Consider the following 72,089-nt stretch of genomic DNA (forward strand, 5'->3'; position numbering starts at 1 on the left):
TCTCTCAGAATTACCTCCTCCTCCTTCAAGCAATTCAGTGACAGTCTCTTCTGCTAGGACCTCAACAGACATCTGCAGATCTTGGACTTGTACATTTATTTGTTGCAACAAGGTAGCATGGGATACAACCCTACTTGTTCCAGACTCTGATCCTAGGGAATTTGGGGTTTGGTCCGGCTGCAGTGAAGTGGCAGAAACAATTAAGTCAAGGCTAGCATTAGAAAGACTAGTAGCCACTAGTTTGAATGTTTGCAATACTTGTAGCAGTGTTTGATGCACAACTTGTAGTTATTGGCTGAGGACATGCTATTTTACCAACCAAGAATTGCAGCAGCTACTCTTACTGCAGTGAACCATGCAACATTTCCATGGCACCTTTCACTTACCCTCTCACGTTTGGCTGAAGTCTCTCTGAATAATAAGTATATCTTAATTTGTGTTGCTTTTGCCCAAAACATCCCAGGTGCCAGCAGCCCTAGAGAGCCTTTTTCAAAAGGTGATAGCACTATATGCCAGAGTTTTAAATACACAGGAATTGGAGTATAAAAAGCTGTAAGGTTCACGAGTTTATTCCTTTTGAAATCATATCATAAATAGGAGGAGAGGTAGTGTGTGTTCTTTTGTTAGTTTTTGGTATTATAAATCCCTGTTTGAACACACACTCCTGTGACACAAAAACAAAGGGATAGACCTGTTAATTAACACGTTTCATGCTGTTGGTGATGTAATGGATCCCTTTGGCATCAGCCTGACATTTCAACATGGTAAAAGCAGACAGATTCAATCAGAAAAGCGTCCCGCAATCGTGAAATGAGGAGGCATTCCTAGGTTTCCGCAAACACAGCCAAAAAGTACAGTGTTAAGGCAATTTGACCTCTGTTTTACTTTTTTTCTTTTCCACTACATTATGGAAAGCTTACAAACTGCACAGAGGGGCGTTTTGTACTTAAGTGCAAATTTAAGTCGGCTTCATGCAATTCACGATTCAAATAAAAATGCCCCCTATGGACACATGGGGTGTAGTACAGGTTCCATTCTGTTGTTGCTACCAAGTGCCTACTGGAGCATAAAAGAAATTTAGCACACAAAAGTGCAAATCTTGCTGTGTCTCCTGTAACTTTAAAATACTGAGTGGCAGTAAACCAGAAGAATGTTGCTATATGTCGCCCTAAAGCTCTCAAACCAAAATATACATGAACCCAATGAAGGCAACATTTTTAAAAAAAAATGTAACTAAAAACAAATGAAATTAAAAAATTAAATAGTTTCCTACAACTGCAGTGTGTGTGTGTGTGCCGATGGAAGCTTGCAAAGTCCCGCGCAGGGGAGAGAGGAGCGAATCTGGCAGCAAAACAATTACATTTTAAATATCGGGCTGTTCAACAGCAATTGGCAACGGACATTAACTCGCTGGGAGGAGTCCAGGGTCTGATTTTTTTTTTGCGGAAAACATGTATTTTGGGAGCAATGGTACAGCGCTTAATGAAGCAGCTTCGCAGTTGTAAAAAAATGATTCGAAAAAACCAAGTGACATTAACGCAGCGTGCGCGGAGAGCTTTGGAAGCACTGGTGCAATTAGAGACATCTCGCCATTTCATTGAAACACGACGCCATCGTGCGCACGTGTCTGTGTAACATAGTATGTTTCGACACATACATTCCTTTCATCAAAAATAGACACCCCAGAAGTATAAGGAGGACAACCGACCGCGCCTTTTACAACACATCTAAGTGTTAGAGCGCCACCGTAAATGAAACTGCGTACCTCACTTCGCTATGTGATCTTTTAATGTGGATGGACATGTGGTCTGCTAGACCCAACACGCATTAATAAAAACTCATATGGTTACGTTATTGGAACAAAAATCGCAGCGCTTTGAACTTGTCCAAAAGCAGGGAGGAATAGAACTCTATTAACACATCCAATCCTGTCAAGTGTATTTCCACTATGCAGGCTGCCATCTAGCGGGACAATGTATTGCGGGCGGCGTCCATATGCGAGCTTGTCGTGATGCGAACCTTCAAACTTCAAGTAGTAGGAGTCTAGAAAATAGGATGTAGACTACAATTCTATATTCTGTCTGCGTTTTAACGTTTGCGATGATCTCTATGTACGTGTGCACTTTCCAATGGTTATGGAAAAAACGTTTATAGTCATTTAGACACCAATGATTTAAAGCAGAGATATACGATACCATGTATATACGTATGATGCGTAGCACATTATAGTACACGAACCAGTATGTTGCTTCATCAGTTTTGATTGCAGTGTATTTTCTCTCACTGGTCTCACGACGGCTGGTCCCACAAGGTTTTTTTTTACAGCCTTCCAACTTAGTGGGTACTAAACATGCTATAAACGAAAGGAAGGATACTGAAGTGCTTCATCCTATATTCACAGATATGAATCTCAACTCAATATTCATGTTTAAGAAAACGATACATTCCAAACTGTATTGTACATATCACACACATAAAACACTAAAAAACATGTTGAGAATAATATGAAAAAACAATATAAAAAAGGGGAGACGCCCACGATACGCATGTCTTCACTAGACTAGTGGGGACGATCACAGTATCTGAATGACAACTGGTTTCTCATCACAACAATGTGTATCTTCTGTTGAGAATTCTTTTACAATACAAAGCCCGACTTGTACAAGTTTCTGTCCTAACACCGAAACTATTAGATGGACATTCATCAGGGGCATAGATACATTCTTCTGTGTGTATTGTCTGAAGGTACCTGGACTTCCTAAGGCCATGGTCATCCTATAGAATCCTGCTTGTAGCGTTTGGAGTCAATTTTCCAATCGCTCGATGTAACCAATGAATGTTGCTGGAACTGACTTCCTTTAATGGGGAATGTAAGTCTTCCACCCGCCAACCTTACAACTACTGACACCGCCGTATTGCAGGGTCATAAGGACCGATGTTACTTCTGAGTAGTTTGGCCAAGCAAAGCCTGACTGGAGAGGCTACTGCTGTGGCCTATTTTGTTATGTTTAAGACGTAGGGCCAGATAGCAAGTAGGTTTTGGTTGGAGAGCTATATTAAATTGGACTTCTGATGAACACCCTTAGTTTAGTTTGTTAGGTAGGGAAATACATTTTTCTTTTCATTTAACTAAAACCTTTTCGGCGTGCTAAGTCCTAGTCCGACTCCTTCTTCTGGTTCACCAGACTTCCAATGCATCATTTCCACCTGCCCGGAACCAAACTCCTTAGGGAGGGAAAGAGAGAGCAAGCCTGAGGTAACTTGAGACACAAAGGGGGACATATGGAGGAGGAGAAAGGAAAATTAAAATTAGATTACACAGAGGAGAAAGGGAAAGAGAGGAAAAGAGAGACACAGAATGAGTGGCAGAGAAAAATTGAGACCGAGAGAGACTAACACTGAGAGACAGATTGAGACTGAGAGACACAGACTGGGAGAGACACATTACTACATTGAGACTTAGACTCTGATACTGAAATTCAGACTGAGAGACTGAGATATTGATGCTGAAAGACTGAGAATGACAGACTGATAGAAGTTGACACTGAGTGACTGAAAGACAGAAAGTGAGAGATGGATAGTCTCAGACTGAAACTGGGAGAATGAGACTGAAACCCTAAGATATAGGCACTGGGACCTTGGGACACCAAGAGACTGATACACTGAGAGTCTAAGTCTAAGAGACTGATAAACTGAGACATTGAGACCATGATAGACTTAGAAACAGCGATTGAGAAACTGAGAGATCGAGACTGAGCTACAGATTGACATACAGCGACTAAAACACAGAGAGATTAAGAATGCAAGACTGAGAGATTAAGATGGATATAGCAACACTGCAGACAGAGACACTGAGCACTGAGACTGAGACACAGGTACATAGGCTGGGAGATTGAGGTTTAGAAAGTGGGAGACAGACTAAGTTAGTGAGACTGAGAAACTGAGATACTGGGAGATTGATATACTGAAAGACCAAGACTGAAACTAAAAGATAGTCTGAGGGACTCATACTGAGATGAACAGACTCAGGAACTCAGGAACTCAGAAACTGAGGGATGAGGCACTGAGAGACTGAGGCCCTGAGTGGGGGATTGAAAGACTCACACTGACACTGAGAGGCAAAGACGGAAACACTGGGATGTAAGCACTGAGACACTCAGATACTGAGATACTAAGAGGCAGGGCAGCAGAGGGACTGGGAAAACTAGAGACTGAGATTAAGAAACAGACTGAGAGCCTAAGCTGTGAGATTGCAACTGAGAGACTGGTATTAAGAGACTGCTACTCTTAGGGTCTTAGAGATTAAACAAATGACCAACTGACACCATGAGAAACTGAGAAATAGAGACTGAGACATTGCAAGATTGAGGCTGGGGTACACATTGAGACACAGAGAGACTGAGACTCAAAGGCTGAGTTTGGCTGACTGAGACACTGAGAGGCTGAGAATGAGATGCCAGGAGACTGAGATACTGAAACACTAAAACTGAGGGATGCAGGCCTTGAGGCTGAGATGGTGACACTGAGATTGACACACTGAGACTGAAATGATGTGTACCTGTGAGAGGCTAAGAGTGAAATAAGAGTGAGCTGAGAGTGAAACTAAGAGACTTAAAGGCTTAGACCTCTACAGGGACATTTCGACTCAGACCCAGGCTCAAACTGAGAAACTGAGTCATAGACTTAGAAACCTGGTCTGAGGGCTGAGACTCCAACTGAGAGAATCAGACTGAGAGACTGTAGGACAGACTGAAAAACTGGGACTCAGACGCAGTCTGGGGGACTGAGATTCTGATCCAGGTTCCATAAACTCCATGGCTTTGCACTCTGCTGCCAATAAGTTTGCAGGACCTGGGACCATCAGGGCATGTCATCCAAAAGCGTCCCACTTTATTATTCTCCTAGGTGGAGCACCAAATGGAGAACTTTACAGGAGAGCAAGTGCAGTCTGCAGCTAAGGCGGATTTGCACAACCTGTTCTGCATTTTCTATTGTGTGCTCATGCATGCAAGCACTAAGGCATGCATGCGGAAGAAAGGACGCTTTAATTCTAATGGAAGGCACTGTCCTGATCCAGGGAAGCATGTGAGGCCAACTCATCACTCTGAAGGCCCAATTGTGGTGCTTTGGGTAATGCATGTGTTTGCCAGCAACACTAGGTGTTTACATCTGCTTTGTTTTTTCACTCATGCAGTGACAAGCCAGGTCTGAAAAGCCCCATCCGGCCTAGCGATTGAGGAACTCTTAAGACAGTCTAGTTAGAAAGCCCCAAAGAGCAGGCATTCATGTATCTTCATGGCTCTAGTGTTTTTAAAGTTTTCTTTTGTGCTATCATGGACACATATCTACAGAAACGAAGTCATGGCCAGAGAGGAAGAGGTTAATGATCATCTTCTTTAGCTTCCTCTACTCATAGATCTAAAAGCGACTATTTGCATGCTGACCGAAAAAAAAGGGCTAGTATCCTTCAGAAAATAGCATTTACAGATGTGTGTGGGCAGCTGTGGAGGAGTTCATGCGCCTAAAATGAAATACCTTTGTAAGGAATCTCTTGCATTTATCGTTGCTTGCTCCAGGGTGATCTAGACTGGAGGGGTCATTAAGCAAGCACTTGTGAGCTGAAAACGCAATGTTGAAGTGTGTGTGTGTGTGTCTATGTGTGTGCGTGTATGCCTGCTTGTGTATGTGCGCCCGTGTATGTGTGTGTGTGTGTGTGTGTGTGTGTATGAGCGACCTGCAGGCCTCAGGTTAAAATTACACAAGGACAGAGGCAGCCTGTCATTCTTCAGATATTATTGGCACTTTTAAGGAGCATTGATATATGTAGCATGTTATTAATGCGAGAAAGAAAAACAGCAGAACTGTGCTAGCAAGTCCTATATATCATTACTCAGATGTAACCGAGTTGTTTGCTGCAAGCATCATGACCATTTAAGGGAACAAACACAGCCTTTTAAAGGGATGTTTAAGAAAATACCAGGGACATTTTAAGGAACATGAAGTAGATTTGGAGAGAATGTCAGAAAGACTTGGATAGAATGTCAGAACTATTTGGAAGGTATGTCAGTGAGATTTTCTGGAGGGAGGGAGGACATTTTAGGGAGATTTGATAAATATCAAGGAGAAAACTGCATGATTAGAAAGGATAATTAGTGATCCTGTGTGACATGTAATTCTATGATGGGCTGTCATCCATCCTAAGTCAGACTCATTTAGTGTCATGTGGGATCCTCCAGAGTTCAAGGCAGAGTGCATCTTGGGGCATGCAGGCTTGTGGTGGCTGTCTTCCATACTTGTTTTTTTTCTTCACTTTAGCCTTTTCCTCCATGCAGGCTTCTCACAACTGCCCATTCTCACCATCACAGAAAATTGAAACTAAGGCACATAAAACACTGCCTGATCCTGTAATCTCACAGCACTATGTTTCACTCCAAATAGAGCACACAGGATCTCAATATGAGATCTGCAGTAACAGTGAAAATATGCAGAATCTGAGTACAGCCTTTTTTTCACGGATTATGAATGTAAAGTCATGTAAAGTGGTCAGGTGTAGCAGCTGTCTGCACTTGTTTCAGGCCTCGCTGCATGTGGCCCTGTAAGAGATTTGGGGTGGGGGGTCATAAGTGGGATAGCAGGAGAGGCAGATGCAAAATGTTTAATGTTGATGGGTGCAAATTGGAAGTACCCAGTTCCTGTATGCCCATCTGCCAAGATGTGAGAGATTACAGTGCTTTGGGTCTGTTTGCCACTGATCTCAGGGCTAAAGAAGAGAGTTTAGTCATGGCTTGGTGTTGATTTCCTAAAGCTGCCTTTTGAGGGGGATTTGTGTGCATAGTGAAAGTTGGTAGGAGATCTTAGAAGGGAGTCAGTTTGTCTGATGAAAGATGGGAGTAAACTTGCAATCCTACCAGTCACTTTTTGCAGACACATCCAACTTGGTTTTCACCTATTGCTACCGTTAAGTGTTTTCTCTCTATCTGTAGAAGCCCTATTTTGTTTATTTGGATTAGTTAACCTAATGATGTGGGTTATTCCATTTCAGGAAAGGATATCTGCCAATAAAGTTGATCTTTTAGAAGATCAGTGCCAAAAGCACAGTGTACACAGTGCCACAGAGCCCGGTAAGTGGTCACAAGTACCCATTTGACAGCTGCGGTGAAAGGTAAGTCTCTGCAGTGCAGGGGCTGCATTTAGGATTTGGACCAGTGTTCCAAAACTATACAATGGTGACACTGTCCTGGTGGGACACAAAACCCTTTGTAAATATAAGCCATACCTGAGTGTAGGGATGGTGCCATCATCTTTCATAATTATCCAAGCCACGTTAATTTGATATATACCATGTGTCAGCCATGTGAGCGGTGGTGAAGCACAAGTAGGACTCGGCTAATGATGGGTCATGGTACATACATGTTTATTGGAAAATGCCTAACTGGCCTAACACTATGAGGGAAACTCCCCTGTCTTCTAAAACAAAAACTATGGGTGCTAGTTGTAGTCCAAAATAAAGAGTCCCAAGTCCAAATTTCTACCTACCACTTTAGAAAAACCATTGAAAAAGAAAAAGAGACCCGCAGAACAACCTGGACCTAGGCGACTTCTCTCAGTCTCAAAGTTCAGTTAAGATAACCCTACAAAATACCCAGTCCTGTTGTATAGTTTGTCAGTTAAAATATGCGATATTTGTATACAGTTCTTGCTATCCCCCTCTCTGGAGAACAATAGACAATTCGTATTTCTTTATTTCATTCATGATTTACCACTGGCTAAATTCCACCAGGATCAATTTAGCTGTTACCAGCAGTAGAAATCCCCCAGGATTACTTTTGCAGGTATTCTCCTTTATGCCACATCCTCTGGCACTGAGATTCCCCAATGCCATGTGGCTCTGTGGAGGGGTTGCTACCACTCAACTTAAGTACTTTGACACATTTGTTGGCTTCCCGATCCTGGATACAAATCACATATATTCATTTGACTCCTTGGTCTACAAGATGTGTGTCCATATAAATCGCTCACTTTAAGATGCTGAACACAGCTATCCCAGCCTTCATAGATAGTACTTGTGTTTGTTTCACTCTTTTACATGTGGCCACATGCCCGTTCCATGCTTTCAAGCTTTCATGCTCACTATGAATTCTCCAGCCTTGACAAGTGATATTAGCAACAATCGCATTCCAGATTACCTGGGTCTTGTGTACATTTCGGTTTCCCAGTGTCTTGTTCTGGGAGTGATTTCGGCAGTCTCTAACCATACAGCGTGTTGCCTTTGCTGGCTGCCTCAGAGCAGTGCGCTCGCCTCCCTCTTTGTGCTCAGCTCGCTTGGAGTAGAACTCGCCACGTGGAGCTCAACACCTCAGGCTCCTTGGTTTTGTCATCTGTTGCTGGGCACCTGGCCCACCACTATGTTTTAGTGGTCGCACCATCAGAAACCATGGGTTGCTTCCGGTGTAGGCTCCCTTCCTGCTTGGAGCCTCCTGTCTGGTCAGCGTATTTGCTTCATAGCCCCCAGCTAGCAGGCCTTGTTCCTGAAACACTACTGCTAGTTTCACGGCTGTGCATAGCTCCATAGCTCCCAGCTAGCAGGCCTCACTCCTGAAACACTACTGCTAGTTTCACGGCTGTGCATAGCTCCACCCCTAAATGATGTGTTTCCAGTGGCTTGCACCTGCATAGGAGTTGTGCACGGCTTCCCCAATCTCTCTCCATTCACAGTTCTTATCCTGTGCACGTACGTCATCACAATCATAAAAGGTGTGTTCATCTTCATTTACAGCAGCCCTCAGGCAAGTCAGCATTACATGAAGTCATTATGGAGGAAGAAGGATTGCTGGTACTTGTTGCACAAAACTGAGAGCACTCAGTGCTTTTCAGTACCATGTATGCAGACAATGTAGTCATTTCAGGGAGACCCTCATTGGACTGGGAGTCTTTGTCCCCAAGACTCAAGAGGGTAGTCACTCCCTGTGAAGTCCCACTTGCCATGGCTCCTAGGGAGGGTCTTATAGAGCAGGCTCACCTCACTAGCCTCACAGTGGGTATCTTCCCTCTGGGAAGAAGGGATTAATTGTCCAGATGTGTCACAGAGCCCAATTCAGCTGTGGAAGTATATTCTCCTCAGACAGGCCGATCTTGCTGCTGCTAGCAAGACTGTAGTCTAGGGGATTGCCTTTCTTTGTTCCTTTTTGAGGGTAACTACCACCCTCCACAGAGGGACAGTAACTTCACATGGCACTGTCCTGGGAACAAACAGGAATCAAAATGCACTCCCATCCTCAAAGGGACTAGCCTCTCACCTGGGTGCTACCTATCAAAAAGCCTTGATTCTATTGGGAAGGAAAGGGGATGGTAGTTGTGCAGACAGAGGGAGCTCTTACAACTGGAGGAAGGTTCCACCATCTTGTTTCTATCTGCATCTATCTTCCCTTCCTGTCCCATCCACTTCCTGTAGTACAAAGGACTCTGGGTGTGATGTCAGAAGGCAAAGACCACTTTTTCAAAAGGACATGGGTTGGATCCTGTAGGGTAAACCTTCAACAACCAGACAGTAAATGAAAATCCTCTCAGGAATAAGGCTTGGTGCACCGTTTTGTGGCATGAAGAAGAGCTTTATTTGTATATAAAACTAAAATGATGACAGGGTATTATAAGTCCACTGCTACAGAGCTCTCTCTCTTCTTCAATGCAAGCAGCATGTTATAACTGCAAAAATCGTCATCTATGATGCACACAATATAGAGTGTTCATCCCGACTCTCATTGGCTGCCGTCTATATACATACTACTGATTACATATGGACCCCGAGTCATTGGCCACATCTTTTTCCGACTCCAACTTCTTCACACGTGGGTGATGATCTTTTCACCTTAGGTTGCTGTTAGACGATTGGTTAATTCACTAGAATCACTGCCCTGCCCTGAGGCCTAATCACGTAATGTGCACCTGGCCGTCAACATGAGCTCAGTGGATAACTTTGAGTTCAGTCTGGTCCTTGGCAATAAAGAAACCTTCTTCTTATCCCAGACACACAGGTGCCCCCACCATGCCTCCCCGTCACAATCTTGTAAGAGTTGTCTTCACCCTTTGCTCTCCCTGGTACAAATCCCATGGAGCGGCATCCTATGCTCCTCTGCTCCCTCCTTATCAGCTACTCCTCCCAAGGAGCAGCCTTGAGTTTCATGCAGGTCCCACTAATCAATATAATTTGTAAAGGATTTGGATGGTTTGCTCACAAACATCTGGTAGTTCAAATGGGATGGCCATTATCCTGGGGCCCGCTGCAGTCCTAAATCTCAACTTGTGTTATGGCAGTGTAAGACCTCTGCCCAAACTCCCAGGGGTTTACCCTTCACGAACATGCATCCCAACAATCCCCTATAAATTAATCCTCCATTAGCTAATCCCTCCTTCTCTCTCCTCCTATCTGCTTCATCTTTGGGGGCCCCTTCTCTACATACATGGTATAAACTTTTGCCATCTCTAGCATACTTCTTTGGGGTACATGTGAGGTAAATACAACCTCCATTCCCCGCTAAATCAAACCAATGCTCTGTGTAATTCTCTGGGTCTGGTGGGGGCGAGGTCAGGGTCCCCAGGGGCTCTATAAGTCTTTCAATCATCCTGACCATGCGTGCCTTATTTGGGTCCCCAGTCTGGACATGCCTATTCTTTGTACCCGAGAGAGCCATTCCTGCCCCAATTGTAACCATCATCATTGCACTGTTTGGGATAGATTTGGCATAGCATCGAAGTATCATTTGGCATGTGCAGAACATCATCAACAGGAGCACCACAATAAAGATCAATATCTTCAACCAGTGTTCACAGCCATGTCGGTGTCTATGAGAATAGTGTGTCGAACCAATCTTCAGCCTGCACCCCTGCTTCACTTTCCATGCCTGTCTTCAACTTGTGCAGTACCCCTATGTGTTCAGAGGGCCATTTTCTTCATCCTTTGAGGGAACACATGGGCAGCAAGAGAGACCGCTCTTTTTACACACGCCCCCTTTCATCGCCGTCAGAAGGTCCAGAATGTATCTGAATTTCTTCAATATACTTATAAGCCTTACGGCTGTTGTATATACAACATTATAAACAATGACAAACATGACACAAATCAAACATTTTCACACAAAATATGCAAAATCAACTAACATTTCCAAACTCCAACTGAGAAATACACATGTCATGACATAGTAAAATTCCAACACATAATTAATATTTACACTAGACCGTTTAAAATTTCAACAATTCGAAGATAAAATGAAACTATAAAATTAATACAATTAATATCATGTCCTTGCATAAAAGACTCCCAAACACAAGAGAGGTCATTAATATCAAATAAATTATCATAGGATTTTTTAAATGTTGCACGTAACTCAGTGAGTCAGAATGTAGTTGTGCTGGAGGGTCATTAAACAGATTGCCCGCAATTCACTCTTGATAGCATTAAGGCCTTGTCCAGTATAATTTGCCAGCTGGATCATATCCCACCTCACGATCTGCAACCACTTGGCATTCGCTGTTGCTTGAACCCCTGGCACCAGCAAGGTGGCAATAAACACTTCCATTTTGGTATGCAGACAATATTTGTCTGGAATGGCTTTAAGCAACTTGGACAAACCTTCAGACAAATAATTTGATCTCCTATTCCATGTCTTCAGTGAGTGCTTCTTCCTTTTTGCCTCCAGGGGTTGGGTCAGGACCTGTCTCTGTTGCCTTATGGCTGGCTTCGGTACAATTGTTAGATGTGCTTCACACACCACAAGAATGGATAAGTGCAATGTAGTCAATGCATGGGTGCCTTGCTAGGATGGTGGGAGGTGCAGGTAAGAGCTGCTGTTCCTTTAGCAAGGTCTGAGATGAATAGTGTTTCATTATATTTGATGTTATTCCCAATGGAAACAATACCATGTACTCAAAAGCAAAACTCATATTCTTCAGCTGCTTGAGGTTTCATTGGAAGGAGTCCCGGTGAGTCCCGCTTTGCCGCACAGTATCGCCTGTTGGAGCCTACTGCCTGCTGGATTATGCTGTGATTTTGGACTGCACCTCCCATAAGGTGAAGGCACATCGAAATAACTATCTGCTCGTTTAAACTAAGACGTTTAAACTAAGACGAGCATTCATCTCACCAATATTCCTTCTCTTTGTTTAGGCACCCTGCCACTTTTAGTGGGTGTGTGTATAAATTACCAGACGCGCGCGCACCGCACGCGCACCGAAGGAGTCCCGGTGAGACCCGCTTTGCTGCTTCGCCGCGGCGCCACTCAGGGCTCGCCGTAGAACTCATTGGGCCTCATTCCGAGTACGGCGCTAACCAATGGCGCTATTAACGCCTTGGTTGACGCCGTACCCGGACCGGCAGCGCCTTGGTGGATGGCGGAATTACCGCCCCATTCCAAGGTTGGCGGGGCGGCAATTCCCCATTCACCAAGTCTCTTCCCCATTCCCAAATGAGCCCCCATAGGGCTCAATGGGAATGGGGAAGATGCAAATAACGGTGACCGTTCATTACGGTCACCGTTATTGGCTTGGAGGCCCCTTTGCGCCCTCGACTTTAACACCTGCTCAAAGCAGGCGTTAAGGGCGAGGGCGCAAAGGGAACTCGGAGTATGGCGGTAAGGGATCACCGCCACCGGTCTCGTTACCGGTGGCCGCTATCCCTTACCGCCATACTTGGAATGAGGCCCATTGTCTTGATTATTATTGTTGCTGTGTTTACTCACCCAGCTATTTTGTAACTACTGAGTTATTAGCTGTTACTTTGGTTGGAAAATGACTCAGCCACTTTATTCACTACGGACTGGAATGCCAGTAAAACCTGCAACAGATGAATTCAACCCCTTACAATCGAAGGAACGGACTAAATCTTTAAAAAGCTTTTTTTCTCGCAATTTTTCCACTCCAAAACAGTTGGCCTCGTGTCCGCCTCCAGCGAAACCACTAAAGGACTCAACTACAGCGGACACTCGTAACTGTTACTTGGGCCAGCCAACAAGATGTATGAACCTGTTGTGCCCTGTTAATCAGGTGGGAAAATGTCATGTTGATGAAGGAGCTGCTTGCCCAAATACAGTAGTGTTAACTGATCTGTCTTCACAATTGCCTGAGTGTGAAATGCTGTATTTGGCCACTTCAAATAATATAACTTCAAATGATATAATTACAATAGCAATAAGTGGTCAGACTCTTGTACATAAAAACCCTAACAAAGATCAAACAGATATAGTGGTAATTGATATAGACTCCATGCATACTAGCTACTCGGCACAAACCATTTCAGAAAAACTATCATTCTCCCCAAAAATATTTTCTAATGTTAGCGTCGAAGGGTCTAACTCCTCCTCATCATTTCTTGACCCCACCCCAAGGCACACACTAAACAGAGAATCTCAAATTAGGGAAATAACTCCTAGAGACTCGCAGTCCCCTCAGATGGGTAAAAGAATTGTGGGCCTAGCACTAGAAGCTATGAACACAACTATGAACACACTAGTGAAATTGTTCGAATCACTCAATGAAAAGCTAAACACACAAAGTGTACAGATTGCTTCGATTATGGCATGGCAAGCCGCTGTCCAATTGCCTAATCTAAAAGACATTCACTCGGTTGAATCTAAATCCACTTCCCCCATTAGAATCAAGCACTATGACAAGGCTTCATCTCCTTTTAATGCTAGTCAACACCAAGAAGGGTCTCTCTCCAATTTGGAAGTTCATGATGTTTCTTTTGCAGTGCCCTTTTTCCAAAAAATTATTTTTGACCCAATGGCTTCTGTGAATGGAGAATTGAACCCTTCGCCACCTTGTGTAGAGCCAAGCAGTAAGCCAATTTATACAATTTTTGCTAAACCTGCCAAAAACGGAACGCCCGCTGCAAATCCTATAAATCAAGGTCTAGGTAAACCAAATCAAAAAATAATTGTAGCTCCGGAAAAAAAGAAATCCAAAAACATAAAGACTAGAAAAGGGGATGGTTCAAACTCTGCAAAACAGTTTATTAATGCACTTTCCACCCCAAGTCAAAAAAACAACAAGACGTCTGTTGCCATTACAAAAAAATATGTACTTGTGAACCAAAAGCGGAGAGCGAGAGGAGGAAATGTAAAATCGCTGTCTAACCCTTCACCTCACTCGCCTTTAGATGGCCTAGTGGAAGCCATTGGGAGTCATCACCCTTCGATACCTATTGAACCGGTGATTCCCCATACGACCGCTATTGTCTCTTCCAGTGAGTCAACCAATTTAACTGACCCTCATGAGCAAGCCTCTAGACAAGCAGAAATCAAAAGGGCGGTTGAAACCTACATGGCTAATTTTGTGCAAGTTCCCATATTGGGAGCCAAGCAAATAGTCCCTGTACCACATGTGACCTCTGAAACTATCCCTAAGGATCACAATCCACCACCACTGAATGATTGCTATAAGGTTGGCGCTAATGTCCTTAAAGCAATTCACTCTGGTGAGGAAGTTAGAAGAGGTGGCAATCCAATTCAGAAAAATAAAATTGAGAAAGATCCATTGGAGAGTCATGGGCTAGAAATAGCCGAAATGGTGCGAGCACTATTACCAAAAACTCAACCGGAGATTATAGTGCAACCAATAGCCGAACCCCAGCAAGTACCTGCCCCTGAGAAAAAGCAATCTAAACCTCTGGCAAGGGATAACAACTTGAATTCACTGATCATTGGATGTCATCCAGCTCCTCACCCATAATTCCTCTTAAACAGGAAAAGTATCCTTGAGATTTTTTCTGATATAGATGAGCTAGAGGATGTAAGTTCAGCCGATATTGAACAAGTAGAATTCATTGAAAAAAACATTCTAACAATCAGTTGCATGAAGTTGCGATCTCGTTTAGTTCTCAATATTATATGGTCTGCTAAAAATCAACTTTTTGACATGGGTTTTTTGATTATCCCCGGCTTGTCATTGACTAATGAACCACCCAGAGACTTTTCACAGGAGGTTGTTGCAGTGGTTAACTCGGGAAATGGAGAGTGTGCATCTCAATGTAATTGTAAATGCAACTGTGTATCAAATAGTTAACTAAGCCAACAATTTCCAACCAAATCAATACTACTTGCCTCCTGGAACTCTTGTGGTCACTCCCATTTGTTTAACAACTATAGTAAAGACCTTCATCAGTTTGACATAATCATGTTGCAGGAAACCATGCTTACCAACTCCCCAATTTGGCAAGGACATACTATACACTTTACTCCTGCAGTACGGGGCGAAAAAGGTCGCCCGATGTCTGGTCTTTTAACTGCCATCAAAATTAGTCCTACCACTGAACTTATGTCAACCCATTCTCCAAATGCATTTATGCAACTAACCATAATTTCTGTTTGCTCAATGTCGTATGCTTTAATTAATATTTATTGGAACCATCTCAGCATTACTGATTAACTCTTTTTTAAGAAAATGATTTGTATGTTGGACTTTATTGTGATGTCTCCAGAAATTGCACATACTATAATTGCTGGAGACCTCAATGTGCATCTTTTCTCTGTACGAGTCCCATCGGAAAATTCTAGACTAATCCAATGGGAAGACTTGATGTTTTCACGGGGCTTGTGTATGTTAAATGGAGCTTGTGAAGGAGATGTTCCACCAAGTCACACGTGGCAAAGTGGTGTGCGAAGAGCTACTATTGATTACATATATGTCGACTCAAATTTGTTCATGAGTGGAGTAAACTTTAAGGTCTTGCCTCGAAGTGACAGTGATCACCTGCTTTTAACTAGTCACTGGACAACTTCTTTGGAAACACCATTAAAGCATGCAGCTACTTACTCTGAAGTGCTTAGTTTAACTCTCAGCTAAATCGAATTAAGTGGTATGACGCAACAATACAACGTTACGCTAGTTCACTAGTGGCAGCATTTACCCACTCGTGACTAAGCAGCTCTCATCCAAACGTTTGTTATTATGACCTCATGCAGGACTTTGTCCCAAGGGGTCAAAATTCCAAACGACAAACAACTTTGAGAAATCACGTATTTGATATATTGGTAAAAAAGAAAAAAACTGAGTATCATGCACAAAAGCGAAAAGCTAATCTTCTTTCTCTCAAATATATAACTCCAGCCTTGACTCGTATTAAAACAAAATATCGAAACTGGATGCGCTCTTATCAAGCAACCCTCTATCAAAAAGATGGAGAGAACATGTTATCTATGACTCGCAATCAAAATACAGCTCAGATGTGGACCACACTAAATTTAGTTTCATCCAACCCTCAAACTCTGATACAGTCGCATAATGTATCTGAAAAAAGTTGGATTGAACATTTCACCAGAATTTATGCGAGACCTATAGCATCCCTTGTGGGGCCTCACTTTGGTGAAATGATGCCATTCCACCTTAATTTCACTAAAGGTGACATATTGCACATTATTTTAACACTGAGTGAATCCAAGGCTCCAGGACTAGATGGGCTTTCGAATAAAACATTCAAGAGTAATCCGAATCTATGGGCAGAGGCCTTATTTCAGATCTTTCAAAATATTATTGTTACTCAAACTATTCCTGCTACCTGGAGACATTCTATAATTATACCATTGTTTAAGAAAGGCGATTGTCAGCGGCCTCAAAGTTACCGTCCGATTGCTATACTAGATGCTCCAGGCAAATTGTTTTGTCGGATCATTTTGCGAGAGTTTAACGAATGGACGCAGCGGGAACTCAAAAGGGGCCCATTCAAGTCTGGGTTTATTAAAGGAATTGGCACTGCTCCAAATATGCTCGCACTTAATCTGATCAAACAAAAATATGTTAATGAAAATCGCAATCTCTATGTTGCTTTTGTTGACTTCAGTATTGCATTCGATTCAATTGATCGGCATCTACTATTCCAAAAACTCCATCAACATGGGTGTCCCTCTTCAATTCTCACATTAATAAAACTCTTGCATTCCCTCACCTCCTTGCAGGTGACATTATCTTTAGAGGGGCTCCTTACAGCTATTATTCCAACTGAGCGAGGCTTAAAGCAAGGGTGTATCCTTGCGGCTACACTATTCATTTTTTTTCTGTTAGACATTGGTATGAAATTTGAGAACACAATCTCCGATTCACCCAAGCTAGGTAATCAGAAAGTTACATGGCTGCTCTACGCCGATGACTTGGTATTATTGTCATGTTCACCTTATGGCCTTCAAAACCTTCTAAACAAATTACAGGAGTATGTTCTTGAGAACAATTTAATTATTAACCTCGAAAAAACTCAAATTGTTGTGTGTCACAAAACAGCAATTAAAAAAACTTGTGGATTTACCTGGTCTTTGCATATTCAAGAGTTACTCATAGTGCAACATTACAAGTACCTGGGTCTCCCACTTTCAGAAGTATTGAACGATGATATATATCGTGTAACACATGATGCAAAAAATCGCTCGTTAACATCGCAAGCCAAAATTTTACTGTTTAAATACGGCAAGTTCACACTAACTCATGTAATTGCCTATTTCCAGCAAAAAGTAACTCCCACTCTAATCTATGGAGCAGAGACTGTAGCACCAAAGCCAAGAACCTTTTGGGATCGTCTTGAATCTCAATTTTGGAAGGGTGTGTTGAGATTGCCGCAATCGACCCCAATCCCAATGATTCGTTATGAACTGGGGCTAATCTCCGTATATTGTCAAGTATTATGGAAATTTTGCTCATTTTATCGGAAATGCTTAATTGTTGCGCCCTCTCACAATATTTTGGGTGTGCTGGCTAATCATTTGATAACCTCCAATTTGAAATTTCCGGGGAAATGGTCTGAGTGTGTACTAGACATACTAGTTAAAGCTGACATCTCAATAGAATTATTGTTGATGAATCCAACTAAGGCAAAATTAAAACTGCACCACTATGACTGGATAAACACGCGCCAACAATGCTTAGAATATGTAGATTGCGACTTGGTAAAGTATTTGCACAAAAAAATGCGTTGTCCAGAGTCATATTTAATTAAATGTCCTTCAAGTTATGTGAGAACCCAGTTGATGCGCATTCGGCTACATTTGTGTTTAACAAGACAGATCTCGGGAAGGAGACATCTGGTGTCTCAAGATCAAACCTTTTGTAGATACTGCCTTAACTGCCAAACAATCGAGACTTTATGCCACTTAGTGGTTGAGTGCCCGGCTCTGAAATATGTGAGGTACAAACGTTTTCATGCAAAATGTAATTTTTATATAGAACATCCTATTGAAAAAATTTGGAATTACTTATTGACCAGCACGAATTCCTCTGTTCAAATTGCGTTAGTTCAATTTGTTAATCATGTGATCCCTGAGCAATCAAGCTAAGAATGCAAGATTTTGTAAAACTACACATTTGTACATATCCAATTTTACCCTTTCTTTTGTATCAAATTAATTTTATTCAGATCTAAAATGTATGAAACTTTTGTTGATGATGTAAACTACACTGTTTGAAAGGTTGAATTATTCAGCCAAATCAAAAAAAAAAAAAAAAGGTTTCATTGGAACATCTCATGTCTCAATCCATGTTAGTTTGGACACATGTGTGGACCATATTGTGAAACAGTTCTTATTGACATTCAATATCACTTTTTGCCAACCCCCCCTGCACCGCAGCTCACTACTGCCTTCTCCCATCTGTTTGAAATAAACGGAACTCCCACCAGTTTAAGCATGGATCATGGTTTATATTGAGGAGCACTATCTTCTTTGGCACATTTTTCTTCATCCTTGTCCATTAATTCAACTGGCACATTGTGCCCCTGGAACCCGTGCTGCGAACCTGATACAGTGCTAGATGAACCCAACACTGAGCTTCCATGGATGGCATCTCCTGGGGTACTAGCATTTTGGGCACCCCTGACAAGTGGGGGATGAGGGAGCAGACATAACAGCTCCTGGTATATCTCTGTTTCCACACTCAGTGCATGTGATTGTACCAGACGTTAGTAAATTCTGGATGGTGCACATCAGACATTGTATCAAAAACAACTTCTTTATATTGGGCATCTCATTTTCTTCATCCATTCCCCATTTTACCCGCAACTTCCATTGACATAATACTGTGTCCTATATACATGTTCTCAACTTTTTCTACAATAGTCATAAAATCTTAAGTGGGTGTTGTAGAGTCAAAATAAAAAAAGCACTAAATTCCCTATTCACACATCCCCCAATACTACAAACCTCCTTTATATGTCCTAACCTTATAAACTCACTTGGCATATACAAAAATATACCTACAAGAACCCCACAACAAAGATAAAAAAGGAACCTAGTACAGTGATACCTGAAGAACAACTTCAGCGAATTTGCAAAAGGGATGGTAAACCATGTAATATCAATGGGAAAATTATTTTTTCAGAATGGAAATAATAACACAAAAATAGCAGCGTATCAATACTATGGGCCTCATTCCGAGGTTGGAGGTAGTCATGGCGCTATTAGCGCCATGACTTCCTCCAATACCGGCACCGAGTCCGCCCTCGTTCAATGGGGACTTACAGGTCTATTCCGACCTTTGCGGCACCGGTAAGTCCCCATTTAAAAAGCCATTCCCCATTTCCATTTCAGCCCCCATAGGGCTCAATGAGAAGAGGGAAGGCGCTAATAACAGTACTGCAAATTGTGGTACCGTTATTAGCTCTGAAGTCCCTTAACGGGACCCGTCCATAACGCCTGGTAAAACTAGGCGTTAAGGAAGGGACCCTCTAAGAGACCTCGGAATAGGGCGCAAAGGGATTACCAGCACCGATGTCCTTAACGGTGCCCGGTATCCCTTTGCGCCCACCTCGTAATGAGGCCCTATAACATACAAGTACACACATATATAGTGGATCGACAGCTCGATGATGCAGGTGTGGGAAGTTTACTACAATGATCAACAAATAACCACAAGTCTTGTTTCCTTTGTCATATAGTAATTTACAAGAAACATTCAGACAATGTGCTCATAGAAGGAGGTGATGTTCAGGGTGCCTTCCTGACATTGCCGAGGGGCACTCAATACTGCAGTTCCTTCATCTGGACTATGAATGGAGTAGCATACACGACTGAGAAAGGTCTGTTAAACCGCGGCTCACTCCACCTGCGGATGAAGTTACAGATGTAGACCGCATCCCCTGGGTGTAGATGAAGAGGTGGTGAGCTTGCAGAATCTGATACAGAGCTGTTTTCTTCTTCGGCTTGTCATGGCGCAATCTGTTGAAAAAGGCATTTTAATGATTTTGTTAATTCAGTCAAATACAATTTAAATTCATCTCCCAGAAATGACGAAGACCTGTGAGCATTGGAGGCACTCTTCACAGGGGACAGCGGCATGTGCATATGTCTCCCCATCGCTATCTCATGAGGGGAGAGGTGATGGTCTTTGTAGGGCTGAGTCCTCAAACTGAAAAGGGGCAGAGGCAAGCAATGGACCCATTTTCTCTTAAGAGTGATGCACAATTTAGATAGCTTAGCCTTCAGGGGGCAATTAATGTTCTCAATAACGTTGTTGGCCTGGGGTGGTAAATGGAGCACATCTTGTGTATAATCCGTAAAAGAGCTTCAATTGCTTTAAACAGCTCATTAAAGAAGTGGGTGCCTTTATCGCTTTTAAGAGTCTCACTCCCCGCCATCGGGAAACACTTCTCTCACTAAGAATTTAGCAGCTGATTTAGCAGCCAATTTGGCACCGGGATATGCACATGGACCAGCCTCAATCCAACAGGATAAGGTGCCCACCAAAACTATAAGATAGCGAAAGCTGTTGTACTGTCCTCCCATATCAACAAAATCAATACAGAGGTCTCGAAACGGACCACTTGGGCGGGGCAATGTGCCTGGCATGGGTCCTCAGTGTATGCCCAGTGGTATATGTCTGACAGACAGTACAAATTGATGTGAGCACATTCAATAGCTCTTGTATATTTGGCACATACCAATCCTCCTCTACAACAGCAGCAATATGCTGCAAAGTCACATGTGAGGTGTAATGCAACTGGTAAAATGCTACTAAAACCAATTCCTGAGGCATCACTACTTTCCTTGTACTAGCCTGCCTCCAAACGAGGTCTGTAGGACACTGTGCATACTCCCTCCTCTGCCTATTGCTGCCCATGTTGTACTCTGTACCCACCACCCCCTCTTGCTGCCTCTGATGTTCTCTGTGCCCTCAGCCCCCCTCTTGCTGCCCGTGATGTTCTCTGTCCCCCATCAACCCCTTCTTGCTGCCCATGGTTTTCTCTGTCCTCCGCACCACCTTCTTGCTGCCCGTGATGTTCGCTATCCCCCCACACCCTCTTGCTGCCTGTGATGTTCGCTGTGCCCCCACCCCCCTCTTACTGAACTTGATGTTCGCTGTGTCCCCTACCGCCCTCTGGCTGCCTTTGTAAGCCCTCTCCTTCTACCCCCACCCTATAGTTAACCTTTGCAGGAGTTTGTCGTAATACATTTTGGTTTGCCATCACCGACCTGTGACCAATGCTTGAATTTGACTTTTATGGACTCATTTGGCTCTGGGTACTTACCATTCTGGACGTCTATTCTCATGCTGGATTCCCCTGCATCTCGAACACAGGGTGGCCATGCCATGCCCATCTTCATCTTGAATTCTTGCTTGCATTGCTGTTCTCTTGCAATATTATGTGTTATTGTTGACTCTGCAACTGCTCTTGCTCTCTTCTCTCCTTCCTCCCTCCTCCTCCCTACTCCCCTACTTATTTCTATGCATGTACTCTATCATAATTGTCCTCAGATCTAGAATGGTAGCAACCATATTTGTGTCCTCTCTCTCCCCCTACTTCTTTTTTTCTGCTGCCCTCCTCCCAACCAGCACTATCTGAAATGTCGTCAGGCCTAGCATGGTAGTTGCTTGTTTTGTTCCTCTCCCTCCTTTCTGCCCCCCTTCTCCCATTAATCTTGTCAATCTCCGGCTCTACCAGAAATGTCGTCAGGCCTAGTATCGTAGTCGCCTGTCTGCTCCCATTTCCTTCCCATTCACTGCCTCCATCCCTGATTTGTGTTTTAGCTCTTGCACTATCTGAAATGTCGCCAGGCCGAGTACGATTGTTAATTTCACATTCTTATTGTTTATGGCCTGTAAGAATGTCACTGTATTTTTCCCTTGTTCCCTCCCTTGCCTTGAAGCACTTTGAAACACATTTTGTGAATTGGTGCTATATAAATAAACTATCATATCAAATCATACTACAGTAACTTCTAACAATGCAGTGCTTGACCCCGCAACTATATAACTTCAGTAATGGATAGTGCAGTATATAGAACCTGTATTTGCAATTGCATAAAGTCCTGGGTGTTCAGAGATATCTGGCACTGGTAAACATGTGGCCAATTTTGTCTGCACTGGTAAGTATGTTTGCTGCTTTTTTACTGAGGGAAAGGAAGTTCCCACCATCTGTATAGCCGACACACTTGACATTTGCAGCAAGTGTTGGCTGCAATAGAGCATGAATCAGTTTGTCTAAAAGGGCTGCATGCTATACTGGAGACCCATCAGCCCTCCAAAACCCTCTTCTTATCCACCTCACCAATCCTGAGTGCACGGTTGTCGTCAGATATGCTGAGTCTGAATACATCGTTACTCAACATCCCTGCATTGCCTCTAGCACCTCAAAAAGAGAAATCAGTTGCACCGCCTGAGCAGAATAATGCCCCGGTAGTCTGAGATGAATGAAGACATCATACTCCCCATCAACCAACTGGACCACTGCTGGAAATATATGTAATTGACCGGTCACCTGGTTAATAGTTGATAACTCATCAACAAAGAACACCTCTCCGCCATCTAAGGCGTAATCACGTGCTTAACGTATGTTATCATTCGGGCCGTTGAACGTGGCACAGCCATGAACATTGTACGACTCAGTGATTGGTTCTGTCAAGAAGGTATCAGTGTTTACTGTCTTGTAACAAACAATGTGAATGGATAGACTGGAAAGAATATCTTCATACGCTGAGGCCTTCTTTGTTGTCAACATGGACTTCGATCTCTCCAGTGTTGGAAACACTGCATGTTCTATGTACAGAGTTACTGAGCAACCCATAGTAATCGTAGCTGACTTCTCAATAGCAAAATAAGCTGCAGCTAATGCTTGTTCACAGGGGAACTGCCCTTGCATAACGTAATCCAGCATACCGCTATAATAGGCTAGAGGTTTATGACACATGGAGCTGTATTGTGTCAAGACAGCCATCATCATCTGGGCATCAGAGTGTGAAAAAAGATAGAACTCTTTAGTGTAATCAGGGATTGCTAGGACGGGAGAGTGGAAATAACATCTTCAACTCTTGGAATCTAGTGAGAATTTCCATCAGTCCAGATAATGGTATTTTTCATCAGTTGTGCATCTTTAAGAGCCTGCAGAAGTGGTTGAGTGTATGAAGAATAGTCAAAGATCCATACCCTACAATAATTGCACAACCCCATGAATGTATGCATTTCCTTCACAGTTACTTGCTGGGGTGTACTGCGCACCGCTGGTGTGCATTATGGAGTCACTCTTTTACCATTAACTGAGATCAATTGGCCTAAATACAACACCTCCTGTTGATAGTACTGCAATTTTGCTCTATTCAACTTGTACCCCTTGTCGGCCAACAACTGTAGCAATGCAATGGAATCTTCCCAACACTGTTGCTCAATAGTGCTATACACTAGCAGATCATCTACATACTGAATGTTAGTATTTGGTACTTGGATATTACCCAGATCTACATGAAGAACCCTGTTAAAAATACTTGGGGATTCACAGTACCCCTGGGGAAGCTTAGTATGTTGGAACCACCTCCAAGCAAACGTAAATGCAGTGAGGTATTGAGAATCAGGATGCAGTGGGACTGAGAAATAGGCATTCTTGCTATCTATGACAGTGAAGTGTGTGGCCGCAGTGGGTATTTTAAACAATATTGTGGCAGGGTTAGAAGAAACTCTGTCTGTACAACATCGTTAAGAGGATGCAAATCCTGAATCATTCTCCAACTTCCCCCCTTTGATTTTTTCACAAAATAAATAGCTGTATTGCATGGAGAATTTGATGGAACTGTGATGTCTTGGCGTAGCAGCGCCATAATGGTGTCATATATCCCCTCTTCAGCTGTTTTAGATAGGGGGTACTGTTTAACTCTGGGTAATACTGCACCAGGCTTCAATGTGATGCGTATTGGTGCAGCACTCCTCAAAAGCCTTACGTCATGAGGGTTACTTGTCCACAATTTGTCAGGTACCTGAGATAAGTCCTCTTGAGCAAATAAAGGGGCATTCCATACCAATAGCATGGGACATGGGACATGTCGATACTGTAGCATCTTTTCACAGGGGACACATACTTCCAATATTATCAACCCATCATTCTCCTTGCTCTCAAAATGATCCTCATCTGTTATGTCTCTCAGGGGCTGTGTTAGATCAATACACAACATCATGTGCCACTCTCTCCTATCAATGTCTGTTGCTATTAACACAATCCTTTCCTTTGACACCAAAACTCCTTTTATATAAAGCATGATAATAGTCCCTGCAATTAGTTCTTGGTGCTGGACAAGACTGAACAGAAATTCAGAGGGCACTCGCCAGTACTGCTTGGCCACCCGACAAACTGTGCTTAGGGGCACTATAATCCCATTCACAAACAAATCAGGAGCAACTGGAATTCCTCTCGCCACTGCCTCATTCTCTAATGCATGTATAATTAGAATGACCCTCACATAACAAATACCAGGGGTCGAACACACCATTGCCCTCTCAGTAAATGAGATGGTCATATTGAGCTTACTTAGGATATCCCTTCCAAACCAATCAATGGGAGTCGCAGTGGAAAACAACAATGGCGCCTATATCACTCTGTCTCCTATCTTAATGGGTAACTCCACTGTAAATGGAACCGATTGTACTGCCCCAGAGAAGCCCTGCGTGTCCATTACCTCACCTCACAAATGGATTCCCCCTCATTGATACACAACTTCATGGCACCTGTATGGACCATTAAAATTAATGGTTTGTTGCCTATCTCCACGCCCACCAAGGGGACCTCTTTGGGCTTGGCAGTGGCTGAAAGAATTGGGCCCGCAAAGGATCTCTGTGGGCTGTCCTAATCTGGGTACATGTTTGTTCCTGGAAAGACAAATGGGTTCCCTCCAACGACAGGGCCCCGTTCACAGTGTGTCACTGTGGCATTGGGTACTGCATTACTCTTCAGCACATGGGAGCCCTGCTGCTGCCCCGGGTGTACTACGTATGTCCTTACACCACCAGAACCTGTGGCTGCCACCTGCAGGAATGATGGTTGGAGGGCAGGCGGGGCTGCAGGCAATGGCACAACGTATAGTTAGGGGTGCATGTAAATAAGGCTGAGGGTTCAATGTGGGCACTAACTGTGGGTCTGGGGCATCTGCTGCTGTGAGTAACCCATCGCTTGTCTACTCCTACATTCCCTCAAAAAAAGACCCATGTGTCCACATGCCCAATACTGTCCTGCTCCTCCTCCCCAATGCCACATTCCTCCGAATCCTCCAAATCTCCCTTATCCTCCATGGGCCCCAGAGAACCCCATCTCCTTCGCTGTTATCCCCCTAGAACTCTCCTTGGTACTGAGATAGGTATCCAAAGTTCCAGTCGTGATCACATCCCCAAGCCGGGTGGCACTTGTATGTTTGCCTGGATTACTCTGGTCTCTGCCTGACCTTCCGTCTTTACTACCATTACTGCCCCTTCCAATGAAACTTTTGCCCATTTTCTTTGGCACCAGTTTTGCTTGCTATAATTGCGTCCTCTGAGCCGTTTCCTTCTTTTTCTCTTTTAACTGTCCGGAAAACCTTTTCTTTTTATTAAAGTTCTATTACAACTGAAAATAAATACAAAGAAATAAAAAATAAAAAATAATGTAACCGTTTGCAATGGTGTACAATAATAGACTGTATTTCCGCCCACCCCTTAGCTTCAATGCCCACTATCTTGTACCTCCTTCGAGAGTCCTCATTTCATTAAAAAATAAAAGAATTGAATCGCTCAGTTCCATGAATCTCCCATTTCTGCCCTCCACATCTCCTGAATTTGCAAAATGTATTGAGCGGGGTATTTATCATCCCACATTGTCCGCTGCACTGTCTATTGAAGATTTGGCATGCCTGGATATATAAGCTGTACCACCGCCCACACTTGGGGCCTAATGCCATTGAAATGTACTCCATCATGGCTATCATCCCCTAGCTTCACTCCCGGAAACCCTGCTTTAACCCAAATGTCATCTGCCCAATCCCCCAGTACTGCAACAAATAAACTTTTTAAAGCTCCCACTGCCAAGGTAGTGCCGGTCGTTTGCTTCTCAAAAGCATATATCCATTTACCCGCACCGGCTTTACGAGGCGGGATTGCCTATATTAGATCAGTTTTATTCATGTGGGCCTATGGTATGTATTGGGTCCTTTCCCGGCCACTTATGCAATAAAGGAAACTGAACCCTCACTGTAGTCGTCACTTTCTTCAACTCCTTCTGTGGCTTTCTATCTGTTTCCTCTTTTGCTAAAGCTCTCACAGCTTCAGATGTTGTCGGATTGCAGAGGTTATGATACTGTGCCAGTGTGGGGTAGTGGGGGATTGGTGGCAGGCAAAGGGATGTAAGTAGGATTTGTGTATTCTGATGCAGCGTGTGTGGGGGTAACACGCTAAATGAGGGTACTGGCCTGCGTCTATGGGAGATTCTGGGGCAGGTGATACTGGAGTGCTTGGGGCACTGGGCGTGGTAGTGGTTGGGAGACAGGTTATGGGTGGCCCACTCACTATTCTAGCCGGAGCGATAGGAATATCCTCCAAGTCTATCACTATTTTCCACAACTCTAACAGTTCTTTTCTGTTTTTCAACTTTTTTCCTTTGTATCTGGCTGCTAAAGACATATACCTATGGCTCAAAATGTCTTTATTATTTTCTCCCTGTTCCAGCCATGGCTTATACATCCCCCTTTGGTCTATGCCTACCATTTTTTATGATATTTAAAAATCTTTTCTCTGTACAAAAGAAGAACTTTACACATATACTCCAATCGGGTTTCTGGCTCCATCGCAGCCGCTACTTTACCACCGCTATACAATATTTGGCTAACCACGCCCGAAGCAGCGGGGCTTAACACATCTGTGACCCCTTTTGCCCTGCTGCTACCAATGCCCCATCCTCCCCCACACTCAAACCCCCCACACTCTTCTCATGTACATCCTCACACCACCTACACACTTCCTTTCATACAACAAAATAAGTCCCTTCATCGGCATCTCTTCGTCACCATAAAACAAATGACAATACAATCACAATAAAAATGACTTTTCTGTTCCCAAACCTCTGGTACATCAGGTGGGGAGATCCTGGGTTACAAGAAGCCTCACCACAACTACTTCCCAGGCCCACTAAATATACAGACTCTCTATCTGTGCCTTTTCCTTCGTTACACAGTGCTGTTGTCTTCCCTAGCATTAGGAAGGGTCCTGTTACACCAGAGTCCTCTATATAATAATTAAACCAACCTATGTACAATGTCATGTGGTCTTCCACACTTTCCACCCATTCCCTGCACACAACACTCACACTACTCCTCACTTATGCTAGCATTCACTCTGCCCTTCTACACTTGCTTGTTTTTCTCTGCAATAAGGTGCACTTACATCTACGTGGATTCCCAAAATCCTCTGTCACAGGGTTCCATCAACAGCCTGCCCAATCCGGGAACAGGTCAGCTCCAAAGGACAGAATGGAATTCTGATAACATGGCTCCTGTAAACCTCTCAAAGGTGCGCGCAAAGGGACTGGTCGCTGCGGGAGCGGCCCCTCTGGATGTGCAGCTAAGAATCCTCTGTCCTTGTGGGGGAGTCTGAGATCGTATAGGGGTCACCAATTTTGGAGGGTAAACCTCTAGCAACAAGACAGTAAATGACAATCCTCACCCTTTTGTGAGAAGAGCAAGAGCTTTATTGGTATACAAAAAGAAAATGGCATCATGGTATTAAAAGTCCACTGCCCCAGAGCTATCTCTCTTCTTCAAAGCAAATAGCATGTTTTAATTGCAAAAATCATCGCCTATTTACATACTACTGATTACAAACGGACCCTTGATTCATTGGCCACATCCTCTCTGCCTCCAACTTCTTCACACTTGGGTGATGATCTTTTCACCGTGGGTTGTTGTTAGATGATTGGTTAATGCACTAGAATAACTGCCCTGCCCTGGGGCGTAATCAGATGTAGTGCGACTGGCAGTCAACATGTGCTTAGTGGATAACTTCGAGGTAAGTCTGAATAAAGCAACCTCCTTCTCATCCCAGACAACCAGGTGCCCCCACCAGGCATCCCCATTGCAATCTTGGGCCTCATTCCGAGTATGGAGGTAATCATGGAGCTATTTGCGCCATGACTACCTCCCATCCTGATACCGAGTCCGACCTGGTTCAATGGGGACTTAACGGTCCATTCCGACCTTGGAGGGACTAGTAAGTCCCCATTAAAAAAGCATTCCCCATTCCCATTTCAGCCCCATAGGGCTCAATGGGAATGGGGAAGTAGCTAATAACGGTACCGCAATTTGCGGTACTGTTATTAGCTCTAAAGTCCCTTAACGGGTCCTGTCCTTAATGCCTGGTCAGACGAGGCATTAAGGAAGGGAGCCGGTAAGGGAACTCGGAATAGGCCACAAAGGGATTACCGGCACCAGTGTCCTTACCAGTGTCGGTAATTCCTTTGTGCCCAACTCGTAATGAGGCCCCTTGAGTTGGCATGACTCTTTGCTCTCCCTGGTACAAATCACAGGCCGCAGTGTCCTCTGCTTGTCCCTTATCAGCTTCTCCTCCCGAGGGGCAGGCTTGAATTTCCTGCAGGTCCCAATAATCAATCCAATTTGTGAAGGATTTAGATGGTTTGCTCACAAGCATCTGGTACTTCAAATAGGATGGCCATTATCCTAGGGGGCGCTGGTGTCCTAATTCTCAACTTGTGTTTTGGCAGCTCAAGACCTCTGCCCTGGCTCCCATGGGTTTGTCCTTCATGATCGGCTGCAGCCCTACTCATGTTAGTCCGTTAACATTCCTTTCTAATTTCGCCTGGGGTGGGGGTGAGATATTCAGGCACAAGGCCTCGTTGCTCTGTGTTTTCAGCACAAACTGCAAGGACTCAGGCCTACTTTTGTATATGGTGTCACTTCTATGTTTCTCGTCATTGAACACGGATTTGTGCTATGTGTGGTGTGTGCATGCAGTGTACCTATCTAGCACTCTATAAAGCTGTTCTTAGTTTACCGTAAATCTATGTAAGCTCCTACAATGAACACACCCCTCACTTATTCACCTATACTCACAGTACATGGTCATGTGTGTTTCCCATGTACTGGTATATTTTCCACTGTCTAAATTGTTTGGGAGGGGCTGGGATCTGAGCGTGCATCCCAACAACTCCTAAAGAAGGCTAAATTTAGTTCAATTGCCTGTCTGCTTTTGCCTTTAAAAGAAGGGGTCTCCCGCCACTTCCTTGAATCAACCCTTCAATATGATTTTTTTGGACCATGTTGGGAGAGCAGTCCTCAAGTTGTGAGGTGAAGGCAGGTGTTCCAGGCAGAGGCAAGCTCTGCCCCCCAACCTTCCCCAGGGACAATATGGAGTAAACTGCGCCTGGAACAAGACCTGCATCTCTGCCAGCCACACCATTGCTAGGACCTCACCATGTTGATGGACCTGTGAAAGTATGTGCCACCCTCCCCAGGTTCGGGGATTAAGAAAAAGACCCATCTTGTCCTCGAGTCCTGGAGTGAGACTTACAGCTCCTGGGAACTAAAGCAGCCAGGATTCCTGCAATTTCACAGTTGAACCACTGCGAGCCATGATTTGAGTGTGTTTGACACACATGAGACCACCAGGAGCCTCTGGAGCTGCTTTTGGAACTCACAATCTTCAAACTGCTGCCCAGCAGATTCAAACATGTTCGCTGCAGCACAGCACCAGCCGAAAGCGTATTATTGCCTCAGCTATAACAAAAAAGTGCTGCTGCTTCTGCGCTGCTCAACCCGCAGTTCGAACCTCCATGTTCTCCATCGCCGATGAGTCGCTGAATGAACTGACCCTGGTGTTCTTCCGAACTGAGTTTTTTATTGTTGCATACGGTGTGTTTGAATAAAGTGTATATTTTTTATAAAACCTTGATTGGGAATTCCTTTATTTTGGACTGTTATACTTTGCTCTTTGGGTTGCTACTGAACTAAATTCATGCCCCTCTTGAAAGAATAACCTTCCCTCCACCTACATTACCAGAGAAGGCGAAGGAAGTATATCTCTTAATTGAGGGGATCAGCAGGCCTGGAAAGCCCTGCCTGGGCCTCCGTGAGTTCTGTGCTTTGTGTTTTTTGAACAGGAAGAAAAAGAAAGTAGAATTGTTTGTTCGCGCTCCTAGCGCGGTGTTTTTGGCCTCCTCCTGCTCCCCCCTCCCACTTCCTGGTCTTCCTCTCCCTCCCCGCCTCCCTGCCCGCCCACACCCCCCCCCCTCCTCTCCCTCTGCCTATAACCTCCCCCCTTCTGGGCAGCCCTCTGCCCGGCAGCCCCTGCGGCTAAGGGCCCCAGGCCAAGGGCGACTGTGTGTCTGCAGGTGTCCGCAGGGGACGCCAGGCGCCAGTTCCACCTGTTCTCCGGCCCACCCCTCCTCACCTTGCTCACCTCATCCGCATGATGCCTCGCCCCCCTATTCCATTTTATTGTTAAACTAGGGTGCTTTTCTCCCCTCGCAGGATTCTCAAACTTAGGTGGCCTTGACCTACTACGCATTACTGTTTGCTCTGCATTGTGGTAAACTAGTGCCCTCCACTCACTTCCTGTCTGCATACTCGTGTCATCCGCCTCCCCTCCTTCTCCATGGTGCTCTCTATCTCGCCTATCTACTCTAACTGCTTCTCTATTGACTATCCTGCTCTCCTCACTAAATCTGGTAGGAAAAAGTTTAAAAAGGACATCCTGGTCTCCAACCCAGGCCTCCCTATCGCTGACACCTACACGAGCGCCTGCTCCAGGGAAACTCTTACTGACATTCTCTTTTTCGTGCCTTCACCTGACCTATGGACCCCTCACATGGTCGCTGTGCTCTCTCCTTTCTCCTCCTCTCCCATTAATGGTGGCACCCGTTGGGATGTCCTCTTGGCCCCTTTCCACTCCTCTAAGGCCATCATTAATGTCTATGCTAACGGGACCGTCTTGGTCCAAGGCCCGCAGGCCAACCTTCACCTCTTTGATAGACGCTTCCCACGCCTCATCAACTTCCTCTCCGCTCCCGCTGTCCCCCCTCCTCTGTCCTCGGCTACCTTGCCTCTCCCCTCCCTCCCTGCCCCTTCTCTTGCTCCCTCTTCAACTCCTTCTCTAACACCTCCGCAGGGCGTACCTCTGATCTGTACCCCTCCCCGGAAGTTTTTCAAGGGTGGCAACCTTCTCCACATTGCCACTCTAAATTCTCGCTCTGCCATCAAGCACTCCTCTGATATCTGTCGCCTTCTTGAGGAACTGGACCTCGACGTCCTCGGTCTCACTGAGACATGGTTCACTGCCAGCTCTGCCACCAGCTTCGACACACTCCTACCTGACGGCTACAAGATCCTCTCCATGCCTAGGCCAAACCGCTCAGGGGGTGGTGTTGCCCTTATCTTCCCTGAGTGGATTCCTGCCACTGTCACTCCTACGCAGACCTACTCCTCTTTTGAATGTCTTGTCTGCCGACTCTCTCTCTCTCCTAGCCATTCCCTTACCGTGGCTACTATCTATCGGCCACCTGGTCAAATTTCATCCTTCCTCTCTGAGTGGGCTGACCTCTCCTCCTCACTCCTGTCCTCAACCACCCAACTCCTCTTTCTCGGTGACTTCAACATCCACCTCGATGCCTCCTGTCCCCCCACTGGTCTCTTTCGCGAACTCTGCAACTCTCTCTCACTCTCTATCCTCCCCTCTGGGCCTACTCACTCTGCAGGGCACACTCTGGATGCTCTGATCTCTTCTGACCTTCCCCTCTCCCTCCCTCTCTCCACTCCTCTCTCCTGGAGTGATCACTTTCTCCTATCCTCCCACCTCTCCCTCCCTACCCCACAGGCAAAGCCACCCTCGTCATTGCCACCCACCTTCTCGGTCATCCGACCCATGAAGCGCGTGTCAGTTGAGGCTTTCGCTGCTACCTTCTCGCCCCCTCCTCCCCCCTCGGCTGACTCCCACCCTGACACAGCCCTCTCCATCCTCTATTCCTCTATATCTGATACTCTCGATATCCTTGCCCCCGTCATGAGAATCCGCCTGAAGCCCAAAGCCAAATGTAACTCCTGGTATGACTCGGATCTCGTCACCCTAAAACGCAAGTGCAGGGTGGCAGAGAGGAAATGGCGTGCTTCATGCTCATCCTCTGACAAACTGGCCTGCCGCCTGCTCCAAAGGCAATACCGGCTCTCCGTTCTCACCAAGAAGAGAGCCCTTATCCAAGCCCGCATCTCTGAGGCATCTAACAACTCGGCCGAACTCTTTAAAATCTGCAAGGAGCTGGCCAACCCTGCTGCAGTCTCTACCTCTCCTGTCCCCTCCCAGGCCCTCTGCACCGCACTGGCCTCGCACTTCATCTCAAAAACTCAGGACATCCTGTCCTCGCTCTCCTCCTCTCTCCTCCCTCCCTCTCTTCCCGGCCCTTCCTCTTGCTCTCTTGCAGCCTCCCCTCCGCCCTCCTTCTCTGCTTTTCCACCTTTTTCTGCTGATGAGGTTTCCAGACAAGTCCGATCTATGAAAGCCTCGTCTAAACAGGTTCACCCCTGTTCCTCCAAAACCATCAAGGACCACATCGACTCCCTGGCTCCTGCCTTGGCTGCCTTTTGCAACCACTCATTCGCCTCTGGAGTCTTCCCATCCCCCCTCAAGCACTCCCTTGTGCACCCCCTCCTCAAGAAACCCTCCTCCGACCCCTCCTGCCCGGCCAACTATCGCCCAATCTCCATCACTCCCTTCCTGGGCAAGCTCCTGGAGAAACTGGCCATCTCCCAGCTTAACCTCCATGCTGAATCTGTTGGTAATCTTCATGACCATCAATCCGGCTTCAGAGCGGCCCGAAGCACGGAAACTGCTCTCCTGAACATCCGTGAGGACCTGCTCCTGAACCTCGATTCCAACACTCCCTGTGTTCTCATTCTGCTCGATCTCTCCTCTGCCTTTGACACTGTCAACCATGCCATCCTGCTCAACCGTCTCCGTGATAACCTGGGTATCACTGGTCAGGCTCTGGCATGGCTGACCTCTTTCCTTTCCGGTCGACCCTCCCAGGTCCAAATGGGCTCCTTCCTCTCTGACATCTTTTTCTCCACCTGTGGTGTCCCCCAGGGATCCAACCTCTCTCCCTGGCTTTTCAACCAGTATCTGGCACTCCTTGCCCACCGCATCGCCGCTCTCTGCCCCTACTTCCAGTGCTATGCGGACGATACCCAGCTCATTTTCAGGCTACCCTCGGCCTCCTCCTCTCCTTCCCTCATCTCCGACTGTCTGTCTGCTATCCAGGAATGGTGTGCCGCCAATGACCTCTGCCTTAACGCCAGTAAGACTGAGATTCTACTCATCGGCACACCCACTCCCTCCTTCCCTGCAGCTCTCTGGCCGGCCTCCCTTGGCCCCCTTCCTGCCCCTACCTGCAAGGCTAAAAACCTTGGGGTCATCTTCGACTCCACACTCTCCTTCTCTCCTCATATATCTGACGTCTCTAAGAAGTCACACTACCAGCTGCACCTCCTCAGAGGTATTCTTCCCTTCCTCTCCTTCCCCCAGAAGCTCACTGTCTCCCGAGCCCTGGTTCTCTCAAGGCTGGACTACTGTAACAGCCTCTATCTTAATCTGCCTGCCTCCACTCTCCGCCCTCTGCAACTTATCCAGAACAGAACTGCGAGACTTGTCCTTGGCCTCAAGCCCAGGGACCGTATCTCTCCAGGACTGAAATCTCTTCACTGGCTCCCAGTGGCTGCGAGGATTAAGTTCAAAACCCTCTGCATTGTCCACAAGGCCTTCTGGGGCCTGGGGCCTAAATACCTTCAACTCTCTCTTCCTAAATATCTTCCTTCACGAGCCCTTCGCTCATCCTTCTCCAACTCCCTCATGGTCAGCCGCTTCTCGAAGCAACGAGCTGGGGGTAGATCTCTCTCCGCAGCAGGGGCCTCCCTCTGGAACAGCCTTCCTGCCTCCCTGAAACTTGAGGAGAACCATCTCCGGTTCCGGAAGCACCTCAAAACCTTCCTCTTCGCTTCTGCCTTCTCTCTCCCTCTCCCCTGCTAAACCTGCTTAACTCCCCACTGAATTCTGCACTAAACCTGCATCTGAGCCACTCTCAGCGACCTCGGTCCAGGTCCCAGCCACTCTCCACTTGCACTGCCTCCCTGGCTCCCCCTGCACTGTGGGACTGTCACTGCATCCCTACAGCCCCCTTCCCAGCACTTGCTCTGCACTTACCTCGCACTTTGCCACCAGCTGGCCCTTTTATTTATTATTTATTATTTATTTATTTTTACGCTACTTACCTTGTACCGCACTTCCCCCCCACCTCCTCCCCCTGCACTTTCTCCTTTTCCCCTTACCTCTGCACTTGCGCGATCTGAATGACACCTGGCCTAGTAGGATCGTTTGTCTGTCTTCCCCTTGTTTCCCTCCCTCCCTGCCTCGTCGCGCCTTGAAACACTTGTGTATAGGCGCGTTACAAATATCATATCATATCATATCATACTTGTTTTACTTTTATGATTGTGTTGGCTCTTGGTTTGTAGCAGTGTGAGGGTTGAATAGGCACTTTAGTATCTACTCATCCTTCTACTCCTGCAGGGCATAAGTCAATTGGTCACAATCTTGTTCTCTTCCTCTTTCTCTCTGTCTCTCTGTCTCTCTGTCTCTCTCTCTCTCTCGCTCTCTCTCTCTCTCTTTCTCTCTCACTCTCGCTCTCTCTGTTTCTCTCTTAGTCTCTCTCTCTCACTCTCTCATTCTCTTTCCCTCCCTCCCCCAAATAGATACACTGTTCACCATATGCAATAATTATCTATCAATTGGCACATTAGGGGAAGGGGTTGTCTGGAAACTCCACTCGTTACCATAAAGGGGTTAAGGGAGCTAGACATTTTGGTTGAGAGTAAGAGCTGCTTGAAATTTGAAGACCCTGGGCACCCATTTCGCATTCCTTAATATGTTGGTTGGCAAGCTGACAGCCACTTCAAGCATCACTCTAACTTGTTAGGTGTTTTGCTCAGTGGCCTGCTGGGACCTTAGCCCCTCAGAAAAACAACGTCCATCAGGGGCAGCAAAAATCGTTTGTCAGGTGTTCATCAGGAAATCGGGACAAGGGCCAGAATCCCTGCTTATTTCTCCCAGAGGTCCTACACTGCTGTCTCCCACAAGCCACAAACTACTTTATAACAGTACAAAAGATTGAACGGCAAACTTAAATTGGGTTTCAAAATAATGCTGCAACACTGTAGGAGGGTTCTTCTCCATGACATGTAGAGCAGAAAAGATAAAATCGGAGTGTAGATTTCGCAAAGAGTGCAACAAAGCAGGGTACACCATTCTTTGACCTAAAGGAAGCGTGACAAATTGCAAAGAGGTGAAGTGAAGCTTTCTGACAATGAAACAAAGGGTGTTTAGAGGGTGGGCTAGCATGCACAGTACAATAACACTGCCACCGTCAGTGTGAAGTAATCCTGGCCCTTTACTATGTAAGGATCTCTAACTGAGATCCTTGGAATGCTTTGTCCAATGACTAAATAATGGAATCAGGGCAAAGCAGGTATGCAGTGATCATTGTGATGAAATTAAATATGCTCTGGAGGAATACAGGGATGTGTTGTGGCTAAACCACCTACTCAGCCCCCATACTTCTACAAACCGCCAGTGATCCCAATCAAAAGGGTAAACAGGCATAGCTAAGAGATATGCCTCTTTCACCCTTTGTGGTAACATTGGCTAGAATTAAGGCTACACTCCCAGAATAGGTTTGAATGTGATCCAGTAGCAAACCAAACAGCAAAGTAACACAGTTACAAAATGTAAGAATGCCCTATAAAAAATAAAGACTTTACTAATCAAATCAATTGTACAAATAACTATTAAAATCCTTTAAAAACCCACCCCAGCAAATGAAGACAGAGAAATGCATAACAAGACACCAGATGCACTCACCAGGGTCGGTTCAAGTGTCAAGTCGGTTCAAGACATTGGTAATTACTGGTTTGGGGTGATAAGTGAAGGTTTGCTCCAGCAGTTTGGGCTGAGATCTGTTGGTGTTGTGCAGTGACCGTGATAATCGGATATGAGTTGGAAGATACAGTGTTTTGAGTTTTTCCAAAGCAATTAGCTCAATTTTCGAGTCAAACAGGTGATGTGCTCTGCTTGGCACAATATGGCACCAAGCCAGTTCAACTGATACAAAACAGCAGTGGTTAGAAGTTTGATTGAGTGCCAAATGCAGCACGGGCAGTTCCTTCTGGTTCAAATGTGGTTTGACCAGTTTGAGGTGGTAGAACAGGCATCCTGGCTGTCCAGGCTCTCCAGATGCTCTGAGGCCTACTGCATGTTCTCTAGGACAGGGTGTGTCATTTCAGGTTCTGCCATCTCAGCTTTGGGAGGTTTGGTGCATAGAGGAAGGTGATTTGACTCAGCAACAATCACCCACAATGTGTCCTGGGAGTGGGTTGGAAGCAGAGTGTGCCTCTGCCTTCGAACACTCCTTTACCAGAATGAATGAGAGATTTAGAAAGATCAACCTCTCCCTAAAGAGTTCCAAGTGAATTTGTCCTGATGTCCTGGGTGCTCCAAATGTGGATCAATGAAGTAGTGTAAACAACCCTTTCTATAGGCAATGGGCCACAAGGCATTGGTGGAAAGCAAGCCTGCTTTAAGGAGTCCAGTCTCCATCCATGAGACAAGTGCCCCTTACCCTCTCACGCCATTCCTAGAGTGCCTTGTTCCGCAGGAAGTGGATGGTAAGGGAAGGAAAGAAAATGTCACAGAAAGTTAGATGGAGGAACACTTCTTCCAACTGACCTGTGTCCCCTGGGTGACCTAACTCAACCGCCTTTTCAGAATGTAACTTCAAAAGCGCTCTATTGTGCAACTCCCTAGTGTGAGGTAGCCTTTTGTCATGTAACCAGCTCTTTAATGCCAGGCTCTCTTTTGTCTCTGGCTGGGGGATTGCAAGGCTGGCAACAGTGTGTCACCTTCCCTCCTAGAGAGGCAAGGGAGCAGGCACACTGTCCTATTTTCTCATTTATCTGAATGCAGACAGGCCTGAATCCATAAATCCTCCCAGAACTGTCGGAGCTCACACGGTAAACACTGGTATGCTATGAATCAGATATGACTTTAATATCAGCCATCATTCCCTAGCTCAGGTTTGGCTTATGTTTCTAGAGCATACTGCCATCAGGCTGATGGTTCATCATATTTAGGTAGTTCTATGACAGAGTTCCATATCTTAAATGCAGCCCATGTGCTGCACAGCGATTTTGCTATCACATCAGCTGTCAGACAGGGCACCTGTGATCTATGAACTTATATGAAGTTTGGTGAAAGGGGCATCTGGTTAGGAAAGCACCATTTCTGAAATAGAATTAAACACATAATTAATTAATTACTGAAAATCAAAAAGACCAGGGCATCTACACCCTTGCCAGATGACAATCCTCCATATGCCACCCCAGCCAAAAAGTCTGAGACTAGACTAACTCTGAGGTCTTGCTCATCCTCCTGGCAAAAATACCTACTGAGGCCATCTGGATTGAAGTGTTGCTCCCGAGGCTTGTGCTGGAAGTCCATATCTAATCCCTATAGGGATGTGGCCCAATGAAATAACTTGGGCTTCTGTCACTGCATGTTCATGAGCCACCTAAGAGGTCTGTGATCTGTTTGGACAATGAAGTGATACCTAAATATGTAGGGTTTCCGCTTGCGTACACACCAAACTACCACAAATGCATCCTTTTCAATTGCTGCCCTGCTGCACTCTCCCTTGTTCAAGTTCCTAGCCATGCATGTACAAGGTTGCTCTCCCCTTTCAGAGTTCAGTTGTGCTAGCACTGCACCAATTCCAAATTCTCATCCATCCATCGGAATGATGAATTCAGATCCATAATGTGGGTTATTTAGAACTGGGGCCTTGCACAGGCTATCCTTCAAATTCTGCAAAGTTGTCTGAGGGGTCCAGCTGACCATTTTTGGAAACATTTTAGCCCTGACACCAGTAAGGGGAAGGCAGGTTTGCCATACGCTTCGTAAAAGACCTGTAGTAACCTGTGAGTCCCAGGAAGGCTCTCACTTGAGTGTGAGTAGTGGTGATATCCCAACCCATCATTGCCTGGACTTCGACCTGTAGAGGCTGCTTCTTACTATCACTCACTTGGTCTCCTAGGTAAGTCACATTTCCCTGCGCTATCTGGCATTTGGATGCCTTGATATTCAAGCAATCCTTCTGCATGGCATGAATCACGTGTATCAGAAGGGATAGCTGATCTTCCCAGGTCTGATTGAAGACCATAATTTCATCTCATTAGGAAACACTGAAGTCCTCCAGTCCTGACAGTACCTGTTTTTTTTAAAAAAAAAAAAAATTATTTGGTTCAGATGAAATTAATCAACCTTTCAAATGTTAGTTACACAGAAATACATTTTTACATATACATTTCAAAACCATATACATATTAGAATCCTTGACATTTATCTTACATTCTGCAAAACCACTAAAACCGTGGGAGAACAAAGGAGTACATAATCATATAACCAATGTTTAGTAAAATCGACAGAGGGATATTGTTGCTTAAAAGAGCATCAGAGTTAATTCACCACATATGGATGCATATAGGTAGTCATATTTTTTCTTTTTGTTCCCTGTGCAATGCTATTTTTAGTTTTCTGTAATCTCCAGCTTTAAACATGTTAAAAAGTTAACAGTTGCAATTTGTAAGGGTAGATTATAAGCACCCAAAATTAATGACCAACACAGTTCCTGTTCTGTAAGGGACAAATATTTACAATGCCTTGTGTAATGTATTTCACGCAAAGCTCGTAGTGCACAACATTCTGATATGATGTGTTCTAAAGTTTCACAAGCGTCTCTCATCAAACAAAAGCGGCAATAGTTGTCATCTGTAGCTATTTGTTTCTGCTTCGCTTGCACATCCCTGGTATTCCATAAATTAAAACGTAGTCTTAGAATACCATTACGAATTCTATGAGAGGGACACCAAATCAGATATGATGGCAAGACTCTTGATTTTTTGTGTGGGAATCGGGATAACTCTATATTATGATATGAAAGACATAGAGTTCTGGTAGTTATCCAATCAAGATCAAATCATTTTGATTTAGTCTTTTCGGGATTCTGAATTAATAGGTCTAATGACACATCTGCCGCGTTTAGTATATGGGAGACCTTTGCAAGCCATTGTTTAATGAGTGGTTGACCTATGTTAAATATATATTCTGTCAGGGTTTTTAGTAAAACATTTAAGGTAGTTGAAATCAAACATTTTCTGAAAATCGCACACAGACGCCATTGATATATGGCATGGATAGAGATCAAGCCCAGTTCATACCTTATCCAGGCGGCAGGTACGCAATTTGGTAGATGTAGAATACGTCGCCAATATTTGCCTCCCATTTATCAAACGGAAAATTTAAGTTGGTATTTAGTGTTTCAAGGCCGTACAAACAAGCCGGAATTGCTTTCATATTCCATAACACCAAAGCAGGCTTTATGGAGAATTTACCATATTTAAACATTATTATTTTCGCTTGAGAGATAAATGATGTAAGTTTTGTCTCTACTTGTGCTATATGGGCTTTTGCATTGTACTGGCCCTCAAAATTATTCCCAGATAAGTGTAGTGGGGTACCATTTGTATGGGGGATTGATCAAATGTCCATACATACGATAGTGGGCCTTGACGCTTAGGTGAATAAGCAACAATTTGAGTTGTGCTTAAATTGATTTTCAACTCATTATCTTGAGTATAGATGTAAATCGCCTCCAGTAAGCGCTGCAGATCTAGTTGAGTTTTTGATATAAGAACTAGGTCATCTGCATACATAAGAGATTGAATGGGTTGTTAATTGAGCTTTGGAGAATCTGACATTACATTTATCAAGACAGATCGAACGTCATGAATAAAATAGTTGAATATTACTGATGCCAGGAGACATCCTTGCTTCAAACCCCGAAAGGTACTAATCTGCTCAGACAATAAGCCGTCTAAGGTTAGCCGGACTCTGATGGAGGTTTGAGAATGCAATGAATGTATGACATCATGTAATGTCACTGGACAGTTGTCTCTAGACTATTTGGTAAGCAGAAGGACCCGGCTCACTGAGTCAAAAGCGGCATTGAGATCCACAAAAGCAAAAAAGACTTGTTGTTTAAGCGCCTGGCATTGTGATTTAATTGAATTTAGTGCAAACAGGTTTATGGTAGTTCCCATGCCAGCAACGAAACCTGTTTGATGTGGGTCTCGTAGCTGGCATTGTAGAGTCCAGGCATTGAATTCACAGAAAATTAATTTAGTGAATATTTTTCCTGGCGCATCTTATAAAGCGATCGGCCGATAGTTGTCAGGAACACTTTGATCTCCCTTTTTGAAGATCGGAACAATAATGGACGTTTTCCAAGAAAGGGGGATGGTCCGCGTGGACAAAATTTCTTTAAAGATGGAAAAGAGAATATTTGCCCATTCGTCAGGATGGGTTTTGAACATAAAGTTTGAAAGTCCATCAGGACTCATCGCCCTAGAGGAACTTGCCTGCATAATGATGCCACGTATTCTTTCTATGGAAATCTGTAATTGCCACATGGAAGCCGAAGAAGGTGAATAAACAATTTGTGAAAAAGCAGAATCAGCATACAACGAAGAAAAGTCGTAAATTCAGTCCGATTCGTTGACGCCGTTGATTTGTGCGTCTCCTTGTAAATGACATTTATGGTCATTCAGTAACTGCCACATATTAACAGAATTTTTATTGGACATGGTCTTTAACATGGTCTCACTGTCCCGTTGGAATTGAACTGCCTTTCTACTCTTCAGCCAATTTTTGTAGCGGCTGTTTTTAGGTGCTGCCACCATAATAGATCTGGAGATGCTGTTAATTTTTTTTATTTTTATAGTCTGCTTTAATGTGATGGATCTCTTAAAAATTTGTGGATGTCGTATTCGGTTGGACCGAAGGATTGTGACGGTTTTCCTAAATGGATTTAGCAGATCAAAATATTCCTTGGAGTCAGCTTGTAAAGCATTTTGTTCCACACTATTTTGAAAACTAAATAGAGTATTATTGTTCCATCGAAGACGATTTCTAGCGGCATTAACTGTTACCTCTGCATGTAATGTTTGCTTGTCTCTGATTGGCACCACATTCCAAGTGGAGTACACAATCAACAACCTATGATCAATGTGTGGATGGTCACAGATATCAAGTTTAATAAGTGAGCACTCATGTAGATATAATCAATTGTACTTCTGCTAGACCCACGCTGCCACGTATGTTGAAAAGGTATGTCTCCATCTACAGCACCATTAAGCATATAAAAGTTACGGTCTTGCATGAAGGTATTCCATCTCTGGGCATTCTGTGTGCTGCTCGTTGTGTTTAGACAGTCCAAGGTGAGATCACCCACAATGATAGTTTCTGATATACTATTGCTCATCATTATTATATCTAATATTCCAGATAAGCCATCATAGAAGATGTCCTCAGACATGACGGCAATGTTCCTATAGATGTTAACGAAGGCTATCATTTGCGTGTGACTAACAACTTGGACTAATTGTATTTGCGCCCCAACAGAAGACCAGGTCTTGACACGCAGCCCACTCTCAATGTGGACTGCGACAAGTAGACCTGACTACGGTCTACCCCCACTTGGAAAGGCAGGAAGAAGGGCGATCTCATACCCATCCCACAGTGGGCAATCAATGAGCCAAGTTTCCTGTAAAGCTAACACCTGGCAAAGATTGGCCAATTTGGTAATGGAGGACTGTAAATAAGAATTGCCCCTTGTGTTCCAACTTGCTATTTTTAAAGGGGCAACACTTATTGGTGGTTAACAATTTTGAGTCGCACCACTTTGAACAACAACACTATCTTGATTTACTCCATGATAAATATTTGGTTTCAAGTAGACATTTTGGATTTTAGAGCGTATACCTGAAGGATCTTCAGCTAGGAGGAAACCCATGTCAAACAATTGCATCCTGCATCTCCAAATGGAGTCTCGCACTACTCCAGAAGGGAGCCATAACCTCACAATTGATCGTGATATGTCCGAAATGAATTCAATTTGATTGATATCCTGTGTTGATATATTGCATAGATCAGGGATACCTCCAAAGATATTCAACAAACTTTGACGATTCAAGTCATAGGATGGGAAATTCCCATCTCTACATTTTAAAATGAAAGTGTGGAAATGTGCCCTCTGTGGGTGTATGTGGCGTGAAACTAATTGCAGGCTGGGATTTGATGGTTTCCATGATAGTTACCAATTGTCAGTGTTTATATAATGATGATCATTATACATTTCCTCCTGCATCTGTTGGTTTTTGCGACCGAAGCGTTGTGGACTATGTCCACTTGCAGTCACCACCACCGCAGGCATAGGGCCTCATTACGACCCAGGCGGTAAGTTACCGCCTGGGCCGTGACTTTACCACCATGGCGTAAACTACGTTTACGCCATGGTGGTTGGCGGACTTACCGCCCCATTCCGACCTTGGCGGGGCGGTAAGTCCCCAATCCCCATTTACCCTTCCCCATTCCCATTTTTGCCCCATAGGGCATAATGGGAGTGGGGAAGGCGTTAATTACGCCACCGTAAATTACGGTGGCGTAATTAACTCCATGGTCCCTTAGCGCCATGGATTTTAACACCTGCTAAAAGCAGGTGTTAAAAGCACCATGGCGCTAGGGGACCTCGTAATCAGGCGGTAAGGGTCGGCGCTGTTAACGCTGCCGTAAACCCCTTACCGCCTGGGTCGTAATTAGGCCCATAGTGTTTTGCATCCTAGCAATATTCGTGGCCAAGTATTCATCTACCTTCTGTTTAAAATTCTCAAACACATGTTGTGTTACCAAACCATCTGTTATTGGTACATGCAGTTTTGGAAGAAAAGCATTAGCATTGGTTACAATAGGCAAAACAGTTGGTTCACATACTTGTTCACTGAAGAGTTTAATTGGCATAGTTGGTAGGTTACATACTGTATGCTTTGACAACACTTCAGTGGACTTAGCCTCAGGTAGACCAAACACCTCGCTATTTTGTTTTTTCAATGCAGCGAGTTGTTTGTCAGCCTCATTGTTACGGGCTATAGATAGTGCAAGTTGTGAAAGAGGAGACAAGGGGTCGCTCCGCTCATCTTTATTGCCTGGTCCCTTTGTAATTAGAGGTGCCAAAGATGAGAACAGAGGTACTTCTGGTATAGATGTTACAATAGGAGCTGATTCACTTAGCACTTGTATCTTTTCTTGAGGAGCAGACGTTTTGTTCAAAGCTTTGAAAAAGGAGTTGAGTGCTTTTTTGGTATGTTTAACATTTACCATATTCTTTGTTTTTTTGTTTAGCACAGAGATGGGTTTCTTTTGAACAACTTTGGGATTTCTCCCTTTTAGAGCCTCTAAGTGGCTCAAACCTTGGTCTACTGGCCGTTCAGGTGGTAACACCATGTTTGCCTGGATTTCATCAGTTACACATTTTTGAGGTATATGAACCATAGGTGTAGGCTTTGCTTCCTCATTTGGACCAGAACACAAGCTCATATTACAACGTATTATGCCAGGGATCAAAGGCAAAGTACAAACCTTAGTCGACACCTTTTGATTAGCAATATCTATCTGTTCACTATTCCTGATCTGATTGTACTCAATATCATCAACCTTAACATCCACACATTGTATTGATTTATTCACTGCCCATAGATCATTGTGCGCAAGCATACTCTTGGACTGAACAGTAGAGAAATATGCCGATAGCCACTTTGTTAAATCATCATTGTTTAGACTTATGTGAGACTTTTGTATCTAATGACTCAAACAGTTTACATAAACTCATGACTGCGGTATTAATGGCAATGAGAGCTGGTTGAATCATAGTTGCATGTTGAAGAAAAAGATCAGCTGGAACTATTTTGATAGCTCTAGGTGTGGCAAAAGCAAAAGATTGTAACATCGAGTTACGAGTTTGTTCTCGTGAATCTACTTGAATAGAAACCTCCTCTCTCGCATGGGCAACCTCACCATAACTATTCTTGTCACTCCATAATACTGGAGATGCACATTGGCTTCCATGAATGGACAAGCAAGTATGATCGTTACACAAGGAAGGAAACTTTATAGGTGAGGTGACAATGCGGGAGGAAGAGTGTCTCGGAATATGTTTCGTAGACACTAACATTGTATGGTCAGATAGTGATTGGGGGTTAACCTTCACACAAGGTGTGCTTACAGGAAATGGCAAGCTATTTGTCTCAGGCACACCAGATTTGCTATAATCGACTAAGTGAGAAGTTGACATAGAAGAAATGGAAACAATAGATTCATTCATTTGATTTTCAAAAGTAAATTTTGATTTTGAAACAAACGATTCCCGCGTTGGTGTGATTGAGGTGGCTGAGTAAAAGTTCTGCTGAATGGCTTCTGAATCACCTGTATTCCTGATTGAAGATAAATGCGGTATATTTGGTGGCATACTTGCCGTTAGTTTGTATGCCATGATGCACTCACTTCACAAAGTCAAAGGATGAATCAGGATGAATCAGGATGTTAGGCCAACCCACTATGGTTTGTTTGGTCTTTATATCTTCTAACAGTTCACCAAATTACCTCCTCCAAGATCTGCATACCAAGGTTAACAATTCACAGTTCGATTGCAGGTGAGTAGCAAGAATCGGTAAGTTTGGCAAAGTTTTTGAAAGGTTTTGAAGTCAATGGAGTCAATAGAGCTCTATCAAAGAATTCAGAAATATGCCCTCTTAGGAAACCAAGGCACACTAATTGGCTCGACTGCTCAAAGGGCAGAACCCCACAGTCGCAATCAAGCCGATTAAACCAGAAGCAAACTATATATGTAAGCGCGACTGCTCAAAGGGTCATGCCCCACAGTCGCGCTAATCACAAATAGGGGCCACTGCAGCCCTTGTGGATATACTGGATTATTGTACTAGAAGGGCAAAGGAATTTTCTGAGTCATTTGATGGGGCGAACTAATCAAGTAAAGCTCACCTCCTGTTTTAGTCCGGAATCCAGAATCGCACTCCTTGAAAGCACTCTGACTCCCACACCAGAGCACGACCTTGTGCTCATCCAGCTCCCTCCACAGAGATTGGAGTAACAATAGTTAATCCGCACCTTTCCAAACTGACAGGAGCATGCTGCAAAGGCTTCACTCTTCCTTTGCCACCAGAGCCAAACAGCAGCCTAACAGCTCTGTTTTCACCAGCGCACCGCCCTTGACACCGCAGCCGGGCTTCACGCCGCAAGGGGTGGGTGTCGGGGGTTTAACTTCCTGGTTGCTCCGGGGGTGCGGGGCGTGGCTTCGCTCTTCGAGAGCGTTAAAGGAACACACAGCTGATTTGGTCAGCGTACTGCGTATTGCAGGATGTTCGTCTGAATGCTAATCCAACAGATCCAACAGTTCAAAGAGCAGGTTATGTTCACAGTCTCGCTCGTTGTTCAAATGCAGCAATATTTTGAATACAGCTTGTAGAAAAGCGCTGCCACACGTTCTTGGGTACACACCAGAGCCACAGCAGCCTAACAGCTCTGTTTTCACCAGCGCACCGCCCTTGACACCGCAGCCGGGCTTCACCTGCTTTTCCATCCTTTGAAAGGTGGCAGGGGCATTTGTTAACCCAAAGGGTAGAAGAGTGACCAGATAGTGATCTTCTGGAGTGGACAAGGTGGCTCTCTCCTTTGCTTGATCAGTTAAGCCAACCTTCCAGTATCCAGCCATAAGGTCAAAGGTACTCATGAACTTGCCAGCGTCTTACCTGTCAATCAATTGATCTGCCTAGGTATGGGATGTGCATCTGTCATGGTGACAGAATTGAGCCCTCTGTAGTCCACACAAAAGCTGTCTTCGGTTTTCCATCTACTGGACCTTTTAGAGACCAATACCTCAGGGCTAGCACAAGTGTTGTGGAAGGCTCAATAACCCCCAAGTCCAACATCTTGGAGACTTGTTCCTAATGGTGTCCTTGACCCTGTCAGACGACTTGTAAATCTACTTTTCACCCGTTTACTGTTTCCAGTATTGATATCATGGATGCACCAAACAATCTTTCCTGGCGTCAGCGAGAACAGACCTGAAAAACTGCCCCAACAGCTCCTATCAGTTTGGCAAAAGTTTTGGGGAGATCTGGTCACTCATCTAGAGACCTGTCAGTGGACTCAGTGTGTAACAGGTCTGGGTGGGGATATCACTCCTCCTCAGTCTCATCATCAGTGACTAGAAGCATTTCTAAGTCATCCCAGCTGTAATGGGGATTTAACCTGTTGATGTGACATGGCCTGATGCATCTGGCTCAGCTTCTTGGTATCAATGAGGTAGTGAATGTTGCTAATTTTCTCCAGCACCTTGTAGGGCCCAGACCAGTTATCACATGAAGGGCTCTGGGCTTAACTGGTTTCACGATCCAGACCATTTGGCCTCATATGTACTGAGTGATGGTGGCATCCTGGTCATGCCAGTGCTTCAGTAGCTCTAGACTAACCGTCATAGTTGTTGTATTCGGTTCCCTGTACTTGGCCTGCATGGATATGAGGCCCAGTAGATACTCATTATGTTGTGGGAAGGAGTTCAGGGTTTGCCCTCCCATCCTTCCTGTACCAGACTTAGGCACCCCTAATAGCACGCCAAACAGGAGCTCAAAGGGACTGAACCCTACACCAACTTGTGGCACCTCCCATTACGTGAACAGAAGGCATGTCAACAGAATATCCCACTTTCTCCTAAGGGGCTCTTCCAAGGCGCTTCCCATGCCCTTTATGGACTTGATGAATGCTCAACAGAACATTTGTATGTGGATGAAAGTCTGTGAATAACTTTCTCCACGTTTATCCTATATAGCCTTCATATATGAAGATATGATGTTGAATCCCCTGTCAGAAATAACTTCTGTGTTGAATCCCACATAAGAGAAACCCATATTAGCGCCTTTCGCTACCACAGGGGCTTTGATGCTACTTACGGTTACAGCCTTTGGGTCCTTGGTGTGTTCTACCACTTCCAAGATGTACTAGTTCCCTGAAGAGATCTATGGAGCCAAAGGACCGACAATGTCCTTGCCTATACTCTGGAAAAGCCTCCGCATCACTGGTAATGGAATTAATGGGGGCTTTGTGCCTTTCCCAGACTAACTGGATTCTTGGTAACTATCACAGGACTGGACAATCTATTTTTATTTTTACTTCCATCTGAGGCCAGTAAAAATAGGAAGACAGCCTCTCAGCTGATTCAGTCATGTTTAAGTGAGCCGCAAAAGGAATCCCATGAGCCAAGTCCAGTAGGGACCTGCTGTGGCATTGGGGCACAAACAACCTCCAGTTGGCCCCTGGCTCAGAATTCTTGGGCTCACTGTATAGGAGACCATTCATTTAGTACAACCTGAGCATCACATGGGCATCCCCCTGAGCCTGTTCCTCTGCCAGATTGGTGCAGTCATGCTGTGCTTGGAAAAAGTAAGCCTGATTAGGGCCTCTAGAAGAGGATAAGTCACTCAGTTCTAGTGAGTCCTTGACGTCTGAAACGACTGTGTCCTCCACTATACATTGAGTATAGTTGCTATATAAATAACCTATCATATGCTATCATATCATACCCCAGGTTGTGGTTCTATACCTGTAGGTAACCCTGAGATCACTGAGTCTGCAGCCACCACATCAGACACTGCTGTGGTCACTAGGCCCTCTCTCGCAGGAGCAGGCACTTCAGTGAACTTTGGAACTGGACTCGGCAGTAATGGTGGTTCTGGTCTCTCACCACCTACTGCTCAGCCCATAGTCACAAGGTTTGATATCCATGTTCCTTCTTTAGCCCTTGATTTAGTGACCGTAGCAATGATTTCTTTGTCGTACACATCATTCCAAAGCAGACATGCCTTTGGAATTGCATCCTTGACAGAAATGCAAAGCTGAGAAGTTTCACCTCTCCAGTTGAAATCCATGATAGCCAGTGAGCATCGGGTAAGGCCATCAAACCCCCTAACTAGTTTCTCAGAACCTAGGATGAGCTAGGCCTCTTGAATCCATCATCATTGGACAGCTGTAATACTCACACAGTGCTGAGGCTTTGTTCCCATTTATGAATGTGTCATCAAAAAATATATCAGCATTAGCTTGTACTGGACCCTCTGTTGGAGACCCAGTACATTTTCAGCTCAGAGATATAAGGGTACATTCAGAATGCCACTGGCCTAGAAGGAATTCATCATCTATGAATTTCACACTGACTATCTAGCTGAGATAGGAAATAGCCCCATGAAAATAACTGTAACAGTCAATTTGGACTTTTTATTATGTTGGCCCTCAAAAGTAATATTTCACAAAATTAGGCTGGGGTACTACTATTTTTGTTAGCTACTTTTGTTCCTCTTGTCCTCAAGGATGATCTGTATGTGCACGCATTTGTGATGTCATTTGTGGGGTAAATCATAGTGCACAGTGTTGATCAATTATGTCTTCTTCAGGAATTCCATCTACAATGGCCATGCTCAAACCCAGCTCTTGGTCACAAGGCCAAGTGCTAGATACGAAGACCCCATAGAGACCAGGCTCAGTCCTGGCCTTTGGCTTTGAAGCCCCAAGATGGTTCTGCAGGTCCAAACAGACAGGGATCAGACAGAGGATTAGAACCAGGTATGCAGGATTTGCACATTCCAGGCATGTGGCTCACAGGCCCAGAGTCATGTCTCAGTGTCCCACAGACCCATCACAGGACCAATGGCCCCTGATCAGGATCTGCAGCCCCCATTCATAGGCTCAGACCCAGTTGAGGGCCCAAAGGTCTGTGAGCCACCTTTGCAGGCCCAGAACAAATTCAAGCTATTGGTCCAGAAACCAAGAGCTGGTCAACAGACCAAACTCAGACCCACATCTAAGTCTGCAGGCCTGCATTTGGTTGTGTTGGCTGAAAGAGACCTGGCTCAGACCAAGCTCTGGCATTACTGGCCCCAAGCTAGTTCATGGGCCAACACAGATCCAGCATTGACTTGGCACTAGGTTTGTGGGCCGCAAGCTCGGACCATAAACCTTGAGCCATGCATGTGCTTAGTCTAAGACAAATGCTGGATCCAGGGTTATTTCCCTGGATCCAGGGACCTGGCACTAATCAGGGGAATATGTTGCCTAGTCCAAGGAGGAGTTGAAAAAATGCAATCTGGGGGATGAAAAGTGCAATCCGGATGTTTCCAAAAACAGTCTAGAGGTGAATATGCATGATCACACAGCAGTACATTAAACATATTGTTCATCATTAGACCATATCCCTGTTGACTCACCTGCCTGAATCCCTGTCTCTGTATATAAATCAGTTTTCTATTGCAAATAGAGGTTCAGACATATTTCATGTACAGTCGAGAGAAATGCTCATGGTGGATTTCCCCTTTGGTTCCCACTCCTCTGGAAGTAACCTAAACGAAAATGACATGGATATGTGAATAGTGACAGAAAAGTTTGTTTATGATGGTTTTAAAACAAACATGATCTTTACTGCACATGCCAAAATGAGGCCTGTCAAAACAAAACATGTTTTTTCATGCCTACATGCAGATCATATTGTGTGTTCTGTGTTCACCATTACCTCCTTTCTCCATGCTACCTACCAACTTCCTCACTTCTGCTGTTCCAGGTCAGGTGGGGGGGAGCCACCTCCTCTAGCTTGTCACTATTTGCAGTGGTCCATACCTGAGATGTTATCAGTATCAGTACTTCTTGATATCCTCCAAGAAGGTAAAGCCATGGACAGCTCAAACGTAAGGACACCATGATATGGAGCCCATTGTCAGAAAACTTTTTATTTTGGGAACATCTGTGTTGGTACATTATGTGAACAATCTTCTTTTTGCATCACTATTGTATGATGCTTGCAAACAAGATACATCAGTGTTATTAACTTCATTAACTCAGAATGGCTATACATTTCAAGTTGGTCAAGGAGTTTGTTACCTAGGTTATAAGAGTGTGAAGGGAGTGTGACAGGACACCCTCTGTTAACAAGCACTCACACTGGACTAATATTGAAGGTAACATAACTGACAACCATTAAACAGATAAAACATTTTTGAAGGTGACACACTTTTGTCATTAATTGATATTGGCTTATGCACCTCTGGTTAAACCCTTACACGAGTTAACAAAAATAAAGACATTAGAGCTAATGCAATAGTCTTTAGAGTCAAAACAATAGTAAACTCGAGTAAAATGTGCGCTCTCCAATGCTCCTGCTTTAGGTTTGCCAGCCTTCAAAAATATGTTTATTTTGTATTGTTATAATAGAGAAAAATTGTATAAATTACTGCCCACTTGCATATTAGACACTGTACTGGACCCAGTTGTTAACGGGTTCCCACTTTGTTTTCAGTCTGTTGCAGCAGCCTCACAGGCAGTACAAAACACCAATGTCAATGGGGGTCATTCCGAGTTGGGCGGTAAAGGAAAAACGATGCCGGTAAAGGATTACCGGCATTGTTTCCCTTTACGGCCCATTCTGACCCACCAGACCGTTATTTACGGCGCCGTAAATTACGAGGCCGTAAATAGCGGTTCAGTGGCGCGCGCCCGACACTCCATACCGAAAATAGCGTCATGGCCTAAACCGGAGCTGATCCAAAGTAAAGCGGACATGGAAAAAACGGCCTCCACAAGGCCGCAAAGTACCTTACCACCATGGAGTAAATACCAGCATCGCCGAGAAGGTGTTAAGAACCATGAGCAGTGCTTCAAAGAGGCACAGGTGCACTCAATCAGCACAGGTGGAGGCAATGGAGTCTGTCACAGCACAAAAGGAGCACACCCACACACCACACCCCCTCCCACACCAAGATGATACCAATTGTAGCAGCATTCCTGAAGCTGGAGGCCCTGCTTGCAAGGCGGCAACTACAACAACAGCAGCAACAACAACCACAGCCCCCACCACAGAGGATACACAGGAGGAGAAGGAGGGTGAGACAGGCCCAACATGCCCTACCGGTGCAGGCACCATTACCACGCCGGCAGCCCCCAATCCCCCGCATCAGAGCCACCCCTTCAACCTCACACCAGAGCAGATCCACACCCTGTACCGGCTTGACCGGGACACCATTACCACCATAGTGGACCTGATACATGACGACATAGTGAGCCGCATAGAAATCTGCACTGCCATCCCCCCTCTACTGAAGGTAGTGTCTGTGCTCCACTTCCTTGCCACAGGCACCTACCAGCATACAGTGGGGCACATGCATGGCATTTCACAGCCCATATTTTCCCGGCTACTCAACCAAGTGCTGGATGCCCTCCTCAACCACACAAGGGACTACATATCCCTACCACAGACTCCCCAGGAGATATATGACACCAAAGTTGCCTTCCATGCACTGGCAGGCATGCCAAATTGCAAAGGTGCCCTCGACTGCACCCACGTCGAATTGGTGGTCCCGCATGCCATGGAGGTGCCGTAACGTAACCGCAAGCAATACCACTCCATCAACGTCCAGATGGTGTGTAATGCCAGTAAAGTCATCACACATTGCAATTCCTGATACCCCGGATCAACTCATTAATCCTTGGTCCTGCAGAATTCAACACTACCACGCTACATGGAGCGACATGGTGGACGACGTGCCTGGCTACTTGGTGAGTAACCTGAATGGGCCATGGCAGTGCATTGGGGCTGTGAGTAGGTTGTCTGCATACTCCACCTGTGTGGGAAAGGGGGGGGAGATGCATACTCTCCACCTGTGTGGGAAAGGGGGGGGGATGCATACTCCACCTGTGTGGGAAAGCAGGGGGGGGGCGGATGCATACTCCACCTGTGTGGGAATGTTCACGCCAGTGCACGATGTGCACCTCACAGAACACTGTGCCCTAAGACAAGTGACACGGCACATGACCACTTAACCACACAGTGCTGAATCCGAGGCGACACCCAACACTACATGACTAACAGGAAACCTGGCCAAATACCACAACACATGCACCACTCATCGGCGGCCCATACACACCGTGAGGGCATCCTGCACCATGCAGTGCAATAGCACCATGTCGCTGACTCCTGCATCACAACCCACAGAACAGGCACAAGGAGGACTACAATAGATCCCATACCCGTACACGTGTGGTGATAGAGCAGACCTTCGGCCTGTTGAAGGCACGATTTTGTTGCCTCAGCCGGTCGGGTGGGGCACTCATCTACAGCCACGAGAAGGTGTCCAAGATCACCATGGCATGTGTAATGCTGCACAACATGTGCATCCGTCGGAACGTGCCACTGCCCCCTGACGTGGAACTGCCACCACCAGATGATGATGAGGGGGAGGAGGAAGGAATGGCAGGACAGAATCACGGTGCCGATGCACAGGAGGGACGTTCCGTGCGGCAATCATTGATTGGACAATATTTCTGACTCACAAGTCAGCTGAGGGTGTGAGGATGACAGGACATTGGCCACTGGGTGTGGGGATACATGTACACCATGCACTGTGAGACATTAAAGGACACATGCACAATGATCAATGTCCACTCTGTTTCTTAGGGATGATCAACCAGTGTATTGAGTAATAATGTTCAAATGTGTACAACAAAACCTCCACCCTCACCCGCATCCCCCTCCCCCCCAACTCCCACACACACCCTCATCCCCCTCCACCTCCCCCCACAAACACCCCACAATAGTCCCATTGGTACAACATAGTCAACATGTGTGTGCCAGCATGGTCAACGTGCACTCCCAGAGCCAGGGGGATCCATGTCGTGGCGGCGCAATGTACGCAGTGAGCATCGGACCGGGCTGGTCTGCGTGGACGAGCTTTGGGAGGGTGGGTCCACCCGCTCGGGCTGTGGTGTGGGGTGTGCTGCCTCCAGGCCATCTGCGGTCCGGCCCAGCACCTCGCAGAGCCGGTTTGTGTTCGCCGTGATCACCTCGCTCAGAGCCTGAAGGTCATTGTGCCACTCCAACCTAGAATCACGATTGTCCCTGATGAACTCCTCAATGAGGCCTGTGAGGTGCTGGGAGGGCAATACATCCGTGGCTGATGTGGCCGATGTACTTGGCAGGCTTGGTATTGGGCCTGCAGGCCTTTCCAGAGTGTCTGCAGGGGAAGTGGATTCAGGACAGGCAGGTTGTAATCCTTGCCCTGTAAGCCCTGGGGTGTCTCTCTCCCCGGAGTCGCTGTGTGCCACCTGGCTGTATGATGGTGTGTCAGGGGTATGGGCAATGTCATTGGTATCCTCCGCGTTGGCTCCAGAAATTGATGGTGGACTGTCTGGAACATAGAGGAGGCACATGGCTGCATGCTCCCCAGCCACACTGGATTCCTCTGAGTGCAGCATGGGGCACGTGTCCAGCGGCACTGCAGGCATGGGTTGGGGTGCAGGTGGGGGTTGTGCACCCTCCATGGGGGTTGCAGGAGCAGGTGGTGTGGCTTGTGTTTTTCTCCTGCTTGCAGGTATACGTTGGCCCCTGCCTCTGCCCCTGGAGGTACTGGCCCGGGTGCTTTCCTGGTCCTCGCTGTCAAGCCCTCTGCCTGTGGTGGGGGAAGAGAGAGACGGCATGAGCAATGATTTGGGTGTCAGCATTAGTACATGCCTATGGTATCACAATGGGATTGCAGCATTTTGTGGACATTTGGGTGGTGAGTGGGACAGTGATCTGGGCTTGGATGCTAAATGCATGCAGATGTCTGGGTCACACATGTTGGCGGCGTACTGTGATGACTCACATTCACAGTGTTTACAATCACTGCCCCGTGTGCCTCACAGATTCGGCCTCTTTGTGTGGTATGGGCCATATGGGTTACAGCCTTGCACCTGACATCAGACTGGGTCCCACTTGTTACGGCATGATTTCATTGGGGGGGGGGGTTTGCCCAACCATGACGTGACACTTTGCTCAGCCCTTGGCAGTGACTTACATTAGGAATGCATGTTCTGTCTTGAATCATGACACTCACCTTCATCAGCGGATGACGCTGCACCGCACTCCCTTTCGCCAACCCCTTCTATGGCTTCTGTGCCCATATTGGCCACGCACGTTTCCTCCCACGGCATCATTTTGATGGGGGAACCTGGCCCTCCTCCTGTCTCCAGGGCCTGACTTCGGTTTGCCGAGAGGATGGCCCGCACGCGGAGACGGAGGTCATCCCACCGTTTCCGGCAATCCTTGGTGGTGCGGGGGGTGTTTCCTACGGCGCTCACCCTCTGTGCTACCAAGGCCCAGATCTCTTTCTTCCTGACGACGGTGGGCCTTCGCATATCACTGCTGAATACAGTGTCGGCATGTTCATGCAGGGTGTCCACCAGTATCTGGAGCTCATCCTGGGTAAAGCGCTCCTTTCTTATGCGTGCGGCCCCCTTTTTTAGTGCTTTAGGCATGATGCTGGTCTCGAATGCCAATTTCTCTCTTCGGTATATGCCTCCGGTTCCTGTATGGAGAGGATGGCAATGGATTGTGATTTTAAAGATGGCCGCCGTGCTCCTTCCCGTTCCTGTGCGGTGACGTTTTTTCCGGTTCCGTTCTTTACCGGTGACCGTAAATAGCGCGGACCGCTATTTACGGTCACCGCTGATTACTCCATGTCGGTAGTGTTATGTACGGTGCATTTGTTGGCGGTAAGGGCTTTGGGGGCACTTTTGCGGCATGGCGGTAACGCGTGCTCGCGAAGTCAGAATAGGCCGATTTTTACGGTCTAGTGCCAGCACGGAAACGCTCTTAACGCCATGCCGGTATTCCCCTATACTTACCGCCCAACTCGGAATGACCCCCAATATATTGTATTGGGGTCTCCACTTGAAGTTGCAGTATGCTGTGCTATAACAGCAGCACTGATGCCGAAATCAAAAGCACAACTCATTTCAAGATGTGCCTTCCCAAATATAAAATACTATTGCTGAATGCATCCATATTACTCTAACACTCTGCCCTGTTTTATATTATACATCTTTACTAGCCATTCCATTAGATGACGAGTCTCAAAACCATGTGAATATCACAGATGAAAATGCATGACCAAAGCAAAACGTTCTCATTGTTACACTGCACAATGCTGTTTTGATTTATTTTATTGATACGTCATATTGCCTTGATAACAAAGGTACCTTATTTTCTGGAATCTGTGGCTGGTTCCTCCTTGACAGAAGTAGGAAGTTCTGGACTATCAATGTGTATTCTGATCAAGTTGCTGTATTGGTTGTCTGATTAGAGCACCAATAATACAATGTTATAATTTACACAGATTCCCAGTATGCTTTTGGTGCTGCTCCTAATTCTGGTCACCTGTGCAGACAGATAGAGGTTTTCACATGTTCAGATTTTTCAATAAAGAACAGTCTCTATGTTTCTGCCGTATTGGATACCATCATGTTACCAAAAGAAATAGCAATTGCTAGGCTGCTGCCCACTAACTCATTTCTGACGAGGTATCCAAAGGAAGCCCTTTAGCAGACACTGCAGCAAAAGAGGTGATGGTGTCAGGCTGAATACATGTTTGTGACAAAATGGCAACTGCTCCGCAAGAGCACAGGGATAATGAGTGGTTTCGATACTCTGACTCAACCCCAAACTACTACTAACCCAGCAGGGAGCTCACTCATAAAGGTGCAACAAGCACGCTATGAATTATATTCCTCCTTCAACTCTTTAAGGAAGCATGGGCCAAGGGTAGGATATGCGCTTCAAAAGGGGTGCAAGCCAGCAAGGAAGCAGTAGTACTGTATTACAAAAATAAAAGAAATGTCCAATCAAGGTTCTGTAAAAAGAAATTAGACTTTAATCAAACTGTTAGGACACACGAACTGATGAATACTTTAACAACCCATCCCTCTAATGAAATACACCAGATATGCATTCATTTAGCTGAAAGGGGTACTCTGAATATATTTGCAGCACTTTTTAAGTGTTGGTATATGTCTTTTCAAAAGCTATGGAATGGGGTCTTTATTGTGATTACGGCCTGTTAAACTAGACCAGTGGGACAGACCACTTTGGTACAGCTTGTATTCTTCTTCTGTAGACATAAACTCATCAGGTATGGCTCTTGAGTGCTTTCCCCAAGGTCAAATTGGCATTGAGGTAGTCAATGTGCACTTCAACAGTCACCAATCAGCTTGAAGCTGGAAGGAAGCTTGAAACATGTGGTGATGTGCAAATCCTTGCAGTTCAATGGCTCAAATGGATCTTGTTGAACTGAGTTCAATTCAGCTGGTAAATGGTTTGACTGGGCCCAGTGCTGGGATGGCGTTCAGTAGCAGCAATTGTTTTGATGGCACGAGAACAGGCAGTGGCTTGAAGCAGTTTGAAAATGTATAATGCCAATGGCTGCTTCGATGGGTCTTGCAGTGGCTCGAAATGGCCAGAGAGCGGTACATTCAGCATGAAAGTGGTTTGAAGCCATAGACAGAGCTGTTCCTTTTGATCCTGGGGTGCTGTGGGACTTGGTCCAAGCTCTCAGAAGAATGATAAATCAATCTCCTGCTCTTCCCAATCATGGATGTTGCCAGAGAACACTTTCAGGTAGACCACTTCCAGTCGACCGAGGCTTCGGTACCAGCAGCAGACCACACCAAATGTTCTCTTTGAGAGTCTGAGAGGAAGGTCTTGCACCCTCCTTGGAGATCTTTATCTTCTCCCCATTGGTTGGGGACTATGTGCAGATTGATGCCTCAATAAGGTTCCAGCGAAATCTTTCTTTCAGATGAGTCTAGAGATGATTCAAATAAGGGGAGATGTTTCACTCCCTTCTATATTTCCCACAGCAGATTGGTCCATTGCAAATGTTCTGTAAGGAGTGAATCCTTGATGCTATAACTAGGGTTGGGCTTTCTGATGCCAGTTACCATTGTGCCTTGTCTGCAGAAGGTTACGAGTCCTTTCAGGAAGGAAGGCCAGTCTTGGCATTTTAAAAATTCCAGGCCCCTTTTTCAGGGCTCATACCCTGTCCTGGGCTACTCTTCTAGTGTCTGTCGAAGGCTAAGGATACACCATCAATGACCCCCCCACCCCTCAGACCCCGGTTTAACTTGTGCACATTGTGCACGCAGAGCTTGCTTTGAAGCAACAGTTCCGACTCTAGCCTCTTAGGATATGTGCTGTCCCCTTTGAATGGTATCAAGTCTTCGCAACAGAGAGCACAGATGACCGTGCGGACTAGGTGCAACATTTACTTTTGGTGAAACTCCCAACCCCTGAAACCAATACACAAAAGCTATGCCAGCTGCATGAGCCAATGGAAAGCAGTTGATACATGGGCTGTGCCAATTATAACTGCACCTACCCATAAGCCACTATATTAAAACAGCTAGAGCTTTATATTTATAAATATGCCCAAACTGGCAACAGGCCTTGGGGATACATTGTTATATATAATTAGAATCATGTTTGCTTGCTAATAATGGCAGCCCAAGGCTGTGTGAATGGCTTTGGATTCCAGCAGGCTGTTTTTAAGAATTCAGTTTACTCCATTGGTACAATGCTGCTAAACAACATGGCAGCTGATGCTGTGTCAGTACATGGGGCCCTGGTGAGAAAACACACGTGTACAATTTCTTTAAGCATAGAGCCTTGGAAAGTGAAACCTGTTTAGCAGGGCTGACTTTTTGAGAGAGAAATCCGGCATCATCTCACCTTGACAAAAATCATAAAAGCTCAGGATTGCACACCCACGCGGATGGATTTCTATCACAATGTGAATGCAAACAAATCATGTGTAGGCTCCAGAATTCTCCTCAGTGCAGGGCTGACCTTGCATTCAAGACGCTACCCCAGATTTAGAAAAAGCTCTTCGTCTAAGGTTGAATCTTGTTTGCACCCTGATAATCTTTGTTGGGATCAGAATGGCTATCTAGTCGTGCCGAAGGTACTGTCTTCCTGATTGCCCTACATTTACTCATCCATTTAGCAAAGGGGTATTATAGCTCCCTCAGCATGGAGTGTCTTGCACTCTGTTTTTCTTCAGTAGCCCATATGTATTGTAAGCAAAGTGTCATTTGCCAACAGCACAGCACAGTGTTGGTAAGGCAGCAAAAGTGGGCACAGCAGTGTACGCTTGCCCCTGGGTCCCTTTCATCAATAGTCAAGTGCAATTCATTAAATTACGAAAGTGCGTTTGGCTCTGATTGATTATTAGTCCTAGTCAGCAAATTGTCAGGATGGATTGAAGCTTAATCCTGTCGTCCCGTTGCAAGGCCGATAAATAGATGGTCCGACAAATAGACGGGAGTGAAGTAATTGATACGAGTTTTTGTGCATCTGAGTATAAAAAAAATGTCTGTATGGCCCTCCAAATTCAGCTGACACTGCACTGGCCACACCAGTGCAGCCATTAGCAGTGTGAGCCCCAGACAGGCCCTCATAATGGTGGGTAAAACAGTGCGTCACTGAAATTTAAAACAGCAATCATATCAATTTTTACTCTTGCTAAACAGCATCTGTTTGTTCCAAAACAACATGAAACGACCTTAGGTGTGAATGTCGCACTAATGTTGAGGAATAGGACTTTCTCTACTTGGATCCTTTGACTTTTCTGCACGAACGTTCAGCAATAAGTGCAATATTTGTCCAATATATGCATATATAGTGATGTCGTTTTTTTTGTCGTGCGCTATTTTAATTACTTTTTCTGTTTTTTTGTTAGCACCTATTATCAACTAATATGCCCAGTTTAGGTAAACCCAGCATTTGCTAGTACCCTTTACGCCACACATAATTGAACAATCCATAGAGATCTAATATCTGCACTTATTAAAAGTACCAAGGCACAATGACGTGTGAAACCACTACATATTCTTCCCAACGAAATGTTCCAGAGTGGACATGAACCAACTGAGAAGTGGGGTCACAGCTGAACTCCTTGAATCTTTCTTTGCCTACCACTTGCTAGAAGACAAGTGGAATTTACTGAAAAGGATGACATGTACATACACATAGCAGCAATTCTCCTACCATAGTAGTAATGGAATCTTTACAGGGCTGTTATTCATGAAAATACAACTATTCCTGATTTAACCAAGGCGAAGACAATTGTAGCAACTGTCTCTAAATGTTTATTAATGTAGACGATAGCACAGCACCACTCGGCTACAACATGTGAAAACGTGTTCAAAATCGTGTCTGAAGGTTAAAGCAAATTTCATGTCACGCATCTGAGAGCAAAGTTCTCTGATTCAGATACCAGATAGCATGTTTCATTTTGTTTACATCCAATGGTTGCGATTACATCCCTTTAGTCAATCCAAACGTGTGATGCCTTGCCAAGTAAAGGCTTCTTCAGCAGACGTGAGAGCAATGCCCGCAGGATCATTTATTTGGCATCCTTTATTTGACACCACATGATGCTGTTTGGTTACTATGTATTTCAATCTCAGTCTGCAAAAATGAAGCGCTCAAGTCAGAAGGCATGGCATAAAACATAACAATGGTATGGAATGGAATGGTAAGTTGTCCTGCAAAGCTCAATGTTCACCTTAAAAATGTCTCTTGGCGCAAAGACTGAGCATGCAGTGCCGGGTGAAATAGAACCTGAGAAAAGTGAATTTTGCAACCAGGAAATTGATGTGTTTGAGACATACCTGAAGACCAGATGGCCAAAGATCAACTTAAATTCGGAAGGAAGTGAGTTCCAAAGGGCAGTAGCTTGAACCACCTTGGATCGGCCGCCCCATCGCTTTAATTTAAATGTAAGGAATTGGACCCTAACATTAGAAACAGATATCAACACCCTGAGAAGGGTATAGAGAGAGAAAAACTTTTGTCAAAACCTAGATTTAAACCTGAAAGACTCAGATGTACAGTACAAAGTTATTTAAAGCATACACTATTATTATTATTGTTGTAATTATTATTATTACTATTAGTGTATTTATTGAACTCGGACCTAGCTTTGGGAAGCAATTGAGCACTGTACAAATATAGGGGGAAGAACACAGTGAGGGAAGGAGAGGAAAAGGGAACGAGGAGCTAACAGGGGATGGCGAGGGTGGACAATTGTCAGCATGGGATCTACAAGCAACCAAGTGGGGAGACAGTGTGGAGCAGATCACTGAGTCTCAGGTAGTGTCACCAGTGGAGGGAATGAAGATCAGACATGATGAGTAGTTTTCGCCACAGGTGCAAGATCATTCTGGAAATTGAATTTTTAACTAGAGACTTTGGCAGCCAGAATGCAGATGGCACTACAATAAATCAGACATCTGGTTACAAAGGTATTTTATGGGGAAGGGCAAAGTAGTAAAACAATAAATGGCACATTGTTTTGGAAGGAAGGAAACCATACTTAGAAACTTGAATGATATGTTGTGACAGATACAAGGGACGAGTCAAATAACATACCCAGATTATGCACCTTGGACACTAGAGTTAGACACGGCCGGATGGCCAATATGTGCATACCAGGTGTTCACTGAGTTCACTATTGTTATGGGTACCAGGACATCCATCTTCGACGGTCTACGTTTTTGTCTATTTCTCTTTTTCAAAGGCCCACATGCTCAGTACATATAAAATACCACCTTCCAGTGGAAGTACTATCTGGGTATCATCGGCAAACATGACTACCGTGAGCCTATAGGAATAAGCAAGATTGGCCAAAGGTTGCAAATATAGGTTAAAAAGCAGAAGGCTAAGTGAGGAACCCCCAGGCCTGACACAGAACTGGGATTGAAGTTGATGTAAATGATGGAAGAACTACTGACAGAACTCAATTACCTGCTTTTCACGGTTCCCACAATACCAAAACGTCAGGGGCACCCCAAAAGGATGGAATGATTGATGATGTCAAAAGGGATCAAAAGATCTTGCAGGAGCAGGGGTGAGACTCTGCTGTCATCAATCATCTTACTGAGGTCATCTAAAGCCGCTAATCCAACAGACTCTTAAAAACAGTTGGGGTGAAAGCCCACTTGTGAATCTTCTAGAAGAGAGGATTTTGCTCTGACACTGGCAGAAGAAAACCTCAGTAAAACCATTGTATACAGATGAAAGGCTCATAATATTACAGCTATGCAGCAACAACAGCTTCTTTATTTTTTCCCTGATAGGAAGTTCTGAAATTGGTCTAATAGTGGATGAATCAGTGGGTCCAAAGATGGCACATTCAGCAGAGGTACCACCATGGCTAATTTAGGACAGTGTAGTGTAAGAGGATTCAATTCAGCACTACAGCCAAGTTAACGCCTAGTCTAGAATACTGAATGAAAACCCTTATTGATATATCTTTAGGTCCAGTTCATGCGTTCTGGATGACTACCCTTGTATAACACCCCTCTCTTGGAATCCCCCTGACCCCACTGAGCCAAGAAGTAATTCTGTTTTGCAAGTTTAAAAGGTTTATTTGATAAATTAAAATATATATCACACTTTTTAATAAATTAATAATTGAATATCACACTTAATCTGATATGGTAAATATTAACAACGGAGAATCTGGCACTAGCACACTTCTTTAATCACTAATGAGTTGACATGAAATGGATAAGGTAGCACACTGGTAAATAGGAACAAAAGTATAATGTGGTAGAGGATGCTTTATGTAGGCTCAGGTGGATGCAATATTCAATGAATGCAGTACAGAAAATACGCAATATGATTTCAACCAAACAATGTAATCACTTTTCTCTGGCTACTCCCCTCCCCCCCTTGATGCAAGGCAAGGAAATGGAAGGAAAACACACAGTTCTCAGAAATGCAATCAACTGTAATTCAGTTCAATCCAGCAAGCTTAAACAGAAGTTTGAAAACACAGGCAAATGCTTTGATAGGTGCTAGCAATGAATGAGAAATATGCTGGAAACGCTCTTAATTCCCTTTTAGAGGTTCAGGATGAGTGGTATCTAGTTAATATTAGTCCAGGCTCACACTAGCAATGATGCAGGGATAGTTAGCAGGTTAAACGAATTTCTGGCAAATGAAATCAGGCAGCAGCAGTTTTTTTACATGTGAAGAAATTGCAAATCGCGGCAAAATTCGCGGATGCGCCGAGCGCTATCACAAAGGAACCGCAAGGACTATCTCTACCGTTTTGGGGTCCTAGGAAAGCCTGGGATCTCAGCTTCCAAATGAAAGTTATTGCAAGTCTCTAGCCCAAACGGTTGCGGAGATATGAGTAATTTAGTAAAGGTCGTTTTTGGTTTTGTAAATTTTAAACGCACACTTTTTCAAAATGACAAATTTTACTAGAAATGACAGGTGACAGATAGGAGGCAGTTCTACTTAGGTTAAATAGATTGAATTAGATGAATTTAAACTAAGAGATGTGTTCTGAGTTTTGCTAAGTACTCACAAGAGATTTTGAACAGGAAAGCGACTTGGTCACGATCTTCAGTCTGGTCAGGTCTTTCCGGATTCTGCTCACAGCGCCTGGTCTGGTCTCGGCTAGGCACAGCACTGCTTTCTCTCTGGTCTGGTCTCTGCTAGGCACAGCACTGCTTTCTCTCTGGTCTGGTCTCTGCTAGACACAGCACTGCTTTCTCTCTGGTCTGGTCTCTGCTCTGGATAGATTGAAGTCTCTAGTTTGGCTTTCTGGAGTTTGATGGAGGTAAGTATGGATTTTTCCGGCAGGGCTTCCAGCGGCAGATGAAATTGAATGTCTCTATGTGTCCTGACTCTCTGCTTTTATCTGTTTCTTGAGAATGGGTGTGTGTGTTGCATCACTAGACTTGCCCCTCTCATTCGTCATTGGTCAGGCTTCCATTCCTCCGCTTGATTGGCAAACTGAACTGTGAGTCAGATTGATGTCATTTTATGATCTCTTGAAACAACCTCCCTTATCATCTGTGCACCCAAATATATATATGATCAAAATCCATACTTCAGAGTTACACAGTTGTTTGAAATTACATATACATGGTGTGGCTGAATTTAGCCATGTCTATGTCCAAATCTGCTCATTCTCGGAGCTTGCATTCAAAGAGTGTACATAATTGACTTTTTAACTGCTTTTTCAATTTCCGACATGGACCCAACTTTACATACATGTGTGCAGGGGGTAGGGACATTAACTGATGAAGTTTCAGATTTTTAACATGCACACATTTAGAGTAATATCCACTTTTCCGCTAAAACCCCCCTGAACATACCACCGGTTCCTACCACGTCTTAAACTGTGGGCAGAAAAATCACAAGAATTATGGTATCATTTATAAAATTTTCACATGTCCGCACTATGAATTATCCCCCTTTTTATAAAACCATATCCTTGCTGCAGGGGTGTGTCTTTTCAGGTCACATGGTACAGAAACCAGTCTTTCCAGTTTCTGCCAAGCCAGCTTGCTTCTCACAGGCAGTGCCCCTCCCAGCTTCTCCAGGAGGAAGCCACTTTTTACGACGTCTGTAATAAAAACCTTTGCCTGAGTGGAGAGGGCTTTGTTCACTCTCTGGCAGAGCACAGGAAATTCAATTATCAGATAGATGGCATATCCTTAGTGTGGGCAGCAAAAGGAACATTGGCCTGGGAACATAGTTGTGACTCAAGTTTCACTCCTGATGGGATCCGTTGCTAGGCAAAATCAAGTTCCTTAAGCCAGACCTTCAGCTAACTTTTTGTTGCTTTTAAAATAACTTGTAATTTTACACATGCAGCTAGAATGCTGATTCTAAGTGCAAAACTATGACATTTCAACAGTTACAAAGGCATGTGACACCAAACATAGGTCACTCATTTAATTTAACATTTTCGATTTTGGTGGTTTTAAATCCAGTTGCAGTTAGGCTTAAGCTGCTGACTCCATAGCATTTTTGTTATAAGCATTGTTTTTGGGCTCTTCATTTCCCAGATTTTGTAGGCACACAAAACTCCATTCTGCCAAATGTCTGCTGGTGTTCAGTGAATATTTTGCACATGTTGCAAGGTTTGAAATAGGCATTTTGCTTGCCTTCAGAAAAACACACAGTGGGTTTTAAAACGCCGGCTTTTGGATAGTGGTGAGTACTGGTACTGCACCCATTTTTGGGATTTTCTTGGATTAATGCATTCTAAACAGGAATGGTTCTTACATGGTAGTAAATCCTTGCTTAACATTGTTTTGATGGGGCTCCTTACAGTAAGATGGTTATGTGGAACCCCACAAAAAGGGTTGAATCTTTAAAGTGGTCCAATGAGTCACGATTTCAGCAACTTTTTGACATCAGTAAAAGTGGATTTTGTTAACAAAGACCTTTCTTTACCCTGGTGGGTGGCAAGTTAGGTAACCATTTTGGTGTGCGCACAACTGCGCACCTTTCCTGGATTTCGGCGCACATGTGGGTTTTCCGCCATCTTGAATTTCCTAAGCCCACAGCACCAAATGTTGTAGCAGGGTAGCTTAAACGTGGGTCAGGACACCCTACAAGCCCCCCCACGTGACTGCACTTTGAGTTTGGGTCGATGGGGAGTCGCGTGCCCAAGGGTTTTGACCCACGCACCGGTCTGTCCGCATAATCTTCTTCCTCTTCTGTAGATGGCACAGTTCAGCATCTTCTTCTCCATCCGGTCAGATCGATCAGTTCTCCTCGCCGGTCCTGATGGGAAGATTGGGCGGTACCCCGGGCCCGTTGTGTCTTTGCTCCCGGTCTCCGGATCGTCCTTCTTGGTCATCCTTCATGGTTTCATCTCTCCTAGGATGATAAAGGAAGAGCGGCAATATCTACTCATAGACGATTTTTTTTTCCACCACTGTTGAGATAGTGGGGCAGCATATGCATTTCATCGTAACGAAATATTACATTCTTATTTTGAAAAAAAAAAACAGCATCACTAGAGACAGTTTCATGTAAATCACAATATTTTAGAGACTAGACGTGGTAGGTTTTATGATTGGAACTGAATTAGTCTGATACAGTACCCGCTAGGATTCCAGAGGATTCCTCCAGTTGTTGCAGAGTGTGCCTGGGATGGCAACATTTCAACTGGTTTATGTGGACCCACTTGTCTTCCCCCTCTGCCGAACCACCTTTGGGGATGCGGATCTTGTAGGCCACAGGGGAGATCTTATCGACGATCTCAAAGGGTCCCTTCCATGTAGGCAAAAATTTGCGCTGCTTGGCCTGGTTCCTTTGGAAGTTGTATAGATAGACCCGGTCTCCCACCTGATATTCCTTCCTGGAAGTTTTCAGGTCATAATGGGTCTTCATGCTATCAGTCGATCTTTCTAGATTCCGCTGAGCATAAGCAAAAGCATGTTGGAGGTGTTTCCTTAAATTCTCTACATACTCATGAGTAGTGGAGGCATTTATCAGTGTCTGCTCTTGGGTCCTGTAGAGCAAATGCTGCGGAAGCACCATCTTGCGCCCAGTCATCAACTCAAATGGTGACATTTTGGTTGCAGATGAAGGGGTAGATCTGATGGCCATTAGGACCAGAGGTAATCGGATATCCCAACTTGGCCCAGAATCTGCCACAAACTTCTTTAATATGCTCACAATTGTCCGGTTATATCTCTCTACTGCCCCAGAAGAAGCTGGTCTATAAGCAATATGCAGCTTTCTCTTGACCCCCAGTATCTCCCACATCTTTGTCATTACTTCACTGGTGAAGTGGCTACCTCTGTCTGACTCAATCCTTTGAGGTAGACCAAAACGGGAAAAGATGTGGTTAATCATCAAGGCCGCTGCAGTTTCTGCCTTGCAATTTGGGGCTGGGAGACATTCCACCCACTTGGTAAACAAGCATGTCACGGTCAACATGTACTTATTCCCCCTAGCCGAGCGAATCACAGGGCCTACAAAGTCGATTTGTAAATCTGACCATGGCAGTGTCATTCCCCTCTTTTGTAAAGGCGCCCGGTGTGTGAGGGATGATGGCTGAAATTGTGCACACACAAGGCAACCCTTCAGGTACTGGTCGAGGTCCTGCCCCATGTGTGGCCAGTATGCAACCTCTCTTAAGATTTCCAATGTTGTGTGAAACCCCCTATGACCGGCAGTGGCCGCATCATGGGCGTGACTTCACATCAGGCTTCGGAATGAGGTAGGAACCACCCACTGATCGTGGCCAGCTTTGGATTTCCTTACCAACAAACCGTCTTGGATCCGGAACATTTTGGGACATTTCATCAACACTCTTAGGTCCTCTTTCCCAATGTAATCGGTATCCGTCAGGGGAAAGTTCTCAGGGTCCTCAAGGTGCTGGTAAAATTTACCAATTATTGGATCCCCCTTCTGAGCAGTAATCAAATCAGCATCAGGGGTCTCCTTACTCCATTGTGCAATTGAGAGGTCGTTGTGAGCATTTGTCTGGGACCTAGTGATGGCAGTGACCTGGATTTCCCCCAACAGGGACTCAATCTCAATTAGATCCCCTTGGATGGCCCCGGTTTTGACCAGCTGATCAGCTAAGTCATTTCCAGTTTTGTCTGGTCCCTCTACTTTGGAATGACCCTTGATCTTCTTCCAATAGATGGTCATCCCATTCGAGGTGACCAGATCATCAATGTTTTGGATCAACTTCCCATGTTTCAAGGGTTTGTTGTTAGCACATACCATGCCTCTGGTCTTCCAATTAACCAGGTGCTCCACGAACCCGTTCCGTACATAATCCGAATCTGTGATTATGACCAGTTCGTGGAGTTGATGCTGGACAGCAGTGAGGATGGCCTGATGCACAGCCATCAATTCTGCCACCTGACTACTTCGGGGACCAATTTTGTATCCAGCGGAGGGTTCTGGGGACTCATTCACCCATGCATTCCCTACGCCGGCCACCAGTTCTTTCTCCCCGTTGTTGTCGACATGGTAAGAGCATCCATCCACATACACAGTGGGCATTCCCTCACACTTGTCTTCTTCAAAGACTTTGTGGGGGGAATTAAGGTATGCCTCCATGTTGTCCTTTATTTTTAGACTTTCGTCCTCGAGACAGTTTTCTCTGGCACAATCATGCAAGTCAGCCAGACCTTGCGCGAGGGGACTCTTCTTGTTTTGGCCATATCTGACCTCCACAGGAAAGCCTTGCATTGACAGAATCCAGGAAGTAATTCGGGAATTACTCACATTTCCGGCCCGGATTCTGTCACTTTGGAGATATTGCAGAGGCTGGTGTGGAGTCTCCACTATGATGTGTTCCCCCTGGATAAACGGGCGGTAATTCTTCAATGCCCACACCGTTGCCAGGAGTGCCTTCTCACAATCGTTGAATTTTTCCTCCACAGAGGATAAAGTTTTGCTCGCATAGGAGATTACTTTATTGACCTTGTCATGCTTTTGATATAATACTGCCGTCAAGCACGTATTAGAGAACCCCGTCTCCAGGAAGAACTCCTTGTTTCTGACAGGGTAAGCTAGGCAAGGCGCTTGTGAGAGGCTTCTTTTGAGTTGTTTTACTGCCTCGGCTTGTTCTGGACCCCATTCCCACTTGACCCCCCCCTTCAGGAGATGAATCAGGGGTCTGGTGATCTCTGCGTAGCCCTCAATGAACTTTCTGCTGTAATTAGTCAGTCCAAGGAGGCTCCTTAGTTCCCGCAGAGTTGTGGGGTCTTTCAGTTTCTGAAGTGCTTCCACTTTCTTTTCCTGGGGACAAAGACCCTGAGGAGTAATCTCATGCCCCAAGAAATTAACACGGGTTCTACACCACTGTGCTTTCTGAAAGGAAAGTTTTGCTCCGGCGGCCCTCAACTGTGTCAGAACATAACGGATCTCCGCTATATGTTCCTCCACAGATGAACTTTTGATGAGGACATCATCTACATAAGCCAGGTTACCCCTTGCACCCAGGTCGGGCATGGCCTTATGTAGGAAAATATTGAACTCATTACCGGAGTTAAGGTATCCGAAGGGAGTCCGGGTCCATGTGTACTGCTGGCCCCCAAAGGTAAAAGCCAGCTTGTATTGGTCCTCCTTACTGACAGGCACAGTCCAGTATCCATTGGTTAGGTCTATTGCAGTGAATACCTGTGACCCCTGGATCTGGGCCAGCCCTTGGTCAATGTAGGGCAGAGGCCATCGGGAAGTATGGACCCGTTTGTTGAGCTCCCTGAGGTCGGCGCAGAGTCTCCACTGGCCGTTTGGCTTCAATATTCCCAGCACCGGATTATTGAAGGTGCTGTGGACTGGACGGATTATTCCCCGGGACTCAAGGTTCTTAATTATTTCAGTAAGGGACTCCATTGATGCGAGAGGCAAGCGATATTGCTTCACAAACACAGGAGTCATGCCAGGGTCCGTGGGGATTGTGGTTGTGTGGATGTCAGTGCGACCACAGTCATACGAGTCTACCGCAAAGAGATCTTGGAAATCCAAGAAAACTTGTTTCAACTTTTGCTTTTGTTCCAGAGTCACACAGGCATCAGCTAGGTTGACTCTCTCTTCCACCATCTGCCTGAAGCCTGGAAAGACTTCTGGTTTGGCTATCTCCGCGGCCTCCTCCAGCTGGGTGGAGAAGTCCCTGGTCAGAGTGCTGATTTGGACCGGAGGCTTCAGGTGGGAAAGGCAGCCCTCATGGACCTGGAAAATCACCTCATCCCTCCTGAAGTCACAGGTCACATCTTCCTTACCATAGGGGCAGGAAGTGTACACCAGGAAGTTCCCCCCATGCCGGGTAAAAATCCTGTCTGGTGTTGCGTTGTCATCACTGTCACTGTCAAAACAGTCCTTGGGGATGGGTCCTAACAGTTCATTTACAAGATCAATGGAGAAATGTCGGTCATCAACCGCCATTCCAATAATGGTGCCTGCGGCTAGAGTAATACTCTTTAAGTCGCTGTTATCCACCTCTATTAGAATGGGGTCATGTTCTATGTTGACTAATGGAGTCGGGTTTACCCCCAACCCTTGCTGTTGGAGAGAAGCATTTAGATGTATGTAAGCATCAGGGTTTTTCAACTCTTGTCCCCTTTTAACTTTCACTTCCAGGGAGAATTGTCGGGTCCTTTCTGGGATGGTGACTTCCTCTTTAACCTGAATTTCAACTGCATAAGGTAGCAATTGAGCTGACCTAAATGCTTTTTCTGGATCATCAAAGCCCATGGGATTATCCGCTAATCGGGACCAAGCTTTGAAGTTTATTAGGTCCAAACTAATGGCAAAGCGATTGAGAATGTCACTGCCTAAGTAAAAGGCGGCAGTGACGTCTCGCACGACCCAACAATTATGGACTATGCTCTTGTTGCCAATGGAGATTTTGAGCATACACCTGCTTGGCAGGAGATGTTTGGAGTCAGGTGCTTCCAGGTCCATTTCCCATTTGTCTATCAGTTTGAAGGTGGGAATGGCTGGATCTTTTGGGAGTTGGCGGAACATGGCTTCGCTGATGAAGCTCTTACCGTTGTTCACACACACTCGAGCGAGAACAGAGTCCTTCCCATCATTTAACTGAACAGGGATGAACAACTGCTCTCCAATTTGCTGAATATCAGCCAGGCTTTGAGCTGATTTCACATCTTTCTGGACTATAGGAGTGGGGGTTTCTGATTGTGGATTAGTATAGAATTTCAGAGTGTTTCCTTCCAGCGTGGAATACCACTTTAGACTGGAAGGAAGGTTGATTTTCAGAAATAGAGAGGACCCCCCATCACCAGTCTGTTGTCCTACTGCTATTACCGTCACGTCTGGAATTTGGTTGTTCTGGAAGTGAAATTCTACTTGGTCAGATTTTTGTTCAACCATGTGGCATGTGCCGTTTAAACTAACATGGTTGACACTCTGTTTTAATTTTATGGGTCGGCTAGTCTGAGTCCAGAGGACCTTGTTTACGCAATCTATTAGGGGTGACAACCTTCTCAGGAGGTCATTCCCTAGTAAACAAGGGGTGCCCTCTGGGGTCACAACTATGACCGGGTGTTTCAACTTATGTCGCCCGATCTTAATGTCCAAGTCTGCCGTCCCCTCGACGGGAATTTCCTTCCCGTCAAAGTTCTGCAGTTGTCCAGGAAGAGAGGTGAGAGGAATTTGGTAATTCTCTCCCCTTCCTGCATTCAGTTCGTCAAAGGCCCTTCTGGACAGAAGGGTAGCTTGAGATCCAGTGTCCACCAGTGCCAAAATTGTACCCTGCCCCTGTACTTGTACCGGGGCATAATATCTTCCCTCCTTCTCCTCAAGGGGGCACAGATAATGCACATTTTTGGACAACTGGTGGGCTAACTTTCTGGTTTTGGACATCGATAGCGAAGAGATTTGGGCAGAATTCTGTGGAGAGTCTTGGGAATCTGAAAGAAAAAGTTGGCAACTGGAGATCAGAGCCATTGTGGGTTCCCCTGGTTCCGGTTCTGGGCTGCCCCCCCCTTTTTGGAGGCAGTCCCCAGGATGGGTTTGAACCAGGGGATTTTCTTGCTGTTGGTTCTGGGATGAGATGGTGGGGGGCGGTAGCTCAGTCTCCACATCTCCCCAGTCTGGATTTGCATCCCTAGGGACCCATGTTTCTTTGGGAGGAGTTCCCCCCTCTCTGAAGGAGAAGATCCTTTTCCCAGGATCCTCTGAGGATCCCTCTCCCTCAAATTGGAAGATCTGTACCTCCTCCTCAAACTGAGTCTGTTTGGGTCTTTTGTTTCTCCTACCCCCCCTCTGCTCCTTAGGAGGCAGACATTCAGGGGCAAGAGATTTTGTTTCCGGTTCCTGGGTTTCCAGGGGCTGTTTACAAGTGAGGAAGGAAGCTTCCTCCAAGGCTTTACACCCCCCTTCCCTTTGTGCCTCCTCCCTGGGAACCGGTGATTTATCGGGGTGCTGCCCCCGTCATTGTTCTGGAGCACCAGGTCCAGAGTTGGGTGCGTTCTGCGCCGGCATGCTGATCTGAGGGTTCTGCTGTGCCCTCAGTATATGACCCATATCCCGCGCCATGTTTTGAACCTGGCGCTCTAACTGGGAAACCCGCTCAGGCTGATACGGGGCCCTGTTTTCTCCCCTGGGCTGATCCCGGGAAGGGTAGCTGTCCCTCCTCTGGTAGTACCCCTGGTTGGGAAGATTTTGGTACCCCTCCACCCTTGGCCTCCCCTCTCCCGGATTCAGTGGTCTGGGCTCAGGGAATTGAGGAAAGAAGGATGGATGATTTTGGGGTTGGAAGTCGGGTGGATATCTGGGGAAAAAGTTCTGCCCAGGGTTTGGTAAATTTCTGCCCTCCTGTGGGAAGTTTGGAGGGAAGTTCCCTGGGTTAGGTGCTTGGCTGGATCCCCCCCCTTGGGCTGGAGGAGTCCACACATAACCCAGGATGGGTCTGTTACCTTTGTAGCGAGGACTTACATAGTCAGGAGAGCGAGGGACCCCATTTGTGGGGCTGCCTCCCTGGCTCCCTGTCTGCGACTGGCCCGAGGACCTTCTGGGCCTAGCATTATTAGGTGCAGGTAGGTTTTTAGGCCCCCCCATCTCCAAATCCAAAACGGGGGTGACCTTTACCTCTGCCACCTTGGCAGCAGCAGGGGTGCTGTTGGCTTTGGGGTTTTTCTGGGCATTGCTTTTATTTTCTATGGGCTTCTGCACCTCATAGATGCGGGTAGCCTGTTCAATGACCCAGTCTAAAGATCTTTTCTCGTGAAAATCCCTCACGAGCTGGGTCATGATATATTTGGGCAAGGCATGGAAAAACGTGTTTATAAATTCACGGCTATCCGTGCGCACCCTTCTTGTGGTCTGTGCAAAAGCCCGCTTTAACTCCTGCACAAATTCTTGTGGGGCCTGATCCTCCCCACATTGCAAATTGTAGGCTGCCTTGCGAGCCTCTTGAGGATTTCTGTGAACAGAAAAATGTTTCAGGATGGCCGCCTTATAGGTGGACCATCTTAAATGATTTTGGTCCTCCAGCCCCGCAAAGAAACTGGAGTATTCCGGGGAGAAGGTCCACTTTACATATTGAATGCAGCTTTGGCTGTCCTTCAAATGGAAAGTCTCCATCATTTGTTCAAACAACTCTAAGTGCTCCCAAACAGAATACTTAGCGTTCTTATGGTAAGGCGTGATGACGCTCCTGATCGCCTTAATC

This window comes from Ambystoma mexicanum, chromosome 5q (assembly GCF_040938575.1).
Source record: "Ambystoma mexicanum isolate Mex_15411 chromosome 5q, UKY_AmexF1_1, whole genome shotgun sequence".
In the NCBI taxonomy this organism is placed as follows: Eukaryota; Metazoa; Chordata; class Amphibia; order Caudata; family Ambystomatidae; genus Ambystoma; species Ambystoma mexicanum.